The sequence below is a fragment of the Gossypium arboreum genome, chromosome 11 (genome assembly GCF_025698485.1).
Source record: "Gossypium arboreum isolate Shixiya-1 chromosome 11, ASM2569848v2, whole genome shotgun sequence".
NCBI classification, from domain to species: Eukaryota; Viridiplantae; Streptophyta; class Magnoliopsida; order Malvales; family Malvaceae; genus Gossypium; species Gossypium arboreum.
Window position 1 is genome coordinate 61,047,947 of NC_069080.1, and position 72,089 is coordinate 61,120,035.

At 34.9% G+C, this 72,089-nt stretch overlaps 1 long non-coding RNA gene across 1 annotated transcript; it reads right to left on the reverse strand.

Moving 5' to 3' along the window:
* Positions 1 to 33,272: 33,272 nt before the first annotated feature.
* On the reverse strand, positions 33,273 to 35,750 carry LOC128284043 (uncharacterized). Its single transcript, XR_008274348.1, has 2 exons — positions 35,642 to 35,750; positions 33,273 to 33,576 (listed from the first exon to the last, which is right to left on the reverse strand). It is a non-coding gene; the product is annotated as an uncharacterized LOC128284043 (long non-coding RNA).
* Positions 35,751 to 72,089: the final 36,339 nt, after the last annotated feature.

The following is a 72,089-nucleotide window of genomic DNA, read 5'->3' on the forward strand; positions in this document are numbered from 1 at the left end:
AATAGTAGGAATGGAATTAAATAGTGAATAAATTATGTAATCGAACCTTGATGAATCTATTTTCATAGGAAAGTAACGAAATGATCATATGAACAGTATATTATGAGATATTTAAGTTTTCGTGAGACAGGCCAGAACGGTTTCTGGATTCCCTGTCCCGAATTTGGAAATTCATTATAAATTAACCAGAGATAATTAGAAGTCATGCCATATATGTATTGATTCCTTTTTCGAGTCTAGTTTCTACAGAAACAAACGGCATCAATATTGAAACCCTTTACAGGGAGATATATAAGTCGTAATGCGGAAAGGTCAGTGTAGTCGAACCCTGAAACAGGGGAGATTTTAAATAATAAACTGTACTAATTGGCTTGACCAAAAATTCTAGAAAACAAATTGTAGATGAATATATGAGTCTAGTTTCAGGAAAAATTTACGAAACTGGTTTTCGAGTTTTGAAACTCAAGATATGATTTTTAAGGCGATAGGATGTGCAGAAACAGCTTATGTCTGGAAAATTTTCAAATGGATTGTGAAAATAAGTGGATTAAGCCCGTTAACCCCTCGTGTCCGTCTCCGTAACGGTCTCGAACGGGTGTTACAATTTTATTGGTATCAGAGCTACGGTTTAGTCGATTCTAGGACTACCGTAATGCGTTTGGGTCTAGCTATACATGCCATTTTATGTGATTATTTGATAGTGTGGTGATTTACGACATTTGCAAATGTGTTTATTTATAGTAATGGATCCCGATCCCGACCGAAGCGGTAGGTGATGATCTTGAGAGTGTAGCGCTGCTCCGCACAAGGGACAGCGCCGGACTCTCAACCTAATGCTAGTAATCCGAATGATGAAGCTAGACAAGCTTTCTATAGCGTGATGAATGATTGGTTCAACCAATACATTCGAACTAATACGGCTGTTCCACAACCTCCATTCCCGACAAATACCACCCCTGCACGTACAATACCTCCGGTAACTGACCAAATAAGGTTAAATAAGCCCCCGGTTGATAGAATCCGAAAACACGGGGCTACTGAATTTAAAGCTACGGACAGCGATGATGTCAAGCAAGCGGAATTTTGGTTGGACAACACTATCCGGGTACTCGATGAGCTATCTTGCACACCCGATGAGTGCCTAAAGTATACTATCTCCTTGCTACGTGATTCTGCCTACTATTGGTGGAATACGTTGACTTCTGTTATGCCCAGAGAGCAAGTAACTTGGGAGTTTTTCCAAACCGAGTTTCGAAAGAAGTATATCAGTCAGAGATTCATTGATCAAAAACGGAAGGAATTTCTTGAACTTAAACAAGGTTCCATGTCGGTTACCGACTATGAATGAAAATTTGTAAGGCTTAGCCGGTACGCGCGAGAATGCATTTCTTCAGAAGCCGTGATGTGTAAACATTTCGAGGATGGGCTGAATGATGATATAAAGCTGTATGTTGGCATTTTGGAAATTCGAGAATTTGTGGCACTTGTCGAGCGAGCTTGCAAAGCTGAAGAGCTTAGTATGGAGAAAAGAAAAGCTGATATGGGAGCAAAGGAGTTTCGTAAGAGGTCTTCGGGGAGGCCATTTCAACAGTCATCGAAGAAATTTAGAGATGATTTAGGCCGATCTAGAAACACTTGGGCTTTTCTAGACGAGATCGCGATCGACCCCGTGAGTGCACGAGTCACTTGATCGCCATGTTGGAACCGATCGTCGAGACAGTGGAGTGCCGATGTTGTGGTAAATGGCATTCGGGAGTTGTAGATTCCAATGTTACAAGTCTTGGTCATTGACCACTTCATTAAAGATTGCCCGAGGTTGTGCGAGCAGAATGCAAATCGAGTGGGAAACCGGGGCTACCACCGCCGAGGTAGACCATCTTGAAATACGGGCAATGCTAGTGGTGGTCGAGAGGATCTAGAGATGCTACGATCGAGATCGAGGCTCGTGCTCTGCTAGGGCTTATGCTATCTGCCAAGCACGCGAGGATGCTTCCTCGCCGGATGTTATTACCGGTATTTTTACTCTCTTTGATACTAATGTGATTGCTTTGATTGACCTGGTTCTACTCATTCTTATATATGTGAAACCTTAGCATCCATAGAAGACTTTACCTATTGAGTCTCTCGAGTTCGTAATTCGGTGTCAAATCCCTTGGGTCGTTACGTGCTTGTCGACAAAGTGTGTAAGAAATGTCCCTAGTAATTGAGGTTCCTGTTTTCCGGCGGACTTGATGCTTTTGCCGTTTGATGAATTTGATATTATTCTTGGTTTGGATTGGTTGACCGTGCATGATGTGGTTGTGAATTGCAAAAGTAAGACTATTGATTTGAGGTGCGCAAGTAACAAGATAATCCGAGTTGAGTCTACGAACTTAAAGGGGTTGCCAGCTATAATATCATCAATGTTGGCTCAGAAATATGTAAGAAAGGGGTGCGAAGCATACCTTGCGTATGTACTTGATGACAAAGAATTAGAAAAGAAACCCGAATCTGTGCCGGTGGTTTGTGAATACCCGGATGTTTTTCCCAAAGAATTACCGGGTTTACCACCCATTCGGGAGGTAGAGTTTAGTATTGAGCTTGTACCTGGGACTACACCAATTTCGATAGCTCCGTATCATATGGCACCAACCGAGTTAAAAGAGTTGAAAGCTCAGTTGCAAGAGTTGACGGATAGAGGTTTCACTCGACCAAGTTTCTCACCTTGGGGTGCACCAGTATTGTTTGTGAAAAAGAAGGATGGAACCATGAGGTTGTGCATTGACTATCGTCAGCTGAATAAAGTGACGATAAAGAATAAATATCCGTTACCGCGTATTGATGATTTGTTTGATCAACTAAAGGGAGCCTTAGTGTTTTCAAAGATAGATTTGAGATCGGGTTATTACTAGTTGCGAATTTGATATTCGGATATACCCAAAACTGCTTTCAGAACGAGATACGACCACTACGAGTTCTTAGTGATGCCGTTTGGGCTCACTAATGCCCCAGCGGTATTTATGGATTTGATGAATCGGATCTTCAGACAGTATTTGGACCGGTTCGTAGTTGTCTTCATTGATGACATCTTGGTCTATTCAAGAGATGAGACCGAACATGCTGAGCACCTGATATTAGTGTTGCAAATTTTACGGGATAAGCGGTTATATGCTAAGTTCGATGAAGTGTGAGTTCGGTTAAGAGAGGTTAGCTTCTTGGGTCATGTGGTATCCGCGATCGGGTATTCGAGTTGACCGAGCAAAATTTCAGCCATACTTAGCTGGAAGCCTCCAGAAACATTCTTGAGGTTCGAGCTTTTGGGACTTGCTTACACTACCGACGGTTTGTAAAAGGTTTCTCAATGATAGCCACACCAATGACGAAGCTACTTCAAAAAGATGTTAAGTTCGAATGGACGGAAAAATGTTAGAAAAGTTTTGATCAACTGAAAACTTATTTGACTGAAGCTCCAATTCTAGTATAGCCCGAATCAGGCAAAGAGTTTGTCATTTATAGTGATGCCTCCCTACTTGGGTTGCGTTGCGTATTGATGCAAGAGGGTCGAGTTGTGGCCTATGCATCGTGACAACTGAAGCCACATGAGAAAAATTATCCGACCCATGATCTCGAACTAGCTGCCATCGTATTCGCTTTGAAAATATGGCGACACTACTTATTTGGGGAGAAGTGCCATGTATATTCGGATCACAAAAGTCTCAAATATTTGATGACTCAAAGAGACTTGAATCTGCGACAAAGACGTTGGCTCGAGTTGTTAAAAGATTATGAGCTTGTCATTGACTATCACCCGGGAAAGGCTAATGTGGTTGCGGATGCCTTAAGTCGTAAATCACTGTTTGCTTTACGAGCGATGAATGTACACTTGTCCGTTCAATCCCACAATGTGTTAGTGGCAGAATTAAAGGCCAAACCATTGTTGATTCCTCAAATTCGTGAAGCTCAGAAAGTTGATGATGAATTGGTTGCAAAACGGACTGAATGTGTTCCGAATGTGGAATCAGAGTTTCAAATTGATGAAGACGATTGTTTGAGGTTTAGAAATCGGTTGTGTGTTCCAAGAAATTCAGAACTCATTTCGATGATTCTGAACGAAGCTCATTGTAGCCGAATGTCAATTCACCCGGGGAGTACGAAAATGTACCACGACCTAAGACGTCAGTTTTGGTGGCATGGTATGAAACGAGACATTTCCGATTTTGTCTCGAAGTGCTTAGTATGTCAGCAAGTGAAGGCGGAACATCAAGTGCCTACCGGTTTACTTCAACCGATCATGATACATGAATGGAAATGGGATCGAGTCACGATGGATTCCGTATCTGGGTTGCCAGTATCGGCAAGTAAGAATGATGTGATTTGGGTTGTTGTGGATAGACTGACTAAGTCGGCTCACTTTATTCCCGTATGCACGGATTTTTCAATGGATAAACTAGCTGAATTGTATGTTTCTCAGATTGTGAGATTACACGGGGTACCTATTTCTATCGTGTCGGATAGAGATCCGAGATTCACCTCACGATTTTGGAAGAAATTGTAAGAAGCTTTGGGTACCAAGCTGCATTTTAGCACTGTTTTTCATCCCCAAACCGATGGTCAATCCGAGCGGATAATTCAGATACTCGAGGATATGTTGAGATGCTGCATCCTTGAGTTTAGGGGTTTATGGGAACGGTATTTACCTTTGATTGAATTTGCCTACAACAATAGTTTTCAATCAAGTATTAAGATGGCACCTTACGAGGCTTTGTACAGGCGTAAATGCCGTACGCCATTATTTTGGACCGAGTTCGGTGAAAGCAAAATTTTCGGAGTGGATTGGATTAAAGATGCTGAACAGAAAGTAAAAATAATTCGTGAAAGTCTGAAGGCAGCATCAGATCGCCAGAAGTCGTACGCGGATTTAAAACGAAGAGATATTGAGTATCAGGTGGGAGACAAAGTGTTTCTTAAGGTATCGCCTTGGAAAAAGATACTCAGATTTGGCCGTAAGGGCAAATTGAGTCCGAGATTCATTGGGCGTATGAGATCTCCGAACGAGTTGGCCCGATTGCATATAGGTTGCTTTTACCCCGAACTCGAAAGGATCCACAACGTTTTCATGTTTCGATGCTTGACGTTCTGATCCGATCCTTCGCGACGTAATAAACCCTCCGAGGTCGAAATTCAAGCCGATATGAGTTATGAAGAAGAACCGATTCGTATCCTAGCTCGTGAAGTGAAAGAGTTGCGAAACAAAAGGGTTCCGTTAGTAAAAGTGTTATGGCTCAAACACGGATCGAAGAAGCTACTTGGGAAACCGAGAATGCCATGAAAGAACGATACCCAAACCTATTTACGGTAAGATTTTCGGGATGAAAATTTCTTAAGTGGGGAGAGTTGTGACAGCCCTATAGTGACCCTAGTCGGAAGCGGTTTGGGACCGCTAAACCGAGTCACCAAATTATTTGAATGTGATATTTATGGTCTAAAATATGTGAATATGAATGTGCGAAAATTTTAAGCTTGATTTAGTTAATTGCATGTGAATGTAGTACATAGGACTTGTGTGACACTTTTGAAATGTGATAGGCTAATCTATAAGGATCTAATAGTGCATGTAATCAAAAGGAGGACTTGCATGCCAATTTTCCCCTAATTAGTAGTGGCCACCATGAGCATGAGGGTGGACAAAATGTTATGGCTAAAACATGTCATAAACATGTTGGGTTAATGCTTCATGTAAGGAATAATAAAATAAAGAGCATGGGCAATAAAGTATTAGTGTTAGTAGGATGAGAAAAAAATAAAAAAAGAAAGAATGTGTGTGATTGTTCCCCCCCCCCATTGCCGTGAGTTGAAGGAAAGAAAACAAAAAAAAAAAGTGTTCATACTTGAACATCTTTGGCCGAAAACTTTAAGGAGAAAGGAAGAAGAAAGGTTGAAGAGGTTCGGCCATGCATGTAACTAGGCTAAGGTATGTTTGATGTTGCTCCATGAGATTCATGTATATTTTAGTTGTTAGCTTGAGTCCTACCTAGCCCATGGTCTAAATCTTTGCTATGTGAGGGAGATGATACACAGCCATGGGTGTTGTCTTCTTGGTGGATGCTAGATGTTGTGTTGGTGAGGTATGAAGATGATAGAGTGTGTGTGAGAATTTGAAAAAAAAAAAAAGGTAGGTCTTAGAAACTTCATGAAACAATCGACCATGGTATATCCATAAGTATGATTTGTAACACCCCGTACCCGAGACCATTGTCGGAGTCGAACACGAGGTGCTAACTGACTTAAATAATTTACTTTCACAGTTCATAAAAATTTTTCCAGCAAGTCGTTGATTCTTTGCGTCCTTTATCGCCTTAAAAATCATATCTTGAGTTTCAAAGCTCAAAAATCAGTTTCGTAACTTTTCCCTGAAACTAGACTCATATTTCCATCTACACATTTTTTTCTATAATTTTTGGTCGGGCCAATTAGTACAGTTTATTAGTTATAGTCTCCCCTAATCCAGGGTTCGACTACACTGACCTTCACGCATTACGAATTGGATATCTCCCTATACAGGCTTCAATACTGATTCCGTTTGTTGCTATAGAAACTATACTCAAGGAGGAATCTATAAATATATGGCATGACTCCTAATTATCTCTGGTTAATTTATAGTGAATTTCCAAAGTCGAACAGGATTCCGAAACCGTTCGTACTGTTTCACGAGAACCTAAACATCTTTTAATATACAACTCATATGACCGTTTGTTTCTTCCAAATGAAAGTAGATTCATCAAGTTTCATTTAAATAATTTATTCACTATTTAATTCCTTTCCTAAAATTTTTAGTGATTTTTCAAATCCACACCACTTTGCTGCTGACAAAGATCGCCTTTGAGGTAGACTTTACCTATTTCATAATTTCCATGATTCAATTAGCCCTTTTGCAAACATGGCACAAAGAATGATCATGATTAACCATTCCAATGGCTAATCGTTTCCAAACATTTCCATACCTCTTGACGGACGACATACAAAACGATTATAATGCTATGATCAAGTATACTTAAGCCATTTTCGCATGGCTATCCAAATTTATACAAAATCCAAGGGGTCTATGACCAACAAACGAAAGAGTAGTCCTACACGTTGACCAAAATATCCTCTCACTACTAGTCTATTCTATACATGCCATAAGATATTCCAAAATGTAGCAGTACCAAGCGTTGGGTAGTGATAGTGTGACTAGTTCTTGACGATCCCCGAGCACGTAGCTTCCAAATGAGATCTATAAAGCAGAGGAAACAAAGTACGGAGTAAGCATTAAAATGCTTAGTAAGTTTCAAGCAGTGTCAACAGATAACAATCAACTTATAACATAATTGTTCGTATTTTACTTCACTCTTCCTTCTGCATACCAACCCTTTTTCCGAATATGCACGTCTCATCATATGTAATAGGCGATAAATTCTCATTTGACGGTGACCTCTTATGATCATAGGTGCATTACCTATTTTACCGACTTTCCACATTGACCAAATGCACAATAATCATAGAGCGATCTTATTGCTTTACTCACATGTGCATCACATGACGACCTTGTGATTTAGTCTAAGTCAAACTTAAATATAATCTCAAATACATACCTGACCAACTTAACGCATTGAACGTATTTATTACTAATTGTCACTGTGAAGTCGCATAATCTTACGCTTTACTTGAATCTTCAGCAAAACCTTTAGTTCGGGGCTTACCCGGACAAAATCTCCACACGTAGTCATCGGGTCATTAGAGCTCGAATGTAGTACGAGCACGAAGCCTACTGTCATTAATCAGTGATAATATTCTCGCATAAAACCTGCGGGGTTTTAACCCGGATATAGTACTGACACAAATGCCCTTCGGGACTTATCACATTTATACACTTCCACATCCATCACTTTGGCCACTCGGCCCTATCACATATATACACTTTCACATTCATCACATTGGCCATTAGGCCTTATCACATATATATACACCTTCTCATTCATCACATCGGCCATTAGGCCTTATCACATATATACACACTTTCACATTCATCACATCGGCCATTAGGCCTTATCACATATATACACACTTTCACATTCATCACATCGGCCATTAGGCCTTATCACATATATATATACTTTCACATTCATCACATCGGCCATTAGGCCTTATCACATATATACACACTTTCACATTCATCACATCGGCCATTAGGCCTTATCACATATATATATCTCATACATATTTCATATTTTTCTTGTACATCAATTTCAGCAATAGCTTATAAGCAACTCAAATAGTTTCATCAAAGTTTACAACAAAATCACATATTCACTACAAGCAGTTTTCCTGAGCAACAGTCACTAAATTGTTTATAACTGGAGCTACAAAACTCAAAATCAATTGCCATTAATTTTCCCCGAATGTAGACTCATGTATCTTTCATCCATAAAATTTTCAGAATTTTAGGTGTGGCCAATCAATACCAGATTTTTCTTAAAGTTTCCCCTGTTTCACTGTTTGACTAACCTGACCAGTCTTCACTACAAATCAAAATTATCATTGTACAGAATTCAAAGTATGTTCTACTTGATTTCATTTGAAACTAGACTCATTAAGGAGTCTAAGCATATAAATTTTATCTTGTAACCATTTTTGTACAAATTATAGTGATTTTCTTAAAACCAAACAGGGGATTTCGGAGTCATTCTGACACCGTCTCACACAACTTTAAATATCTCTTTATAGGAAATTTCCTTACTTACACGGTCTCTTTTATAAGAAACTAGACTAATTAAGCTTTGATTTCATATTTTATTCAGCCTATAATTCCACACCAAACATTTATAGTGATTTTCTAAAATCACATTACTGCTGCTGTCTTGAGCAAATTATTACAATTTGCTCTTAAATTTCAAGTCCAAACACTTAGGAACTTACCATTTGAGTTTAAGACATATCATGGCCACATCATATCTTATTAAATCAACTCATTATATCCTATTATAGTTGAATTTACTCAACATTTAATCACTTAAAACTTACCTCGGAAGTTGCCGAGCGATTCTGACGGCTATTCGATCACCTCTTTCTTTCCCTTATCCAACTTTGATCCTCTAGGCTCTTGAGCTAGATCAAACAATTTACTTCCCAAATTAAACATAGTCATCGACATCCATATACATTTTATACTAGCGAAATGTACCATCAAGATATACTTTACTCAAATAATTTACATTGGCCGATCATGTATAATGTTTTATAACTTAATAAACTTATCATACATTATGTATTCATAATATTTGTGCAGCCAATTATCCATGGTCATACACACACAATCAAAAATAAATACCAAATTTTCATATCCTTTAGGCCCTAAGCCGAATACACTTTTCGCGTTCACCTACATTTTTTTCAAGTACAACATTCTCATATTCGGCATTAGTATCAAGCATAATAGCTAATTCTTCCCACCATTTCATCAATGCAATCATACCATCACAAATCAACTTAAAATAACCATATCTAATAATCAAATACCTATAGCATTGCACATTTCTCACATAGCAAGTACAACTAAATTCATTATTAATATATATATATATATCTAAACACTTGACTACAAGATTTAATCACCATTATCAAATCATAAAACAACTTATAACCATCATCTATATTTAATTCACATAAACCGAAATAACCATTACATCATCTTTAAAACACTTAGCATTTTACCCATTTAATCAAGCCAACTCTCAAGACCATTCCATCACACAAATTATACCATAAATCATACTTACAATTTCAGTTAATGCATGACCGAAACTCACCATCATCAACATCATTATCAAACCAAAACCAAAACACGTCTATCATCCGTATACCAAGCTTACCAAAACAAACTACTATGAGTTTCAAGAATCATTCAATACATACCTCATTCTAGCTATCTTCTAAGCCAAAAATCAAGGCAACCAAACTTTCTTCTTTCTTTCCTTTTTCGGTCAAGAGGAACAAAGAGGATGAAGCCTCTTTTTTTTCTTCTAGGTACGGCAAGATGGGGGAAAAGAAGGATGACACACCTTGTTTCTATCACTCTCCCATTCTTTTAATTATTCTTTCTTCCATACTATAAAGCCATTAACTATTGTCATGCCAAAATAAAATGCATATAATATCTATCAACCATCATTATGGCGGCCACTAAATTAAAAGTGGTCCATTTGACATGCAAGTCCCTCATGTCAATAACTCATGCATTATTTGGCCACTTTAAATTTCACCTATCACATTTTCAAGTCCTATCACATGGGTCCTTTCTTATAAATTAGCACCTAATTGATAAAATCAAGGCACGAAATATTCACACATACAAATTCCACATACAATAAGCACAGAATATAACATCTAATTATTTTTGTGACTCGGTTTTGTGGTCCCGAAACCACTTTCCGACTAGGGTCACATTAGGGGTGTCACATGATTTATGCTTGTTATGTTACTCATGGTTAAAATGATTCGGCTATGCTTCATGTAAAAATAAAATATACATGTGAATTCGGATATATGTTTATATTTGGTTAATGATTTATCCTTGTGAAGTATAAATTTGTAACATAATTTGAGTTGGAAGTTATTGTAATGTATTTGTGCATTCGGGTACATGATGAAAATATATGAAATGGTTATAATCAACCTTATGATTCGGCTCTTGCACATATATATATATATATATATATATGTTTGCACATGATGTATTGGTATGCCATTTATGTGTGGTATTAAGTATATAATTGGCCTCAACATATACATGCATACTCGGCCACATGAGAAGATTAGTGTTGCATGTATTCGGTTAGAGGTAAGCATATTGATGCCTTTATCTTGACTTAGAAAATTCGGCTAAGGGGAATATTAGCTAATATGTTGAACTCGATTCGTGATTTCGTACATATGTGACTCTAATGTCTAATGTATATATGGGCTAAGGACCTTGAGCTTCTCTTTTGATGTTCGAATGAATTGTATTAAATTGCTTAATATGAATAAAAATGCGTATGACCATTTTGTATTTGAGCTAAAGGTGGCCATATGACCCATCAAATTCATTGTCATGTTCGGCCATAAGCTAGCATAATGAGACTTTAATAAGTTAAATTTGTTTGAATTAGCTCAAGAGCTTAGAGGACCAAAGTTGGATAAGGGAAAGGAAAAAGTGATCGAATAGCCGCAGAAATCGTTCGACAACATCCGAGGTAAGTTTTCGAGTAATGGAGCTTAGATTATGATTCGATTAAATTATGTCTTAAGTAAATTAAAATCATGCTCTTTGTATGTGGCTATTGAGCTGAAATTTGTAAGTGTGATAAGTGTTTTGTGTTTGAGCTTTGGTAATGAAAATGAAATATGGATGTGTCATGATTTATTGATACATGTGCATGGTTATTCGAATGATATCCGGGCTAAGTCCCGAAGGCTTTTGTGCTAGGTGACTATAACCGGACTAAGATCCGAAGGCATTCGTGCGAGTTGCTATATCCGGGCTAAGACCCGAAGGCATTTGTGCTAGCGACTATATCCGGGCTAAGTCCCGAAGGCATCTGTGCTAGTGACCATATCCGGGCTAAGACCCGAAGGCCTTGTGCAAGTAGTTATATCCGGCTAAATCCCGAAGATTACTTGAGTTTGGGAATGAGCGATCTGCTGTAATAATTTCAATTAATACGCTCGTAAAATCTCAACAACGAGGTATGTGTTGTACATGCATTGGATTAATTGATTCCTCTTAAATAGCATTCGCTCAGTCGATTAAGGAGCTTCCGGTTTTTGGTTAAGTTGATCCCTTATGTATGAATATAAGGGTTGGAAATGTGAAGTAGGACTGATTTTTGAGAATATATGTGTATATGAAATTATCCGTTTAGTTATATGAATGCTATACTTCAGTGGAGCCTAATTTCATTGCTCAAAACTTACTAAGCATTAAATGCTTACTCCGTTTCTTTGGATCTCTGTTTTATAGATTTTGGTTCGTCAGCTATCGGACTCGGGAGTGTCGAAGTCGAAGTCGCCCACACTATCAAAGCCCCTTTTGGTACACTTTTGGTTGAACTTTGAAATGGCATGTATAGGACTACCCGTTTTGTTGTTGGTCATGGACCCTTTGGTTTTGTATAAATTTGGATAGCCATGCGAAAATGGCTTTATACACTTTGAGCTTAGTATTATAATCGTCTTGTATGATGTTCATTAAGAGGTATGGAAATGTTTGGGAATGATTAGCCATTGGAATGGTTAATCATGATCATATTTTGTGCTATTTATGCAAAAGGGCTAGTTGAATCATGGAAACTAGGTAATAGGTAAAGTCTACCTTAAAAATAGATGCTTATAGCAGCAGCGATGTGAATGTGAAAAATCACTAAAAATAGTAGGAATGGAATTAAATAGTGAATAAATTATTTAATCGAACCTTGATGAATCTATTTTCACAGGAAAGTAATGAAATGATCATATGAACAGTATATTATGAGATATTTAAGTTTTCGTGAGACAGGGCCAGAACGGTTTCTGGATTCCCTGTTCCGAATTTGGAAATTCATTATAAATTAACCAGAGATAATTAGAAGTCATGCCATATATGTATAGATTCCTTTTCAAATCTCGTTTCTATAGAAACAAACGGCATCAGTATTGAAACCCTGTACAGGGAGATATCGAAGTCGTAATACGGAAAGGGCAGTATAGTCGAACCCTGAAACAGGGGATACTTTAACTAATAAACTGTACTAATTGGCTCGACCAAAAATTCTAGAAAACAAATTGTAGATGACAATATGAGTCTAGTTTCAGGAAAAATTTACGAAACTGGTTTTCGAGTTTTGAAACTCAAGATATGATTTTTAAGGCGACAGTGATGTAGTAACCAGCTTGTCTGGAAAATTTTCAAATGGACTGTGAAAATAAGTGGATTAAGCCCGTTAACCCCTCGTGTTCGTCTCCGGCAACGGTCTCGGGTACGGGGTGTTACAGTTGGTTTGGTAAGTGACAGTGGATCGATCGAGTCCTTTTCGATATTGTGGTATGGATTAACGATGGTTTTAGGCTAATGAGGGATTGTTGTTAATCTTAGGTGCATTGATCTCGGAAGCGTTTAGGTTACAACCCCATAACAAGTGTGTGTAACACTGCCATTGGATGTGAAACTGCAAAGGCTGAAAAGCTGAAAAGCCGAAAGGCTGAAAATCAGAAAAAGTGGGTTGACGACACCACACGGGCATGTGGGCGCCCGTGTGGCAGGCCGTGTGACAAAACATGATCGTGTGGTCGACGATATTGCCATGAGCATCTTCATGGGCCGAAACGATACTGGGCCATTTTGGGTCGAACTAGGCCATGTAGGCCCAATAGGCCTGTGGGCCCCACACGAAATCAATCACATAAAAGTGTGGTTACTAGTGGGCTAGGCTATGTAAACCACATGGCTAAAGCCAATTTGGGCTATGTGGGCCATAAGAGCATGTGCGCCCACATGAGCCTATAATATGGGTTGTGGGCCTATTATCATCGATTGACTATTAAGGTTGCACGGGTCGTCCAAGACGACTGTGGACCTACTGTTGGGCCAGTAAGTGTACCTGGACCCTTATTTTTGGTAAGATGATTGTTTTACCCCTATGTGATATATGACTGTTTAAGCATGCCATTTTTACTGTATGTACATTTATATCATGTTGCATTGCATGGGTGGGATATATGATTTTGGAGGAACTGTACTGAAAGGTTATAAGCCTATTACTGCCAGCTCTGCTGCAAATACTATTTTAGTTTTGTAACCAGTACGACTTGGTGTGTAAGGTTGGGTGGGTCGATTTTATCCCCACATAGTGTGTAGGGCTGGTACTGTAACACCCCTACGCCCGAAACCGTCACCGGAGTCAAGCTTGAGGTGTTACTAAACTTATCTTGCCTTTTAAACAACTCTAAACCACTTATTTTAATATTCACATTTATCAAAATAGTCCTTTACTAAAACTTTTCAAAAATTACATTTTTGCCCCTAAACTTTTGCATATTTACACTTTTGCCCCTAGGCTCGGGAATTAAACTTTATCCCTTATTCTTATGTTTTATGACATGCTGATCATTTTTCCCTTCTATGGCAGCATCAAATTCACACTCTAACATGCACTTATGACTATTAGGTATTTTTACCGATTAAGCCCTTTTACTCGTTTTTACCTAAAACCGAGTAGCACAAGTTGTCTAACATAATCTAAGACTTCATATTCTATCATAAAACATCAAAATAAACACTTTTCATCTATGGGTATTTTTCCAAATATGAACCCTAACTTAAATTATTGCTAGCATAAGCTTTATCGAACTACCGGGACTCCGTAAATGTAAAGAACATTAAAAACGGGGCTTGGAATCACTTACTTTGAAGTGTGAAAATTGAAGAAACCCTAGCTATGGAGAGAGCAAAAATTCGGCAGCAACTAAAGAAGATGATAACAAATTTTGTGTTATTTTCCCTTTTTAATTCATTTAATATCCAAATGACCAAATTGCCCCTCCTTACTAAACTTTAAAAATTTTCCTTCCATGTCCTAATTTTATCCATGAACTTAAAATTGGTCAAATTGTTATTTAAACCCTCCTAATTAATATTCCAAAGCAATTTCATACTAAAAACTTCTAGAATGCAAGTTTTGCAAATTATTCGATTTAGTCCCTAACCTCAACTTAAGTACTTTATGCATAGAATTTCATCACGAAATTTTCACACAATCATGCAATCATATCATGAACCTCAAAATAATATAAAATAAATTTTTCTACCTCGGATTTGTGGTTTCGCAACCACTATTCCGTTTAGGCCCTATTTCGAGATGTTACATTTCTCCCCCCTTTAGGGATTTTCGTCCCCGAAAATTTTACCTGTGAAGAGATTTGGGTACTGTTTTCGCATAGCCTCTTCGAGTTCCCATGTAGCCTCGTCTACCCCATGTCTATTCCATAGTACTTTCACAAGTGCAATACTTTTGTTCCTTAATTGCTTTACCTCTCGAGCTAGAATCTTTACTGGGTTCTTCACCGTAAGTCATGTCCAGTTGAATCTCAACCTCATCGAGAAATCACATGTGACGGATCTGAGCGATAACGATGTAGCATAGACACATGAAATACATTATGAATCTTCTCTAACTCAATCGGCAAAGCTAACCGATATGCTAATGGTCCGACTCTCTCAATCACTTCAAACGGTCCAATAAAACATGGACTTAATTTGCCTTTCTTGCCAAATCTGAGAACTTTCTTCCACGGGGATACTTTCAAAAAAACTTTGTCACCAACTTGATACTCAATCTCTTTTCTCTTCAAATTTGCATACGACTTTTGTCTGTCTGAGGCTGCTTTTAAGCAATCTCTGATGATTTTTACTTTCTCTTCTGTTTCCTTAACTAGATCAACCCCGAATCTGATTTTCCTTAAGCTCATCCAATACAAAGGTGTGCGACATTTACGTCCATACAAAGCTTCATAAGATGCCATCTTCAAACTTGACTGATAACTATTATTGTAGGCAAACTCTACTAATGGTAAATATTTTTCCCAACTGCCTTGAAATTCTAGTACACAACATCTAAGCATATCTTCAAGTACTTGAATAACTCTCTCTGACTAACCGTCGGTTTGAGGATGGAAAGCTGTACTAAAACTCAACTTAGTGCCCAAAGACTTCTGCAATTTCTTCCAAAACCGTGAAGTAAATCTTGAATCTCTGTCTAAAATGATCGATAACGGTACCCTGTGTAGTCTAACTATCTCTAAAATATACAACTCGGCCAACTTGTCAAAGGAATAATCCATACAAACTGGGATAAAATGAGCCGACTTCGTTAACTTATCAATCACAACCCATATTGCATCTTTCTTTCTTGGTGTCAACAGCAATCCTTCACAAAATCCATAGTAACTCGATCCTATTTCAACTCAGGGACTAGCACAGGCTGCAATAAACCTGAAGGTACCTGATGTTCGGCCTTTACCTGCTGACAAATCAAGCACCTAGAAACAAACTCTGAAATATCCCTTTTCATTCCTACCCACCAGTACATTTTCTTCAAATCATTATACATCTTTGTACTACCTGGATGAATAGACAAATAACTACTATGTGCTTCCTGTAAGATCTTTCGAATAAGCTCATCATTCTTCGGTACGCATACCCTATCTCTGAACATCAAACAACCGTCAGAACTGATCTGAAAATCTGACTCTATATCTGACTCACACTGATCTCTTTTGGTTAACAACTCACTATCAGTTTTTTGAGCTTCACAAATTTCTTCAAGAAACATCGGTTTAGCTCTCAACTCAACTAAGATAAAACCATCATCTGATAAGGCTAGACTAGTATTCAAAGCTCTTAATGCAAATAAAGATTTCCTACTCAAAGCATTAGCAACAACGTTTGCCTTACCTGGGTGATAATCGATCACTAACTCATAATCTTTAATCAACTCTAACCATCTTCTTTACCTCAATTCAAATCTTTTTGAGTCATCAAATATTTCAAACTTTTATGATCAGTGAATATGTGGCACTTCTTATCGTACAAATGATGTCTCCAAATCCTCAATGCAAAAATAATGGCAGCTAGCTCTAAATCATGTGTCGGATAGTTCTTCTCATGTGGCTTTAACTATCTAGAGGCATAAGCAATTACCTTCCTTTCCTGCATAAGTACACAACCAAGTCCATTCATGGATGCATCACTGTAAATCACAAACTCCTTACCTGGTTCTGGTTGTAGTAAAATAGGAGCTTTAGTCAACAATGCTTTTAACTTGTCAAAACTCTATTGACACTTCTCAGTCCATTCAAACTTGACATCCTTTCGCAGCAATCTTGTCAGCGGGGTAGCTATCATGGAAAATCCTTCTACAAATCGTCTATAATATCCGGCAAGACCAAGAAAACTTCTAACTTCTGATACATTTCTAGGAGACTTCCAATCAACAATGGCTGAAATCTTGCTCGGATCAACCTTAATACCTTCACCTGAGACAATATGTCCAAGAAAACCAACTTCTCGTAACCAGAACTAACTTTTGCTAAACTTGGCATATAACTGATTATCTTTCAGAATCTGTAAAACTGTTCTCAAATGCTCTGCATGCTCAGTCTCATCATGAGAATAAATCAAGATATCATCAATGAACAAAAGTACAAACTTATCCAAGTACGGTCTGAAATTTTGGTTCATTAAGTCCATGAAAATGGAAGGAGCATTAGTCAAGCCAAATGGCATCACAAGGAACTCATAATGACCATACCTAGTCTGGAAAGTAGTATTCAAGACATCTGACTCTTTAACTCACAACTGATAGTATCCGGATCTCAAATCTATCTTGGAAAACACAGTAGCTCCCTTCAATTGGTCAAACAGATCATCAATTCTAGGCAATGGATACTTGTTCTTTACTGTTACTTTGTTAAGTTGCCGATAATCTATGCACAATCTCATCGATCCGTCTTTCTTTTTCACAAATAGCACTGGTGTATCCCATGGTGAACTACTGGGTCTTACAAAGCCTTTATTTGTTAATTCCTGCAACTGAGCTTTCAATTCTTTCAATTCCAATGGAGCCATTCTATAAGGAGCAATATAATTGGGCGTGGTACCTGGAATCAACTCAATACCAAACTCAACTTCTCTAACAGGAGGCAAACCTGGTAGTTCTTCTGGAAACACATCGGGAAACTCACATACCACAGGCACTGATTCAATTTTCAATTTTGATCTTTAGTGTTTAACACAAAAGAAAGATAAGCTTCATACCCTTTACTCAAACATTTACGAAAGCGGGGCGTAATAAAATTATGGAAATAAACTATCTGACTCTTCTGAATTAACCCGAAGAATTTCACCATTTTCACACTTCAACTCAATGAATTTCTTTCCACAATTCACTATCACATCATGTGTAGTCAACCAATCCATACCAAGAATCACATCAAACTCATCAAATGGCAATAGCATGAGATCGGCCGGAAAACAGTAGCCTCTAATCATTAAAGGACAATTTCTACATACTTTATCTACTAATACATGCTTGCCTAATGGATTCGATACTTTAATCACAAATTCTGTAGATTCTATAGGCATACTTGTACTAGACATCAATTTCTTGCAAACATATGAATGAGTTGAACTCGGATCAATCAAAGCAATGACATTTTCTCTTAAATGTAACACCCCTACGCCCGAAACCGTCACCGGTGTCAAGCTTGAGGTGTTACTAAACTTATCTTGCCTTTTAAACAACTCTAAACCACTTATTTTAATATTCAAATTTATCAAAACAGTCCTTTACTCAAACTTTGCAAAAATTACATTTTTCCCCTAAACTTTTGCATATTTACACTTTTGCCCCTAGGCTCGGGAATTAAACTCTATCCCTTATTCTTATGTTTTATAACATGCTGATCATTTTTCCCTTCTATGGCAGCATCAAATTCACACTCTAACATGCACTTATGACTATTAGGTATTTTTACCGATTAAGCCCTTTTACTTGTTTTTACCTAAAACCGAGTAGCACAAGTTGTCTAACATAATCTAAGACCTCATATTCTATCATAAAACATCAAAATAAACACTTTTCACCTATGGGTATTTTTCCAAATATGAACCCTAACTTAAATTTTTGCTAGCATAAGCTTTATCGAACTACCGGAACTCCGAAAATGTAAAGAACATTAAAAACGGGGCTTGGAATCACTTACTATGGAGCTTGAAAATTGAAGAAACCCTAGCTATGGAGAGAGCAAAAATTCGGCAGCAACTAAAGAAGATGATAACAAATTTTGTGTTATTTTTCCCTTTTTAATTCATTTAATATCCAAATGACCAAATTGCGCCTCCTTACTAAACTTTAAAAATTTTCCTTCCATGTCCTAATTTTATCCATGAACTTAAAATTGGTCAAATTGTTATTTAAACCCTCCTAATTAATATTCCAAAGCAATTTCATACTAAAAACTTCTAGAATGCAAGTTTTGCAAATTATTCAATTTAGTCCCTAACCTCAACTTAAGCACTTTATGCATAGAATTTCATCACAAAATTTTCACACAATCATGCAATCATATCATGAACCTCAAAATAATAATAAAATAAATTTTTCTACCTCGGATTTGTGGTTTCGCAACAACTGTTCCGTTTAGGCCCTATTTCGGGATGTTACAGGTACGAAGATGGTGTCTAGCGAATGGATTGGGTAGGATTCTGTGTTTGCATACTGTACTGAAATGGGCTAAGGCTTAGACTAGCACTGATACTGAAATGGGCTCAGGCCAGACTGGCACTGCTATTGAAAGAGGGGCTAAGGCCCCTAACTGAAACTGAGGGCTTAGGGCCGAATTGTGTTTACTTTGATTATATGCTTTTATAGGATTTCACACACTAAGTTTTCGTAAACTCACCCATCTGTTAACTATGCAGGAAATCCCCAGGCTTAGACGGATCGAGGCACCGGAGGACTCAGACGTGGCCACTCGACGAAGTTTCTTTTAATATTATAACTAAGATTTTATTTTGGGTTTCATTATGTAATAAGGCCTCTATAATTTTTAAATTTTTGGGTTTTATTTATTTGTGATGTACAACTGCTAGCAGTAGGAAAAACATGAGTTTTCAGAAAGACAAACATTTTTGAAACCGCCACAAATACGTAACTCATTTTCAAAGCTTCCATGAATAACAAACTGTTTACAAAGTTAATAATGTTTTAATAAAAGAAACCTTTTAAAGTACCAATCCCACGTTATCAATGAGCAATAAGGCTTTAAATCGGCTTTTCAAACTATACGAATAGGCTAGTTAAAGAAGGGGTTTTTAGACGACGAGTTTTTCGAAATACACTACAATGTAACATGACCGGGTTCGGTCATGACGTCTGGGCCGGGTTTGGGGTGTTACAAAAATAGGTTATGCAGATACCTGTACTATCTCGTATCAATCTCATACACATTCTCATCTTTCATTTACCGGTTGAACCATTCGGAATAGAATTCGGATACTCAAAGGTCTCACACGATAAGTACCTATACCATAGCCCGTAGCCAAATCAAGATAACTTATCTGCGAAGTACTGATATCATGGCCAGAAGCCAAATTAGCCGATATGCATGGCCCAAAGCCAAATCAGTATATTTTGCACCCGAAGTGCTATATCATGGCCCGAAGCCAACTTAGTGTATTCCCTAATGACATGTCACTAGCATCCTAAACATTCCTAAGGTTCAACCAGGATTCCGAATGCCGAATTATTATAGAGTCAATATTGAACTTATCCAAATTGTATTCACAATGCATAATATATCAAAGCATTTAAAATATAATTATAATGAAATTTATCACATACGAACTTACCTCGAATGTGGAAACGACGAAATAAATTGATTAGTCGATAACTTTATTTTTTCCCCCGATCTAGATCCGAATTTCACTTTTCTTGATCTAAATTTATTCAAAATTAACTTATTTAATCATCTATTTATTCAATTCAATCCAATATACATTAGGGCTATTTTACACATTTTTCCCCTAAACTTTCACATTTTTACAAATTAGTCCTTATTACACAAAATCACAAATTCATGAAATTTCTTTAATACCCATGCTAGAAAAATTACTATAATGCCCCTAGTAGCCCATATTTTCCATTTATTTCACATTTTAACCACAAAGTTTCAACATTTCTCAATTTAATCCCTATTTTGCATTTTTACAAAATCTCTTAACAAAACTTATATATCTATCAACAAGCATTCAAAATCTATCATCAAATATCAAAATACACATCAATGGAAACTTTCTAAGTCTTTGAAAATTTTACAAAATAGTCCCTAAGCTAGCTAGTACTAGTTGCAACGATCACAAAAACATAGAAATCATAAAAACGGGACAAAAAAAGGACTTACATGCTCAATATACCATGGCTGAAAGTTCCAAGCTTTGAAATGGTGTTTTAAATCCCTAATTTCAGAATTAACAAGAAGATGAAGCAAATTTTGGCTTTGTTTTTTAATTAAATTAACATTTAATAACCAAATACCAAAATTAACATTAAAATTAATTCAAATTTTCATTTATTCCATACCATCATCATTCACTATTAATAAAATGGTCTAATTACTACAAAAGGACCTTAAATTTAAGGTTCTAGAGCTATTAGACACCTTTAACTATTAGAACATCACTTTTACACTTTACGCGATTTAGTCCTCTTTCTCAAATTGACCATTTAAACGATAAAATTTCTTAAAGAAATTTTCACACAAACATCATACCATGTTAATAACATTAAAATAACAATAAAATAAATATTTTGACTTTGGAATTATGGTCCCAAAACCACTGTTCCAATTTGACAAAAAAGGGATTGTTACAGAAGTGATTCATGCAAAAACAAAGACAATGAGCAAATGATGTGTCGAATTTGGAGGGATCTGAAAATAAATAAAAAGGGGGGGTCTTGACTTTATTTTATTTATATTCTTAGGTTATTTAATATTTTAGGATTAGGTTTTACTAGGAATTTTTATTTTCGCCTAATAAAACAAGAGGTGGAATTCATAAATAAAAAATGAACGAGTTACAAAGTGCAAACTGTGGAAATAGATATATACATGTCGAAGATTGGATCTAGAGAGAGCTTGGTACTTAAGCAGTCAAATTGACTCACCTCCTCTTTTCTAGAATCCTACCTGGTGTATAGTATTTATTCACTTTTAAACAATGATGACATTGTTCATCTTAAGTAAGGGGGACCGAAAAATTGAAATTATTTCCACTCAGAATAAACTTTTCTTTAAGTTATGATTAGGTTATATTTTGTTCAAAAATTTGAAATTTGTATGAATAAAGTTCTAATATTTCAATAATTGTTATGTTAACTGAAATATGACATAAATGTATTTTTAATAAAACATGCAAATCGTACCATAAAATTTTTAGTTCCTTAGGAAAGCTAGGCATGCATGAAAGTTTAAATCTCTAGAATTGACTTAGTAGTTTCTTGAGGCAAAATCCTAGAAAGCATGGGAAGTTGAAAATGATTTAGGCAACTTTTGTTTGGACCGTTTGAGCCTTTCAAGCCAACCATGATGAATTTTTATCCCTTGAAACCCAACTTTAAGACTATATAGCCTAATTTGATTTGAACCCTTACAATATTTAGCCATCACTTTTCTTGTAATTATCTTTAAATTGTCCCAAACACTAGACTCAGTACTATTTAGAATGTTCCTTGAAAATAAGTTTGGGGGAGTTGAAAATAAGTATCAAATGCTCAAAAAATTGTAGTATATACAGTAAAGTGCTCGTGTTAAAAAAAAAAAGCATATGTACTTGAATGAAAATAGATGTACAAAAGAGCATGTGAAAGCAAAGTAATTTGGTGTATTGAAGATAATTATTCCAAAGGTTCAATTGAAGCTGGGTCTAGGGTTTTTAGCCTAAATTTACCCATCTTTTACCCAACCCTAACCAAGCCACGTTACAACCTTTTTAAAGACCTATTGACTCTAGTTTCTATGCTACCTACATTAGTGGAGAGAAATTCCGATGTTCAACATATGAAGGCATAAGTTAAACTTCGTGATTGCAACTTTCTTGAATAAGGGAATAAAATCAAATTGGAAGGAATTTAGCATGTCTTTATTGAGAAAGCACTTAGTCTATTTTTGCTATCATAATAATAATTGAGATTAATTTGAATGATATGTATACATAAGTAGCATAAGTATCATATTTCTTGTTTTTGAACATAAGTATACTTAAATCATGATTTTTGGGAAGAATGTTGTTATGAAGAAAGTTTTCAAAGGTGTTTTCGAGAAATTCTTTCCAAATTTGTGCATTACTCTGGACAATCAATAAATTAAGTTTTGGGGGTGTGGAAACACAAAAATATACACACTTTTTCATGCCCCTTTTTAACTCAAATTCATGCAGTTTCGATAAAATTATTGTAGAAAAATATTTAATTATTATAGAAAAATTAAATTGTACTTAAATTATTAACATGTTGAATTTTACTTAATTTTATAATAAATTTTGATTAATTTTGATCATTTTCGACAGATTCGCACAAAGGGTGAAAAATGGCTTGGTAGACACTGCTAGAAGCACAAAATCAAGAAGCAATATTAAAGCATCAAGGCGAATTAGTTTTCCAGTCTAAGACAGTCCAAATTATGTGTATTAATTCATAATATAATAAATTTTAATTTTAATCCAATTTAATTTAATTTGGGTTAAATAAATTATTATTAATTAATTATGAAAAGTGGCCCAGTTGAGCTGAATCGAGAAAACCAATCCAATCGAGCACTGGGCAGCCCAGAACCGTCCCACATGCTGACCCAATCAGCTTTCTTGGCTGATTATTTAGTTTGAAAAATGGCCCTTGAAGACTCCTTCAAATTGCATTCAAACCCCTCCACTATTTGTGTCTTTCTAAATTTTCCCCTAACTTAAATAGCAAGTTTGAATTCTTCAAACTTGCCACATGTGTGGCCAGCCATGGGGGGACTATATAGCTGCTGATTTTTGCTAATTTTAGCGGTCATCTCAACCTATAAATACCCCCATTTTTTTCTCAATTCAAACACATCTCAACCCTTCCCATCTCTTCACTTCTCTCTCATTTTTCTCTCTTCATTCCCTTCCATTTTTCTTCATTTCCTTCCCCTATTCCCTTGCCGATTTCACCTCTTGAAAAAGAGTCAATCAAAAACCATATGGAGTAGTATTCAAGTGTTCATGGAGGCCTCAGTTTAACAAGAACAAGCAGAGGAGGAGTGGAGCAAACTAGTCAAGCCTCAGAGGATCATCGGATTTGATTCTTGTTCCCTATCACTTTAATTTTTTTGTTGTTATGATAAACATGTCTATGAATTTTTGTAATGTTGATATGTTTAATTTAGCTAATATGGCTTAAATTTAATTTGTTTTAGGTTGATTGCATTTCGTCTACTTAATTTATTAAAATTGTGTTTGTGTTGTTATAGGCCTCGGTAAGATGTTTGATTATGTAAAACCATGACTACGTTATTCTTGCATTACAATTGTAAGATAACTAATGAATTAATTTTTTAAACGGATTGAAATTGTAATTAATTGAAACGATACTTAATCAGTGCATGTTTAATCATCTAAGGTAGCTGAGGGTTAAATTAGCAACGGTATCTAGTGATACATTAGCCTTGCATAACTTGCAAGATTATTGTGATTAAACGATTTCAAGGTAGAAATACATTGTTACCTCATGTAATCTTTTATTTGCTTATGAGATTGAATTAATTGTTTGAATTGGCATAGAGATATGTATAAGAGATCATTTTAGTTTCATACGTATGTATGTGCATGAACAGATTTGCTTATTAAATTTTGTTTATTCGGTTGAATTGATATAGAGATATAGTCAAGAGATAAATGGATTTTGGTAAGTAAGTATGTTCATAAGTTATTAAATTACCAAGTTGTCGTGAATTTATTCATAACAACGTAAACATGAATTTAGTAATTCTAAGTTAAGGAATGTAATTAATCTAACACAACTATTTCATCTTGATTAAAATCATCTTTTAAATTGTGTATTGGAACTTTTATTATATTTTTATTTATTTTACTTAGTTAAAATCCTAGTTTTTAATCACCTCCTCAAATCAAAATATTTTTCTTCACCAAAGTGTTTTTAAATTTGCATTCATAAATAATTCTTTTCACAGTCCCTGTGGGTACAATACTCAACATTTAATTGTCACTTTATTACTTGTTGCTATTGTGTACATCTGCACATTTCCATTGTTCCAGTGTTACGACATCCTAGATAAAATGCACTTTGCAACATTGAAGGTCCAAGTTCATCTGAATATTTTTAGACATTATGTCATCCATTATCGACACTTCTTCATTTTCTTCTTATTTATATTTCTTGTCGTAGTATTTTTTTAGGTATTTTTATGGTCCACTTGAAGCACACAAAACCAGATATTATAATAACAACAAGGATTCAATCAATTAGGGAAGCTTTCTTGTTTTTCACTTTACTTATTTTATACTAAGGGCAATGTATGTTCTAAAGTGTGGGGGGGGGATATATATGATTAGTTTGTGTATGATCTCATTTGTGTGCTTACTTTGATTTAGTTGATTATTGATTGAAAAAAAATTATTGTTACCTGTGTTTGGATTATATTAATACAATGAATAGCGGTTGAAGATAATAAAGCATGTAATGGTTCTTGTCAAGCATGAAATTTTTTATTGATATAAGATAAATTGATTATTTTTAAGGGAAATTTATTAAGTTACATAGTTAAAATGCATAATAGATTAGAAGTACCCGGTAAGAATATTTGATAATGTCATATGATATATAAGCCTTATAAATAGTCGTAGAGACATGAATGCTTGAATTGATTATTATTCATTCAGTTTAATTCAAAGCATGAAAGAAATTGTGTATAGTGGGATGCTTAGGGATGACCTAAGGCATTGTTTGAATAGCCAGTTCTCAAATGACCATACCTTAGTGTTATGAATCCTTAGTTTCCTTATTTGTGCCTGATAACTACTTTTTGATGAACCAATAAAATTGAAATGCAAAGACCACACATAAAACTTGAACTCTTCCCTATCATTGGTCCTTTAATACATTATGAAATAGACATCAAGCCATAGATATTGAGGGTTTAGGTAGATACATCATGGTGATGTAAAAAACAGAGAGAAAAAGGAAGAAACAATGTGATACAGTGATTATAGGTCAAGCAAAACTGTGCGACAAAAAAAATCTAGAAAAATTCAAAAGTAAAAACGAGAAAAAAAAGTATAGAACAAAATAAAAAAAAACATTGTAACTGACAAAAGAGTAAAAATTAAAAGTCACAAAATAAAAAGTCACAAAAGTGAGAGAAAACTCAATCATCGGTGTACCAAAACTCGTTAAGCCGATCATAATTGCTAGTATCATATTGTACATTCCTATATGGAGAGATAAGGTAGATGAGAAAGGGAGATAAAAGGTGGTGAGCTTGGATGAGACATTAAGGGTGAAGAGAGGGAACAATGTCATGTGCTTTACTATTTCTAGTGTTTGAACTATTTTGAGTCATATCTTTCTTTGTACTAATACCATCCTAAGCCTTAGAACATTACAAGCTTAGAAGACCAATGTGACTTAATAAAACGCCCCTAATTTTGGGCCTAGAAGTATTAGGTTTTGAACAAGGGTATAGTTTGGAGGTTGCACATAAATATTTTATTATGTAAGGATGTGGCGCAATTGAGTGTTTGGCTTAGTGGTTATGTGCTCTGGAAGTGTCTAGGAAGTCATGGGTTCAAGCCCTGGCTTCCACAAAATTTTGGTTTTTGAGGATAAAATCTCTATCTTTGGTCTGTAGGATTATAAGTAAAATTTGTTAAAAACATGACAGAATGGGCCTGCAGGTCTAGTGGATAGTGGCGTGTGGGGTGTGCTAGTGGTCTGAGGTTCGAATCCCTACTTGTGTAAATGGAGATTATTTTTTACTGATGGCCATGGGAGGTAGCAAAGTTTGACCGAAACACTGTAGAGTGGAGTGGAGTTTGAATTGGTCATAGAGGGATTGTAGGAGAGAATTGAGGAGAGATATGAGGAGAGATATTAGGAGGAAATCAAGGGAAGTGGGGTGAGAGGGAATAGAGTGCTGAATTTGATCAAGGAATACTCAGAAATTTCGGTTTGAAGAAATGAGTTTGGTTATTCTATTTCAAATTGGTAAGCATTTTTGGATATTTCCTGTTGTTCTCTAGAAGCCAGTTGGTACCTAAGACCGAATCTTCCTTCACACCCTCACCCTATATTAGTTTCTCCTTGACCAAAACTTGCTATTTCTTCCACTTCACTGTGCCAAATCTCCATGCTCTCTATAGATTTTGGTGGTACTTGCAATTTTCCAGTTACTCTTTCTCTCTTTTTTCTTTCTATCATACTAATACTTTTCCTTTAACATCTCCTCTTGCTGCCATTAATCACTAGGGTGTGTTGTGTTGAGCTTTTGTCTTTTAAAGGAGAGTAATAGACTGATTGTTCCTTTCCCCTACGCATGGGTTGCATTTCGGTAAGTGATCTTTCGTCGTTTTAATCTGATAATGGAAATATATATTAATCGGTGTCAGTTGGATTGCAGGTTATCTTTAAGGAACAAGTGATTAGTCTCTTACAACAGGTTAGGTGTGCAAACCCTAATTGATTGTGATAAACAAGTGAGAAGATACCGTTTTGTTAAGTGATATAAAAAGGGATTGCTAATCTTATTAGTAATAAGATTAATGGTGCTTTGTGTTTGAATATAGGTTGGTGTTCATTGGCTTCTGCGCTTTTTCTCAATCAGGTGTGTAATCACTGTCTTAACTGTAAATCAGCAAAAGCTAGAAAATAGGATCGTTGATGCCACATGGGCGTGCGATCACTCGTCTGGTAACCCCAAACGCATAAACGTGGGTACTGGATTACGAGAGCACCATGGGTGATCTCATGGGCTTAGACCATTCTGGGCCATCTTGGGCCGGAAGGTAGAATGACCGAAATACCCCATAGGGTAAAATGACTAAAATACCCCCATAGGGTAAAATGACCAAAATACCCCTATAGGGTAAAATGATCGAAATACCCCTATAAGGTAAAATGAACGAAATACCCCTATACAGAAAAATGACTGTAATACCCCTGTAGAGTAAAATGACTATAATACCCCTGTAAAGTAAAATGACTGATTTGCCCTACGATGTGTAAGACTGTATTTGAGCATGCCACGTTATATGAATGTTGCATCCATGTAAGATATTATGATACGATGCATGACATGTTGCATGGGGTTGGGATTGTTATTTTGGAGGAAGTGTACTGTACCGTTATGGTCACAAGGGTCGCCCAAGACAACTGTGGACCTACTGATGGCTTTGAGCCGTTCATATTACGACTTGGTGTGTAGGGTTGGGTGGGTCGATTTTATCCCCACATAGTGTGTAGGGCTGGTACGGAGATGGTGTGTAGTAGATGGATTGGGTAGGATTTTCTGATTGCATACTACACTAATTCTGTAATGGGCTTAGGCCCTACTGATACTGTTACTGGAATGGGCTCAAGCCCACACTGTTTCTGATTCTGAAATGGGCCTAAGGCCCTAACTAAAATTGAAAGGGCTTAGGCCCAAATTGTGTTTACTCTAATTGTTTGCTTATATAGGATTACACACTGAGTTTTCGTAAACTCACCCATCTATTTCATCTGTACAGGTAATCCCCAGTCTTAGGCGGATCGGTGCTGCGAGGGACTCAAAGGTGGCCACACAACCACACACGCTTCAAATCTTGATTTTTAATTTATAAGTAGTTTTAATTAGGTATTTTTATGTAATAAGGCCTCTAAGGTTTTAACTTTCAATTTGGGATTTTTACTTGCTTTGATATAAACTGCTAGTTGTAGGAAGAAGACATGTTTTCAAAATATAACTATTTTTCAAAAACACCATGTCTTCTTAATGTAATTTTAAAGCTTCCGTAACAAACATAGTTTTAAAGTGTAAGAACAATCTAATATGATTTACAAATTTTTGTTAATGATATAATAAGGTTTTAATATATAACGGGCTTTCTAATGAAATCATGGTTTTCGAAAACACTTCAATGTGACACGGCCAGATTTGGCCATGACATCTGGGCTGGGTTTGGGATGTTACACTTAAGCATTCTCTGCTCATAATATTCCAGGATTGCTAACAATTATACTCAATGATTTTTTTTTTATTCACATGATTGTGTCAACTACATATTTGTTTGATTTATTTTAATGGTGATCTTATTAAATATTTGGCTATGGAAATTACTTCTAATTTGTTAGTAATGTAAATTTGTAAACTAATCCTTATTTACTTTAAAAATTTTCAAGGAATTGAACTATCAAGATTAAGTTACATGTTCAATAAGAATTTTTATACCTTTAATTTTTGACAATCATGTTCTTAGTAGTAATAAAATCCAAGGGACGTCTTCTTGTTGCATGCTATGTGTCTACACTTGGTTTGCTTGAAGACAAGCAAAAAGTTATGTAGGGGAGTTTAGGTGTGAAGTTCTTATTTACATCCATCTTCACTAACTCTAGCTTATTTAAAGAAAGAAATTAAGTCATTTTTCATGTTAAAGTTTTTTACTTTATTTTATTTTCTCTTTTCCCAACATGTGTTTTGGTTGCTTGAGGAAAATCAACAAGTTAAGTGTGGGGGAGTGATCTGCCATGAAATATACTATTATTTACATCCTTTTTACACATAACTTTAGCTTGTTTAATAGTTAAATCAAAGCATCTTAATATATATTTAGGTTTTTATGCTTAAAGTAGTAATTTATGTTTTTTAGTAGTTTTTATTACATTCTATCCTTACATAATTGTCCCAACTCCAATGCAGTATGACATGTTTTAACAATAACATAAATAATACAGTAGGCATGATTTGATTATGAGATCAATTTTATCAAAAATAGTGGCATGAAGTATCATGCATTCAATATAACAGTATCAGTGAGCATGATTAATGATGCTTTCAATAATATTGATAACAGTAACCACGTTTTTAAAATGTGATTAAAATATCAGTAACAGTGTACATGGTTCACCTTAATATATATTTAGGTTTTTATGCTTAAAGTAGTAATTTATGTTTTTTAGTAGTTTTTATTACATTCTATCCTTACATAATTGTCCCAACTCCAATGCAGTATGACATGTTTTAACAATAACATAAATAATATAGTAGGCATGATTTGATTATGAGATCAATTTTATCAAAAATAGTGGCATGAAGTATCATGCATTCAATATAATAGTATCAGTGAGCATGATTAATGATGCTTTCACTAATATCGATAACAGTAACCAAGTTTTTAAAATGTGATTAAAATATCAGTAATAGTGTACATAGTTTATCATGTAATCATAACAACAGAGATAATAGGCTTGCTTACATCACAAAATGTGCAAATTAGTATGACATATATAATATCATATCACATTGGTGACCAATATAATCTTTTAAGATTAGGGTACTTACATTCTGCCATCCTTGAAATAAGGCATATATTTCATTTAAATATCCTTCCAAAGGCATTCTTGCCATCGATTAGTCATAGTTTAAAAAAATATAGTTTTATATGAATTTCATCAGTTACACAAAGTTACTTAGTTGTAACACACACCTTGTTATGCACGTCTAAATTGTGCTTGATTTAAACCCAAGTACTCATTCACCACGGATCCAATCAGATCTAGTCTAGATTTGATCACTGAATGACAAAACACACATCAATACAGGTGTTAGTTTTGGCTAAATCGGTGTATATAGATCCTTATGAAATTGAAAAAAACCTACTTACACTATTTTCATTTATAGCCTTGCTACGATAGAATTTCCAACAACTCAGATCTGGTTAACGCGTCTAAATCTGCAGCTTGATCAATAAATACACATAGTAAAATCATAAGTTAAAAATGGTTAAACTAGATCCAAAATGAGATATATAATTCCGATTGAAAACTTAGAAAGATAGATATTGAATTATGAACTATCTTCTTACACTTTTCTTGTCACAAGGTTTGATGGAAAAGAAATGAGAAAGAGAATAAGGTCTCAATCAATGAAATAAAATGAAAAGAAAGAAGAGTAAACTAGATTTGGTTACAACTACAATAAAGAAAAGAAGAGAAGAAAGGGAGGAAAATGGGTGGTGACGGTGGAGCGGCGACAACAGTGGAGGTCAAGCAGTATAAGAGGGGAAAATAGGGAAGGGCGATGGTGCAAAGGTGGTTATTTGGTGGTGCAATGGTGGCAATTGGTGGTTAGGGTGGTGGTAGAAATAAGGTATGGTGGCACAAGATGGTGGAGAAGAGAAAATGGGAGAGAGGAGAGAAGAGATGAAAATGCAAAATAATAGTGTCTAAGGTGATAGGGCAGTACAACCAAGTCAAAAATGGAGGAAAAAGGAATGTGAGGTAAATAAGGGGAAAAAAGGAAAGAAATGGGAGCAAATATGGGAAGGAGGAGGAAGAAAAGGAAAGAAAGATTCTTAGCTCATGACAGCTAAGAATGGGCGAAAAGGATGAGGTTGACCAAGGAATTGCTGAATTTATTTTAAAAAAGTACCCAATGGGGATTCAAACTTGGGTCACAAGGGAAGTTACAATTGTTCTTAACCACTAAGCTAGCATTTGACCTTGTTCATATACTAACAATAACTAATTAAAAACAAGGCATGACAGAAGGAACTTCATCACTACCTTTGTGTCATTTATTAGAAAAGCAACTGCTTCTATCCACTTCAACACATAATCCACAGCTACAAGAATGTACTAGTTCTCAAAAGAGTTTGGAAAGGGTCCCACGAAGTTGATCCTCTAAACATCCAAGACCTCCACTTCCAAAATCCCTATTTAGGGCATCACATCCCTTTTAGAAATGTTTACCATCTACTAGTGTTGATCATATCTTCTTGCGAATTCGTAGGCATCTCAAATCATGGTTGGCCAATAATAACCATTACTCGATATCATAATATCACTGTAGTTGGCCTTGATTTTCTTCTTTTTAGCACTGTCAGGGGTATCACAACTTCCATGCCTCGATATTACAATACCCCTTTCTAAGTGATATTTTCTTCACGTTCAATCCATTATCGGCTTCTTACACCACTCAGTCTCATTATTAGGTTCCCCATGACATGATTGACCAATTTGATTCTAAAAAATGGCATCCAACTAGCAAAAACAATTTATTAACAAAAAAACTAAAAATCAACAAAAGTAAAGAAAATACACCTAATTTGCTTGAAAATGAGCTCTTCGAGTGTAATGGAGATCCTAATTTAACATATCAAATCACGAAAGGTCAATTATATATGATTTGAGCCCTAATCACATATGTCTTATAACAATCCATTTTCAGTGAAATCTAAATAGTGGTTTCGGGACCACAAATCTGAGTCAGAAAGAAAATTTAATTTAATAATATCGCATGGTCTGCATTATGATAGGAAAGACGTATGAAAATTTCGATAGGAAAATTTTACCGATTACATGTTTAATTATGGAAAGGATCAAATTGCATAAAATGCAAAAATTGAGTTCTAGTAGCTATAAGTATCAAATAGCTATGGAATTCAAAATTTGAGGTCCTTATATGGTACTTATACCATTAAGAAAAGTTAGTAGATATTTATGATGATTCATCCATGGAAATTAAAGAAAAGAAAAGGACCAAATTGGAATTTGAAATAAATAAAGATGATAATAGCCTAATATCATCTTATTTCATCATCTTCTTCCCCAAATTCTATGGAAACCCTAGGAAAGAGAAAAACAAATCAAGCAAGCTTAATTGGGTAAGTAATCTTGTCCCGTTTTTAGTAATTTTTATATTTTTGAGATCGAAATAACTTAATCTAGCTATATTGGGGATCAATTTGTAAAGTTATCAAAGTATTAAAAATTTGTCATGGATGAATATGTTGAAATTTTGAAATTTATAGTAGAAAATGAAAGGTTGTTGATAGATAAACAACTTTTGTAAAGTGAATTTTGATGAAATTGTAATTTAGGGACTAAATTGTAAAAATGTAAAATTCATGGAAAATTTTTTATTTTTGTGAAATACATGAGCTGTAAATGTTATATGAAAATTTTAACTAGGCTTGGATTAAGGATTATATTGTATGAATTTCATTTTCCGAGCCTAGGGATGAAATTGGAATTAATAAAAAGTATAGGCGCAAAATGGTACTTTTGCCTAAAATGTGAAATTGATTGAATTGAACATGAATTTCATTAAATTGAGTTCAATTTACTCGTATAGATCCAGATAGACCTAGTTTGTAACAGCCCAAACCCGGCCCAGACGTTATGGCCGAATCTGACGTGCCACATTGAAGTTAAAAATCCATGTTTCATTTTAGTGTTTTATAAACCGACTTTTGTTGAGCTAACAAAGTGAATGGAAGCTAGGCACCAGGTAGGAATCCGTAACAGAGGAGGTGAGCCATGAAGGCTACTTAAGTACCAAGCTCTTCGGTTGGATCTAATCCTAGACATGCCCACAACCATTGCCACACTTTGGTGTGATGTTAGGTTTTGAGAAAAATGAGTTGGAATTCATTTAAGTAGATATTTTTGATAAACTGATTAATTGTATCATTGTGTTATCTTGAAAACAATTATCATTTTGGAAACGCGTCCTAAGTCTAACCCATTTTGGATTGTTATCAGTAAAATATAGGGTATAAAATAAAATAATCCCAGAAAAATAATTAAAATGGCCTTATTACAACCCAAAACCAAATAATAATATTAATTAAGATAATACTTATAAAGAAATAAATCAGCTACTTATTGCAATTAAAAGAAACATAACCAGTACTGTGGCCATCTCCGAGTCCCTCGCAGCTCTAAACCATATAAGCTTAGGGATTACCTGCACAGTTAGAAACCGGGTGAGTTTACAAAAACTTAGTGTGTAATCCCCAACAACAAACAAATAGTGAATAACACATTGTTAGAACAGTCTGGGCCAAAGCCCTATTCAGTAACAGTAAAGTCTGGGCCTTAGCCCTTAAATAGTAGCAACATGGGCCTAAGCCCTAATTCAGTCTCGACATATACTGGGCCGAAGCCTTTTCATAAATCATATCACTGGGCTGAAGCCTTTATTGTAAGTGGTATGGCCCATAGGCCCATTTCAATATCACATGTAATATCAATGAATGTATGCAAGCCTATTTGGGGAGACTACTCAACCCACCATCCGCTACTCTCCACCCGTACCAACCAACACACCATGTGGGGAATAACTCAACCCACCCAACCAAACTCTCCACTAGAAGCATAGCTGCTTTAGCATATAACTGGAGCCCTAGCCTCTTTTAATAACTGGGGCAAAGCCCTTTTTGATAAACTGGGGCAAAGCCATTTTCGGTAAACTGAGGCATAGCCCTTTTAGCACTTCCTCCATTTATAAAACCCAACCCATGCAACATGTCATGTATGCAGAATGTCATGCCCATACTTGAATCAAACAATCACAGTCAAGTCATTCATATCACCAACATATATTCACAATCAAATCCATCAACCACACAGTCCAAGTCAGTCAGTTGCCCACAAGGGCAAAACAGTCATTTTACATATTATAAGGGTAATTTCGTAATTTTACCAAATATCAGGGTTTTCTATGTTCATTAACAATTATCAATATTTCCGAGTGTTTAAACAATGATCTTTAACCCACTTTATCAAATTCGGGCTTTTGGGCCCAAAACCCCTAATGGGCCCTACGAATGCTGATTTAGCCCACTAAGCCTGCTTAATCCAAATTTTACAACAATACTAACCGTGTTAACATGCAACTTTTTCAGATTCCATTTTCTATCAGTTTTACCCAAATGGGCCCGAAAGCCCATTAGGCCCGATTCCAGCCCATTGAGGCCCAACTTACCATCGTGCACAAAATTACGCTCTTACCTGCTCCATCGATCCAAACACCGATCATATCGTATCTATCGCATCATTAAGCAAAGGCAAAATCACAAGTTCCCGAAATGTCGAAATTTTAGCATTTCGGCTTTTCGGCGAATATTAATCTAAGTTACTGCGAGGGTTATTACACACCTGTTATTGGTTGAAGTTGAAACGTTTCCAAAATCAATCACCTACGATAACTACCACCTATCACTCAAACTTAACTAATCCAATATCAATATATGTAAATCCTAAGCAGATCAGTCATACGGAACATAAGGGCATATTCGTCATTTTACCATACAGGGGTACTACGGTCACTTTACCCTATAGGGGCTTTACGGTCATTTTACCTATTAGGGGTATTTTAGTCATTTCATCCTACAAAGGTGTTTTGGGAAATCTACAAACCAAGGGTATTTCAGTAATTTTGTAAACCAACGGTATTTCTATAATTTTTAGAAAGTCAAGGGTATTTCTGTAATTTTATAAATCAGGGGTATTTTGGTAATTTTACAAATTGAGGGTATTTCGATAATTTCACAAACCAGTGGTATTTTGGTAATTTTACAAACTAGGGATATTTTAGTAATTCTACCCTATAGGGGTATTTCAGTAATTTCATAATCAAGGGTAAAATGGTAATTTTGTAAATTGAGGGTAAAACAGTAATTCTGTAAATTAAGGGTAAAACAATGATTCTATAAATCGAGGGTACTTTGGTAATTTTACAAGTCGAGGGTATTTCTGTAATTGGTAAACTAAAGTATTCTAAACAGGGATAACAATACGAATGGCCCTAAAGCCCATTCTCAGCCCAAATGGGCCCACACGCTTTTGTGGCCCTTTTAGCCAAAATCTAGCCACAAATATGAGATTCACCTAGCCTAGTCCAATATTTACTACACAATCAAATAACTTATCTAATTGGGCTCGTAGGCCCATTAGGCCCACATAGCCCCTTTCAGCCCATCGCGGCCCGAAGTAGTCATCCTACAGCTAGAGTAGTGAGAAATACACACCTAATTGGAGACTGGAGTTAATCTACGCTCCGAGCACTCTTAGCCGACGCCCAACCCAAACGAGCACGCCATAAAGCGAAAGGGATTAGCCAAGAAAGGTACCCTTACTCTCCTCATGGTTCTCTCTATTTAAAGCCAGCTTCGCATCCCCACTTATGTTAGCTTCCCGATGTGGGATCCCTCCAACATCAGAGTTTAAATTCAACACCAACTCTTGCCGCCCCCTGTTAGTAAAATAAATGCTCCTTGCTTGCCATGAGATTCGAACCCATGCCTCCCCTCAGATGCTCCACACGCTACTTGCCACTAAGCCACAAGGCTTTTTGTGTCATATTTTATCCCCAATTAATTATAAGGTCTAGAGGCCAAAGTCTAGGTTCCCTTAAAAAAACCAAAATAAATTGCAAGAGCCAAGGCTTGAATCCAGGCTCCCATACAACCTTAATAACGCCACAACCACTAGACTACAAGCTTCCTTGTGTCATTTATTTAACACAATAATTTAAAAGCCCTCATCCAAGCATCCAGGTTTTTTTTTTTTCACTTAATACCAAAATTTTTGCTAAAGCCCAAGTTTGAACCCAAGATTTCTCCTACACTTCTCAAAGCCATTAACCACTAAAGCAAACATTTAATTGTTTCATTTCATTGCACAATTAAATACCTAAATACAACCTCCTTACGCACCCACACTCAAGGCCCAATACTTCTAGGCCCAAATTCGGGGTGTTACATAGTTTGAAATTAGATCGAGGAAAACAAAAAGTGTCAGATTAGTAGATCCTCGAAACGAACAAGTATCGATATTTTAATGATTCAACAGACAAAACACCTGATATGAGAAAATATGAGAATTAAATGAATTATATCTTGAATATCCCTGAAATACTTGGAAATGGATGCATGATGAGCTCATATCTGTTTTCTTGATAATCATGTAAATTTCATGACTAACTTGTTTGGTGAGAGCATGTGTTTAGGCAATTGGCCACAATGTTTTGGATGCATGTTTGTATGCTTACTTTAAATAAATATGATTGGTAAGTTAATTTCCTGTTATACGAACTTACTAAGCATTTGAAATGTTACTCGGTTTTCTTTTCTCTGTTTTGTAATGCTCGGAAGCTCGTAAAGGTTGGAATCAGTCGGAGCACCATCACACTATCATTTAGTTTTTTTTTTTTGTATAAATAGAAAACTTATTTTGGTATAATGGCATGTATAGGCTAACTTGACCAATGTTGGCATATAAATGGTTTTTTGTAATCTAGTCATAGGAATGACTAATGATGGTATGTTTAGTGAATATATATATGAGGTTATAATATAGTTAATATATGTGTGCTTGGTACGGTTAGAATGAATTATGGAAAGCATATATGTCTTACAAAAGGTAAGTTTGAATACATATGATGATATATCTTATATAATGTTAATATTGGCTTGGTTTTAATGTTTTGAATTGGTTGGTATATGTTTGTAAGTATTGATGTAGGTTGAAGACAATTTTGGTGAGAAAAGTAACCATGAAATGGGTTTATTTTTGCCTACATGGGTAGACACACGGGCGTGTGTCTTAGCCGTGTGTGACACACGGCCATGCTCATGGCATGTGGTTTAACTATATGTCCCCTGCATCTTAAAAATTGAGAAACATAATGCTCAAAATTGGTCACACGGGCGTGTGTCTTGGCCTTGTAAATCCTGCACCTAATTTTTGAAAATTAAATTGTCCACACGGCCTAGCACATGGGCGTGTGGCTAGCCATGTGACCCAAGTCAATAGCTACCCTAATTTGAAAAAGGGCTGGGACACGACCGTGTGCCTCACATCGAATGCCCACATGGCCTAAGACTCGAGTATGTCACCTGGCCATGTGAGCCACACGGCTTGACCACATAGACATGTGTCCCCTACACCTAAGAAAAAAATTTTAAAATTTTGCAAAAACTTTTCTGAGTTTTCGATTTAGTCCTGATTTGATTCTAACGTGTATTTTAGGCCTCAAAGACCCATTTAAGGGATGATATGATTGATTTCAGATATGAATAGTAAATGATATGAAATTTTCTGTAATTAATCTGTAGACTCCGGTAATGCTCCGTGACCCTGTTCCAGCGACAGATAGGGGTTAGGGGTATTACATGTCCAATTGATCCCTCTGTAGCTCATTGAAATCATAAATGAATTGCAGGTTGAATCAAATGAATAGAAATAGATAGAAATGATAATGTTAGAAAAATGAAAAACATTCAAAAATGAATGTGAGCTTCTCACTAAGTATGAAAATGACCTTAGAATTAATTTATGTTTTTTCAAATTAATAATTAATTAATTGAAGTTTGAAAATGAAATGAAATTAATTGGTCATTGAATCCGTTGAATGTAGAAATTTTAAATATATTTTCTTATATATTCTTTTATAGTGATTTTCATGGAATTAGAATCGGTAGAGAAAATTATTTAATTGGAAAATCAATTAATTAATTAATATTAATTTATGATGTTTATTTTGGAAAATAGAAAAGCATTTATTGGGTTGGATTGAATTATAAAGTTCCGAGTTAAATATTCCAAGAAGCACTTATAATTGCACCCAATACAAGGGACGTTCGAATCCCCATCATAATACATATGAAGAGAAACACACCCTATTAACCCCTTTTTGTCCTAGTTCAACTAGGAAGTTGTTTTTCTATTAAATATACTTCTACTAATTCAAAAAGGGTTTCACTTCTCCGTATAAATAGATGACACCGTTAGGGCTAAATACACAATAAGTTTTAAACAACTTTGAGATGTTATTATTCTGCCTGAAAATAGTGAGAAGTTACTATTAAGTATGAATTATATTTTTTGGAATAACAATTCTATCAGTTTTTATTAAAGAGAGATTTTTGTTTTCCCACTAAAAGTAAAGTAAATAATTTATTTTTCTATGTTTGATTCAAATTCGTTCGAGCCCACACTCAAAGCAGTTCTTGGTACGAGCATAGTGGAGAAGGTCATTCAGTTGAAAGTTGGGAATGACAAGGATCCGTCTAGCCAAAAACACGGGTGTGATTTCGGGAAAAAGTTTATTGCTATAAATATCAATAATTGACTCGATTTTCAAAATTTTAATTTTCCTTTGTGCAAGAAAATCATTTTCGAAATAGATTTTTTCCAACAATTTATCCCTTAAGGTTTACAATAATTACACTGGTAACTCTAATTTTACTGGAGTGTTTCACTAGGCCAGTAAGGCTTCAAGTAAATGGGCTTCTCCATGGATTCCACTAATCGGGCTAGTTCAAGTGAATTAAATGATCTCCATTTGATTAGTTGACCTTCATGCGACGTTCCGTGTGCATTTGTCATGGGCTTTGATCTACTACTCGTGACACTTATATGTGGAACACCGAAACTATGCTTTTTTTTTTTGAATTTTACCAAAATGGTTAAATTTCAGTTTTAGCAATACAAATTGGTCCATATATTTTTATAACATTATTAATTAGTCCAAATAGTTAATATCATTAACTTTTTGGTTAAAATATTACGTGGTTATATATAATTTGAATACCTTAAGGGTCTTAGAGATTGACAAGTGTTTTCCTATTTCTTTTAAGTTTGTGCCGGTCTTACCCCCTATGTAGTAGTTTTATAAAATGATAAAATTTCAATTTTGGTCCCTCTATTATGCCTAAATTTGAGATTTAACTACTACTCTTTATTTTCTAATGTAATTTGGTCCTTGTAATTTTATAATGTTCTTAATAAGTCCAAATAGTTAATATCGTTTATTTTTCGATTAAAATATTCCTAGGTTATGTATAATTTGAATGCTTTAAGGGTCTTAGAGACGGATATGCAGTTTTCTATTTCATTTATAGTGTCATTAGTTAGTCTAAATATTTAATATTGTTAACTATTTCAATCAAAATGTTTACATTAAATATTCTTAAGAACAATATTCCAACAAAAATATTATTTTATCATGACGAGTTCGAATGAATGTTTTTAACAAAAATCCATATAAATATTTTTAATGTTATTTTTATTATTATATGATTACCAAGTGATTTTTAAAATTTTAAAATGACAACTCAATGAATTTAATAAAAGAATTTTAACCGTGAAAACAATTGGATCTACATCTTTAAATTCAAAAACTAGAGGGTCTAAATTTCTAAAGCTATGTGGGATTAGAAAATCATACTAATTATATTTAAAAATTTCAAATTTATACTCCATAATTTGACACAAACAAATAACTAACCAAATGCAAAATAAGAAAATCATACTAATTATATTTAAAAGTACGAAAAAACTCTTTTGGAAAATTTTTGTTTCAATCAATTATTTGTTAATGTGTTTATTGCATGGTCAGAAAATATATACTGAATATACTAATTAATTTTAATATCTTCATAATTTTATATGATTACGAAATCGTAATAATCCATCTTAATTGTATGTATCCAATTTCATATTCTAACTTTTTCATCTTCCTATAAGTAGCAGACATTCAAATAGTATCTTTACGGAAAAATAAGAACTCTACTCCAGAAAAAATTTTGAACTATTTTCTTAATTTAGGTTGATATGACCACCTAGGTTGATGCAAATTGCATATTCTAGCTTCTTTTTTTTAATCTACCTATAAATAACAGACATTCAAATTTAGGCGAATACAAACTACAATTAATTATTATATTAAGCAAATATTGATTTACCTTACATCTAAGACAAACATTATGTTATGCTCGGTGACTAAACATTTAGTTTCATTTAAATTACAAATAATTTCAGAATTTAATGTTGATTATTTGCTATACTAAATAATAATTTTAATTATTCTATTTTATTGATTTATGGATTTTTCAATTCATAAATATGAGGATAATGCGTTTCAACGTATTCGAACCCACATCCTCTTGCATTGACAATAATATTTATACTAATTAAATTAAAACTTCATCAACAAATATTATATAATGCTTTCAATTTAAATTTAAATAAAATTACAATTAATTCAAAATAATCCCACTTATTTATTTGGTATAATAAACAATATTTTAATTATTTACTTAATTAATTTATGAATTTAAAATAATTACAATTATTAAAGTACACCGAATTTTGAATTTTGCAGCTTACTACAATATATTTCAAATTACTAAAACTTTTTGTGTTTCTTTAAAGTGTCTTAGAACTAAAATTCAACATTACTCATCATTCAAAATATTACGGAAGGTCAAAGAATCTATGTAAATATATTTGACAAAAGATTAATATGATTTCTATTTTAATAAAAATTAATGTTTATAATTCAAAAATTACCAGGTTTTATTTAAATTACTCATATATAATATATACTAAAGTAAGGTTTAGAAATAATTTAATTTTTTGCTTATTTTATTTATTTAATATTAATATTTGTCTTCCGTAACTTTTATGCATGTAATATATTTAAAATATTACAAATGCATTATATTTCAAGTCATTTTATATCCATATTAATTTTGTGCATAACATACAAAAAAAAAAGTATATAATATATTGCGAGGTATATTTATAAATAGTAAGTTTCGAATGTGTTCACACCTTAAATAATTAACATGTGATAAAGAAAAAAGTAAGCATTAATAGGAGAAAATATTGCGACATAAACTTTTGCACCTTTTTATATAATTCTTCACAAGTTATATTGTTATAATTACTTACATTCAATTATTTAGACATTCTACCTACAATTTTACATAATAAGCTATTATAAATTTTCAAAACCGTCTAAATTTTTTAAAAGTTTATAGCTATTTTAAAAAATTAAATAGCAATAAAATATAATATGTTTAATATTACAAGGTACTCTTATTAGGGATAAGTTTTAATGTATTCACACACTAAATAATTGACATGCGGCATGGAAAGAAAGTAAGCATTAATAGAGAGGATATTGCAACCTAAACCCTCAAGCTCTTTTATATAAATTTTAATGATGTTTCGTAAGTTATATTTTATAATAAGTCCTTTCAATTTGTTTATAATCAACAATTTAGAAATTTAACTTACGATTTTACAAAATAAGTTAAAGTCAATTTTAAAACCATTTAAAAAATATTTTAAGTTTATTACTATTGTTAAAAATAATTATACTATTAAAATTGAAATAAATATTTAAAATAAATAATGTTGATCACATTATTTTAATGATACATATAATATTTACATGTGTGAAATTCACCCTTAATTGAACATTTACAAATTGTAACACTAAGGTAGAGTTAGGGGCAGGAAGGGTCTCGAACCTCCTCAATGAAAATTTTTTTATTTAGGTCTTTTATAATTGATAAAATTTTAAATTAGTAATAGTAAAATTGTACTTTAGCCCTCCAAAATAATGAAAATTTGATTTAAACTTTTAAAAATTATAAAAATATACACTATTAAAATAATAAAATTATATTTTTATTATCATAAAAAATATATAATTTAATTTCAGCTCCCTGCTAAAAACTTTTGTCACTTCTCCGGTGGTGAAACATAAACTTTTGTCACTTCTTCCGTGGTGAAACATGGTTTGGGCTAATTAATTAAGCACTTGCACTCACTCATCTCCCAAGTTGAATTTGCTCTTTTTTTTTCCTTTTTTTTTTTTCGTTCTTATGACCCATTGTCTCTACTTTCTTCCCTTATACAATTAAGGTTTCTTCCCTTATACAATAATAAAAGATATGGTGAATGATAAAATATCAAAATTCAGAATATAATTTATTGAAATAAAATTTGATTTTAAACTTTTCAAGTTGTGCAGCCATTAATGTTGCTCAAATTTAATGATTTTATTGCTAGTGACCGGAATAATTTCTGTAGGCCATATATAGTATTAATTTGGTGAAAGTGGTGGACATTGGGATTTTGAAAAGGCCTGAAAGGTTTGGCCCTTAATATGGGAGAATAAGCTTCTTTGTTTTTTAATATTACAATGTAATCTCAAAATGGGCTTCTCAATTAAAACCTTCACCCTGGTTCCTCAAACGATGCTAAATTTTGTTCTCAAAAGCAGGGTTAAGGGCCTTCAAAATGATTTTATTACTAAAACAATTTTCCCTATCATTTTAAAACAAAATTCACATTATTAAAATTAAGATTTTAGTTTCATAAACAGTTTAATAATTTACTATGTGCACTTAAATTGTATTTAAAATTTAAAATAAATAAAATATATGACAAAATTTTAACCCCATTTACTATAATTAAAATTTTACATCACTTATATACCAAATAATTATCCCTAAATACATATTCGCCTACTCAAATTCAGTACCTAGTTATTCATAGTGGCATAGGGATAGAATTGATTTCTACTAGAATATGTTTGCTTGATACGTTTTGCAAAATTAGATTAAATTTTAAAATCGCATTCCACATGAATACATCACGTGCAAAATATCTTATGAATGGAATTACAACATGAAAAATAAAAATTTTCTTTAATTGAATTAGATGGTTAAACTATTAAAAATATAAAATTAATAAAAACAAAAAATAACATAGTGAAATAATTAAAACGCAAAGTTAAAGATAACATGAAAATGACACAAATATTATATGCCTGAAACTAATTATTAGTATATAAAAATTATATCAATTTACAATACCTTAAATACATTTAAAAAATTAAATACATCAATATATATACATAAAAATAATTATATCGGTGTTCATATTCTTTTTAATGTGTATTGTATTTGCTAATAATCCATTTTATGTATCCTTCTATGAATGTGTTATAATCTACTATATATAAAAATAAATTATTAATACATAAAAATTGTATAATATTTAATATAAATTAAATTTAAAAAATATGAAAACTAAAATAAAAATTTCTCATTTTCTTTTCCACATTCTTTATCATTTGCAAATAATGGAATTACCCTCCTTTACGGAGTGAGAGTCCAAAACTTGGGAATAACTTTAATATTACTAGGTGGCTGCCCGTACTTTGTTGCAAGAATGTTAGGAACATTAAAGGATTTGTAAGTTTCTCTTTTAAGCTTTGTGCTTTCTTACAAGTATTGCTAACAGTTTTTGTGATCATTCAATATTTAGCTTACTTTTTTTTCATTACAACTTATCGCTAATTGGAATTGGATTTTTTTATGTAAAAAAGAACCAATAAAATTAGCTTTCATTTCTATTTTCTTCTCATTATGGTCTAATTTAAGTTGGTGTGGGGTTTATAATTTTTTGTTGGAGTAAAATTCCAAGCAATTGATATTTTAATTTATTATCCAAATCCATTATAATTAATAGCGAAAAGATTGTATAAAACAGAGACATCATTCATCCAGTATCCCTTACTAATTATTTAATATCATTTCAGCATCTTTTTGCATGTTATTGACATATCATTTTAGTATTTTTTTCCTTTAATTTGAACCTTGGACTCTAGACTCTGAACCTTAGACCTTAAACCCCAGACGTCTCAATTCCATACAACCTTGTTCCATTTTATGTTTGTGTGAATTGTATGTGGACCAACGGTTATATGTTTGAAATTAATATGAAAATGAAATGGATTAATGAGTTTTTTTTTTGTTTTTAGATAAATAGGGCAAGAGGTAAGTGATTTACTCTAAGTGTGATATAATTGTATAATTCAATAAGATCCTGGTGATAAACTATTACTCAAATAATGAGAAAAGAGAATTTAACAAATTACTGTAATAAGTTTTTGGTAATGAAGGAAATGATGCTGTTAAGTTGGAGAAATATTTGTATAATTCGATAACGAAATTAAAAGTTGGATAAATTATGTGAATGTTCATCAAATGAACTAAGGCTAATAAGTTATAATCACATTGAAGTGTAAGGTGAACCATTGAGATGAATTATTATTACGTGTATTGATCTTTTCAAGAAAACTAATATTATTGGAATGAGGTTAAATTTTTATACCTGTGAAAGTAGAATAACCCGTAGTCACAATTAATAGTGATGAAAGTCTCATTAACACGTTCATTAACTTAAATGCATAGGTTGAGTTCCAAGAGGGAGAACATGCTGGTTTGCTACATTTGCAGATCACATCACATCCTATGGGAGTGCAAACATATTTCTGATTGTTTTGCATTATAGTGGCTTAATATGACATGTATATAGGTTAACATTTGTTCATACGAAGTTTGTATAAATTTTGGTGTTTCAGTTTGTTTAAATTACTTTAGATGTTTATAAGTCAAGTTTCAATTTTGAATAGATTTGTATGTTTATGAGATGAACTCGAGTCTAAGTGAGCTTTGACAATGATTTTAAAACTATTGAGAACTTTTTGGTATTATTTGATAATGTCTGGGAGATTAAAAAAAGTATTTTGATCCAATTTTGAGGTCCATTGCATCAAGTCTCAAGACGAGACTATTTCGTTATTGAGACTTGCAAGTTAGTAACCAAAAAGCTATAATATGAGGGTCAAGTATCAAGGCTTGTTGTCCAAATCTTGAGAATTACTCCATTGCACCTCTGAAGCTTGTATTTTTAAATTGTTTAAGTTAAGTTTACCTTAAAATTTTATATTCAAACTTATACGAGTAGCTCGGTCCAATTCAAATGCCATAATAGAGATGAGCCTTTCCAAGTACTCAAGCGGATCAATGCTAACACCTATCAAACAGATCTGCCCGGTGAATACAATATAAGTTCTACTTTTAATATTGATGATTTATCTCCCTTTGATGTTTCAAATTCGAGGACGAATCTTTTTGAGGAAGAGTAGAATGATGCGAGTCTCAAGGCCCAAAATAAGGCTCGTGAACTTGATGGGCTCAAATTTCCTCATGGCCAAATAACGAGGTTGAAGGCCAAGCAAATCCGAGCAAGATTGAATGGGACCATCCAAGACTTCATCACCAAGGCCTTAGATGCGCGCACGACCGAAAAAGAAAATCAAGATTCACTTATTTTCAAGAAAATCAAGAAATTGAATCTTGGTCCAATTTTTTTATTACGGACAATTTCAAGAATCAAGAAAATCAAGATTTCAAATCTTGGAAATCTTGGTCCAAAAAATTGAATCTTGCAACCAAGGTGCATCGGATTTCATGTATGAGCTTGAACGAGCCAATTTCGAGAGCAAACAAATCACAAAACGAAGTTCTTGAAAAAATGGACCATTAAGATGTCTACAAGCTCATCCTGAAGTTTAGAAAGTAATTTAATTGAATATCAGGCCAAATTATCAAACTGCCCCAAATTGTAAAATATTTAAACTATAGGTCCAATTTTATTTTAATAGGTGGATCATCATGTAAGAATTCAACCCAAATAGCCCATTTAATTCCTTTGGCTGAATTCCCATTAAAAGTCCACACTTAGAATTATTTTATTTTATTTATTTGATGAGTTGTCATGTTAGGTATTCTATTAGGGTTAGGAAAACTTATTTTGGGGGCCTATAAGTAGCATGGACATTCACCCTTATACACATACAAATGATTTATGTTTTTTTGAGTTAATAATAATTCTTTTTGAGTTTTTCTTCAAGAATTGCTCTTGAGTTTCTTTTAGAAGTTCTTTTAACAATCTTTCAGGTTGTGGGAATCATCTTCAATTTTTTTCTTGCCAAGATCTCTTTCTTAGAGAGAAAATTAGAGTCATTGAAAGGACTTGATAAAATCAATTTCCATCAACTTTACTTGATAAAATCATTATATATCAAGTTGTTATGGATGAGTGCTGGAAGAATAAGATGAATAAACATAGAATTGAAGCTTTAATTTTGATATATAATGATTTTATCAAGTAAAATTGATGGATATTGATTTTAGGACCTGAATTGTGAAAGAGTTTGGAAATAAGGTCTAGTGCTAAAATTCTAATTTTCAAGGGTTATGAAGTAGTTTAAAATGATAGAATAAAGTATTAATTGAGAAAAATTATCTCAATTGAGGGGTTAATTGAGCAAGGACTGAATTGTATGAACTATGAAATTTGGGGCAAAAAGGAAATCAACATTTTGCACTAAAACTGTTTTGGACAGCAACAGTAGTTTAACTTTGAAAAATCATAAAAAAAATTGAAGAAATCGAATTAGAGAATGAATAAAATATGAAATTAAATCTTATTGAGTCTAGTTTCTTATAGAAGAAACTATGTGAGCAATGGAATTGTAAATCATGAGATATAATAAATTTTGTGAGACAATGTCAAAATGATTTTGGGTTCCCCTATTTTGACTTTAGAAAATCATAAAAAATTGGAGAAAAATAATTAGGGGCTTAAATTTATATTTTTAGAATCTTGAGCCTATTTTCAATAGAAATAAAGGAGATAATTAATTTTTAGTGAAGAAGGGTCGGAACTGTCAGACAACAGAATAAGGGTGACTTTAAAGAATAAACTGTATTTATTGGTTAAACCAAAAATTTTGAAAATTTTATGGAAAGAATATATGTGAGTCTAGTTTCAGGGAAAATTATCAGATCTTAATTTTGAGTTCTGTAGCTCAAGATAAAAATAAATTAGTGACTATGACATAGATGGATAGCTTGAATATTCATATAAGTAAATAGTAAAATTATAGATAATGTTACTTACAAGAGTATTATTATACTAAGGATGTGGATGGAGAGGAGGAGGAGGAAAATATATGAATGATTTGTGTATAAATTAATAACATGTTTGATTATAGTTGATAAACGTTGAATTAGAAATGATATAATGTTTTATTTTAAATATTTATTATGATATTATGATTATAGTTATGATATAAAAATCGAATTGTAAGTTCATATGGCTGAAATTAAATAATTATTTGTTAGTATTATGCATGATATAATGTATTATTTCTATACATTCATGGTTGAATTATGATTGTGCAGAAACAAAGATAAATTAAAATAAAAGTTTAAATCATGGAGAACGTGGGAATGGGTACTTTCATTAAGTAAAAAGACGAATTGACAGAAAAGACCATGGCTGAACCATGGCAACATGTGACTATGAAATTATGTGATCCCGTATAAGACCATATCTAGGATATGGCATCAGTGTGATTATATGTTTCCGTGTAAGACCATAGCTGGGCTATGGCATCAGTGTGATATGTGAATCCGTATTAGACCATATCTGGAATATGGCATCGGTATGTGATATGTGTATTCGTATAAGACCATATCTGGGATATGACATCGGTATGTGATATGTGATTCCGTATAAGACCATATCTGGGATATGGCATCGGTATGTGATATGTGATTCCGTATAAGACCATAGCTGGGCTATGGCATCGGTTTGTGATTATGTGATTCTGTTTAAGACCATAGTTTCGCTATGGCAAAGTGAAAACGAAGTACTCAATTCCGTAAGACGTTCTCTAATTTGACCAGGTGTGGTAAGTGAAAGTGTTTATGGATTTAAAAGATAAATTTGTAGTGAACATGAAATTGAGCTCAGTTAAATGATTTCATCAATTAGATATTGTGTATGGCAGGATGTGATAGTGAATTACATGTTTATTGAATTGATATTTGAAGTTCGGTAAGTGACATGTAATGATGTGTAAGACCATAGTTACACTATGGCAGCAAGAAAACGACGTACTCATTTCTGTAAGACGTTCGCTAGTTTGATAAAAAGGTGATAAATGAAATGTGAAGTAAAGTGATAGTATTTAAGTAGTTAACAATGTTGAGCTCACTTATATACATTTGTTAATCTAGATTGTGATCGACAAGAAGAGATAGCGAATTATATGCTTATGAATTGTTATACGTATTTAACTGAAATACAAGAAAATAATGGTTATTGATGTATGAAAGCATGTGATTATGACATATGAATTATGAATATAGAATATGTTTGATAAAAAAGGTATAATTATAAGATAAATCTAAAGAGAGTTGAGCCATATATGTTTCTTGATATTTATATAAATTATATGATTAACAATATGTTGAAGACATGTGTTAGAGCTCGTGATCAATTGAATTTTTAAGCTTTTCAAATTTATATTAAACATAGAAAAACGTTATTTGGAAGCTCGTTGGATTGGAAGCGTTGATGGAGATCGAACACACTTTACTCCGTTTATACTCAAACTCATATAAACATAGTATTTACAAGCTTCCGGATTAACTTCAATTCTTTCAAATTTCACTAGTGTATCATTTCTTACCCACACTTACTTTCAACATTCATAGTTAAATAGCATATCGAAAACTATCTTGTAACTTTTCATAATAACTGAATGCACACATATACAAATATACATATGAATTTACAACATCTTTTCATATGCTTCTCAATACACATTCTTAATTCCCGTCAGATCAATCTCACATATAATATATATATCACATACCTGAATCACTTAATATGTAATACGAGTTCAATTTATCATCTCAGCATAGGATCTCGTAGTCATATACTTTATCAAATTCACTAACACTTGGCCTGCAAGGTATAAAACCCGAACATAACACCAAAGACGAAGCCTACGGGACTTTAAACTCGGATATAATACCAGCACTAGGCCTAAGGGATTTAACCCGGATATAATACCAGACGAAGCTCAGGGATTTAACCCGGATATAATACCAGCACGAAGCCTGCGAGATTTAACCCGGACATAATTCCAGTATAAAGCCTGCGGGTCTTTAAGCCCGGATACACATCAAATATCATGCATATTTAATCATATATTAACACATCTCATTCAACATATCACATTAGTATTCATTTGTTACATTCGGATATAAGCTCCATATGAACACCATCATTTACATTTCGGTTCAAAAGTCATACATAAATATCACATATCCATTTCATCATTCAAACTTAACCCACGGTGACCATTCGACTATAAATCATATACATAAATTATTTATCGCACCACTTAATTCAAGTAGAACCAAAAGGTCACAATTCACCTAATATATACATATTGCTCACCGATTCGCACACAACCTTTCAAACTAGCAATTATAAGTTGGTTCTGCACATAGCCCATTCTTATCGATAATTTACGATGGTTTTACCCTTACTCATATGTATGACATAGGCATTTTTACCTATTCTTCTCAATTCACATTCATGATTCAATTCCAATCGATTTAACATGCATAAGTACATATCGCATACCTGACCAACTTAATGTATTGAACGAAATCGATTGTCGATTTAACTTAAGGTCTCATAGTTGAACATAAACATGAAACCATTTCTTATATTTTCGATTCACATCAATCATCAAATTCATTTAATTCACATGTACTTAATTAGGTTATTCGTATCTGAATAATTTACTTTACGGAACGAATCCACATATTGTATTAGCCCCTAGTCTTAATGCACCACACTTTTAATAGTTTACCTCATCGAAGTTCACATTTAATCACTTTAGTGCCAAGCCATATTTGGCTACCACAAAGGACTAATAATAATAATTTTATACACATCATGGTTTCCTTTAGATATTTAATAATCACAAATCGTGATATCTCTACCAACACATATACGGCATAGTTTACTCATTGTAACACTCATTTAGTGCATCAAATTTCCAAATCCATACGGCATAGTTTACTCATTGTAACACTCATTTAGTGCATCAAATTTCCAAATCCAATTCAACTTAAGCATAATAGCCATAATAGGGTTATAGCCTTAAATCATTACATATTCGGCACATTAACTAAATAAAATTTACATTCTCTTTGCCATATTAATTTAACTCTTAGGCATATCAAAAGGAATCAAGCTTAAACACTTAAGAACTTACCGCGAATGTTGCCGAACGATTACAACGGCTATTCGATTACTTTCTCTTTTCCCTTATCCGAATTTGTCCCTCTATGCTCTTGAGCTTAAATTCAAAGATTTTAAACTAGTCATTATTCGACTATTCAAGCATCACTTTATAAATATAATATATATATATATATATATATATAAATATATTCGAATTTCACACTTACTGATCATAGTAAGATTATAATAAATCAATAAGCAACCCATTAACAAATTTTTGTCAATGTTTACCACATAATCATAATTTCACTGCAAGTTGTCTTCCTGAGCAACAGTCACTAAATCATTTATAACTGGAGTTACGAAACTCCAAATCAAGTGCCGTTAATTTTCCCTGAAAGTAGGCTCATATATATTTTATCCATAAAATTTTCAGAATTTTTGGTTTGGAAAATCAATACCAGATTTTTCTTAAAGTTTTCCTTTGTTTCACTATTTGACTAATCTGACCACTCTTCACTATAAATCAAAATTCTCATTGTACAGAATTAAAAATATGTTCTCGTTTATTTCATTTGAAACTATACTCATTAAGGAGTCTAAGCACGTAAACTTCATCTTATAATCATTTGTTTACAATTTATAATGATTTTATAAATACAGAACAGGGGATCTAGAAGTCATTTTGAACCTGTCCCACATCACTTCAAATATCTTATTATCGGCAATTCTTTTGCTTACACGGTTTCTTTTATAAGAAACTAGACTCATTAAGATTTAATTACATAATTTATTTAGTTTCTAACTCATCTCCAACAATTTATGGTGATTTTCCAAAATTACGTTACTGCTGTTGTCCCAAGCAAATTTATTACCAATTCACTCTTTCACACATAACTTGCATTCATATTATTTAAACATGTATACCACCAATCAATTTCATCACAATTTCACTTAAGCATAATCTCAATACAATACATTGTGCTCAAATCATTATTCAAGTTCAAATTCAGCTAGCACACATATACATACTAGCAACTAAGTATTAACATTGCATTTCATACTATAACCGAATGTGTAGCTCATCGAAATATATTTATTCATGTTCCCTTAACAAAATATTGGTCAACTAGATCATGCATTATTCTTTGGCACATTTGGTCATTAAAGCAATCACCTATTTAACTTTCAAGCATTTTTATACTAACATTTCTCCCAAGGCCGAATTCATATACAGCCTTTAGTACTCATTTAAAGTTTATATTTTAAGTAATTTATATACACAACATTAACCAAATATCCATTTACTAAGCATTTTAACGAATTTTTCTTCAACTATCCACACATTCGGCAATCACATAATCAAACACTAAACCTTAACTTCCAAGCCAAAACAACTAGCAAACTCAACACATCCAACATAAATTTCCATGCTAATGACATCAAAACAACTACTAAGAATTTCAAGCTCCTTGGCCGAATTTCAATCATCCAAAATAACAAAAATTTGAACCATTAAATAGGTAGAATTCAAACTAACCATTCAATTTATGCATGAATTTCCAAGAGTAGCATTGTACATACCTTAATCTAGCAATCTCCTTAGCCGAAAATTTTAACAACAAAAGGAAATTTCTTCTCCACCCTTTCCTAGCTACGACAATGGAGGAATAAACCAACTTTGGTTTCTCCTCCCACTAACACGTTATTTTTATTACCCATTCTCTTTTATTCATCTTTAATTCATTTAATACATTTTTTTATTACATATTTCTCACCACTAATAAATATAATAATATTAAACCATGCATATAATGCCCATACTTATGAGCTTGGCCGGCCACTAGCATTAAAAGTGGCAAATTGGCATGCAAACCCACTTATTTGCATCATTAAATAATTAATCACTTAAAATAAGCCACACATATATTCAAAGCTTTTCACATAAGTCCTTTTTATTTAGAAACACATTCAAATTGACAAAAATCAAAGCATTCAAATTTCACACATGCATGATCACATATTTTAGACATAAAATATTATATTCAATTATTTCTACGACTCAGTTTAGCGGTCCCGAAACCACTTCCCGACTAGGGTCAGAATAGGGCTGTCACAACTCTCCCCCCCTTAGGGATTTTCGTTCCCGAAAATCTTAGTAGCGACTAGGTTAGGATAATGTCCTCTTATTAAATTATGTCCATATAAACATTAGCTCATCAATAACAATTGTAATTCATTACTACTTTCACATCGATCTATAAAATCACTTTCTTATCTTAAAACAAATACATAAACATTTCTACAAGTATACACATACATCTCATTTTCTTGATTTCATAAGCAATAATCACTTAATTGAATTTATACTTGCATTTCAAACACATATAAATCACATATTAACATGTATAATACATAACATCAACTCACATATTCATAACCCACATTTTCATTCATATATAAGCTGTAACCTGGCCGAAAGTATACATATTCTCAAACATCCCAATAAATATCCTTTATAACTTTATCACATCTCAATATTCAACTTAACTCATTTCCAAAAGAAAAGTCAACTTCTACGTGCACTGAACATTTAGTTCATTTAGCACATTCAATCATAGTTAACGTTACCGTATACTGATCGAATAGGCATAAAGCCTAATATAATACAACGGCATGAGATTTATTCTAGCGCATAACTCGTATATCCAAAATTATCAACATTCATCAAAATTCTTTCAAACTTTCGAATGTCGAAACTTAATCAAAATAATTTCTTGAACAAGATTAACAAAATAGTGTCCATTCAAAGAATAGCACATATAACTTCATATCTTGAGAATCTCATAGACTAAATCCATAACACATTTTCAACTAAGCACTTAAGTGTACATATAACATAAATCCATTACTTAACAACATATCCACCATTTTTTTTTCATGTATCCACTTATAACAAAATTATAGCTGAAACAATAATCAATCGTCAATTTATATCTATTAATTCCCAATTCAAACTCAAATACTGAATATCATTATCTAATTAAAATTCAACATCTAACTTCAATTCTACTTCTTAACATTTGTCAATTTAAAGAGCGACGTACTTGTCTGAGTATGTTGTTTACTTAAAGCCATAGTCCAACCATGGTCTTACATGTTATCACATATCGAGTCGATGCCATGTCCTAGACATGGTCTTACACAACATCTCAAATCAATGCCTTCATCCTAGACGAGGTCTTACGTGAATCTCATTTCACACACTTAGTGCCCACTGACCGATCTCGCACACATAGTGCTCGGTTGAAGAACTCGCACACACAGTGCCTCAATTATTGATTTCGCACGCATAGTGCTCAGTTAAAAGAATTTGCACACACAGTGCCTCTAATCATTCGCACACATAATGCCCATATTCATTCGTTATTACACATTGAAATGACTTAACTAAGTCTATAAAACATCATATATGTACACTTTAAACGTATTCTTTCATTTAAATTTGAATTCATATAGTAATGAACACTTAAACCTTGCTCGAATCACCGGTATTAAGCCTGCTAGGCACGAAGACCCGAATACACATCACCGAGTTTCATGCATATTTATTCACATTTTAATACATTTCATATAGCATATCATATTTGTAATTCACTTACTTCGTTTCAATATATACATATCATATACACCTTGACATTATATCATAGACATCATTTACATGTAGGCTCATTCCAAATACATTATTTTCTCTTCAAAGTTCTCATTCACATATTTAAAACAAAACATCATATATAACATTAACAAAGCATAAACTACACAGCAATTCCATTTCTAATAGATGACATATATATGTATATATTTCACCCATTTACATTAAATCCTGAACCAAAATATAACTTCTCATGCATACAATATACATCACTATTATCCTAATATACTTTTTCATATTTATTTCATAACACATTCAGGAAAATTACTTTGCATTTCAATACTTCAAATGTATATCATACTTCTATTCATACCTTTCTCAATTTTGACACATCATAAGCATGTTTCAATCATCTCAATACCATTTGCTACAGCTTGATCGGGACCGAAATTCATTATATTACAAAAAACACATTTTAACTGTCAGAAATCATCACACTATCATTTTATCACTTTATGGCATGTATAGCTAGACTCACATACGCTCGGTTAGTCCGAGAATCTACTAAACCATAACTCTGATACCAATAAAAATGTAACATCCCTATCCCGTAACCGTCACCGAAATAGGACGAGACGTTACCAGAAATTAGGAATTGGATCAAAACAGTAAAATTTTGAACCTTTTCTTAAATATAAGATCATTTATTTATATAACTAATAGACACAAACAAAGATCGAATTTAAAACTTATAAAAGTAAACTTCCGTAAGATGCCATATTCGCATGGCTTATATACAATAGTCAAAATATCATTCTACTTATAGTCTATCCTATACATGCCATAAGCTAAGTCCAAATCACATGATTACTACAATAGTAGATAGTGTGACGAAGTACTGACGATCCCCGAGCTAATAGTAAGAGTCAACGATCTACAAAAATAAACAGAGAAACATAACATTCAAAGTAAGCTTTCATAAGCTTAGTAAGTCTTAAGAAATTTAAATAGTTGAACTTAAAAACAAACCAAATGTTTGAAATCACATAACACTTTCTGATTACAATACTATTTGGCCGATTATGCACAACACATATCATTTTACTCCGTTTATACTCAAACTCATATAAACATAGTATTTACAAGCTTCCGGATTAACTTTAATTCTTTCAAATTTCACTAGTGTATCATTTCTTACCCACACTTACTTTCAACATTCATAGTTAAATAGCATATCGAAAACTATCTTGTAACTTTGCATAATAACCTGAATGCACACATATACAAATATACATATGAATTTACAACATCTTTTCATATGCTTCTCAATACACATTCTTAATTCCCGTCAGATCAATCTCACATATAATATATATATCACATACGAATCACTTAATGTGTAATCGAGTTCAATTTATCATCTCAAAGATAGGATCTCGTAGTCATATACTTTATCAAATTCACTAACACTTGGCTGCGAGGTATAAAACCCGAACATAACACCAGCACGAAGCTTACGCGACTTTAAACTCAGATATAATACCAGCACTAGGCCTGCGGGATTTAACCAGGATATAATACCAGCACGAAGTGTAACACCTTACACCTGCTACGTCGTCGGAACAGATACAAGGTATTACCGAACATAACACATACCATTAAACATAACCGAGATATAAATATGTCATCCAATTTGTTAGTGCATCGTATAATATATGTCTTGAACAATATTAGCCAACTTTAATGGCTTGTACAAAGTAGCTGGTCGAAATCTGTAACTAATATTTTAAACCTAGACAAATATGACACGTAACAAAATAATTAAGCCTACTATACATGCCATAATTCAAAACGTTTAGTTCAAATACCCTAAAGTATGATAGTGCGGGTAGATCTTCACGATCCTTAACTCCCGAGCAAGCGAAGGACACTATAAGACAAAAGAGAGAAACAAAGTAAGCTTATAGCTTAGTAAGTAAGTATGTAAATGCTAATTAAAGAATCTAACATGTTTACACAACAATTCAAGTATATCTACTTTAACTTCACTATTCATTCCACTTTGATTAAGCTGTCTCTGCTGCGTCATATTCACTAAATAAATCATAACTTGAGTTACAAAACTCGAAATTCAAATCCGTAAAATTTCCTGAATCTAGACTCATAAAGCTTTTTGCTAATTTTTTTATAATTTTGGTTCAGCCGATTAGTACAGTTTATTAGTTAAAGTTTCCCTGTTACACAGCTCGACTGATCTGACCTCTGTTCACTACGAATTGAATTTCTCTCAGTACACAATTCAAACAACCCTGAAGTCTGTTTCATTTAAAACTAGTCTCAATAAGGAATTTAGGCATGTAAACTATATTTCTTAATTTGCTTTGTACAATTTTTAATGATTTTTCAAAATGGAACAGGGGATCACGTATTCATCCTGAGCAAGTCACATACAATTGTAAATATCTCAAAATATAGAATTCCTTTGCTTGCTCTGTTTCTTTTATATGAAAGTAGACTCATTAAACTTTAATTTCACATCTCATTCAACCTCTAATTATATTCCTCCTATTTTTGGTGATTTTTCAAAATCACGTCACTGCTACCATCTAAAAACAGTTTTAATGCTAATTTCACTCTTTCACACATTCTTTATGCTAACCTCATTTTATCTTAGATATGTATATACCACAAATCATTTTCACCACATTTCATTCACCATAAGTGTAGGTCCAAACCACAATATCACCACAAAACCATCCCGTTGAACAATTCGGATCAATCCTCGATATTTAATGGTTTCAGCACACAGCCCCACCATCATACTTCGTTTAGTTCGGCTCTCTTGTACACATGGTGAACACTTAGTACCACTCATGCGACCTAACCGATTTGTCTCGTAGCTCTCTTGTCTACATGGTGTCCTTCACTTGGAATCACGCATGCGACCTAGCTACATTTATCTTTCACGTAGCTCTCTTGTCTACATGGTGTCCTTCACTTGGAATCATGCATGCGACCTAGCTACATTTATCTTTCACGTAGCTCTCTTGTCTACATGGGATACATCTCGTATCACACATGTGACCTAGCTACTACAGGGTGTCTCGTAGCTTTCTTGTACACATGATGTGCACTCAGCATCATACATGTGACCTAGCTACGCTCCCTCTATTTCATTCTATCTCTCCGAATGTTCAACCGGATCTCTCTCTATATTTATTTCCATTCTTCCAATAGTCGATTTATATTTTAACATCAGCTAGTATATTTATATAATAGGCTGAAATATAAGAATGTACATGAAATTATTGTAATATTTACATACAAACTTACCTTGGTGCAAGATATGGAAAATTTGCAATTTAGTCCAAAACTTTTCCTTCCCCGCTCGAGATCAATTCTGCGTCTTTCTTGATCTATAATAACACATTTAGCTCATTTAATACTCATACTATTTATTTCAATCCAAAAATCACATCATGGAAAAATTACATTTTGCCCCTAACTTTACAAAATTACAATTTTGCCCCTAGGCTCGGAATTTAATTTCAGCCCTTATTCTTATATTTTATGATATGCTTAACATTTTCTCTTCTACAACAACATCAAATTCTCACTCTATCATATAGTTATGAACAATAGGTATTTTTACCGATTATCTTTGTTTTACTCGTTTTCACTTAAAACCGAGTAGCACAAGTTATTTAACATAATTTAAAACCTCATATTCTATCATAAAACATCAAAATACACAAATTTCACCTATGGGTATTTTTCCAAATATGAACCCTACGTTAAATTATTACTAGCATAAGCTTAATCAAGCTTCCGGATTCCAAAACGTAAAGAACATTAAAAGCGGGCTTGGAATCACTTACTATGGAGCTTGAAAATTGAAGAAACCCTAGCTATGGAGAGAGGAGAATTCGGCAGCAACTAAGGAGGATGATGATCAATTTTGTGTTATTTTTCCCATTTTATTTCATTTAATATCCAAATGACCAAAATGCCCCTCCTTACTAAACTTTCAAAAATTCCTTCCATGTCCTAATTTTGTCCATGAACTTAAAATTGGTCAAATTGCTATTTAAGACCTCCTAATTAATATTCCAAAACAATTTCATACTAAAAACTTTCGGGATGCAAATTTTGCAACTTATTCGATTTAGTCCCTACTTTCAATTTAAGCACTTTAGGCATAGAATTTCATCACGAAATTTTCACACAATCATGCAATCATATCATAAACCCCAAAATAATTATAAAACAATTATTTCTATCTCGGATTTGTGGTCACAAAACCACTATTCCGATTAGGCCCTAATTCGGGTTGTCACAATTCTCCCCCCTTTTGAGATTTTCGTCCCCGAAAATCTTACCGGTAAAGAGGTTTGGGTACTGTTTCCTCATAGCTTCCTCAGGTTCCCACGTAGCCTCTTCTATCCCATGTCTGTGCCACAATACTTTCACTAAAGCTATACTTTTATTTCTTAACTGTTTAACCTCTCGAGCCAAAATCTTTATTGGTTTCTCCTCATAGGTCATATCCGATCGAATCTCAATTTCTGTTGGGGAAATCACATGTGAAGGATCAGAACGATAACATCGCAACATTGATACATGAAACACGTTATGAATTCTTTCTAACTCTGCCGGTAAGGCCAACCGATATGCCACTGGTCCAATTCTCTCAGTAATCTCGTATGGCCCAATAAAACGCGGACTCAACTTGCCTTTTCGACTAAATCTCAGAATCTTTTTCCATGGTGACACCTTCAAGAACACTTTATCACCCACTCTTTTTAAATCTGCATATGACTTTTGTCGATCTGAAGCAGCTTTCAAGCAATCCCGAATTACTTTTATTTTCTCTTCGGTTTCTTTAACTAGATCAACTCCATGAATCTGTTTCTCACTAAGCTCGGTCCAATATAAAGGAGTTCGACACTTACAACCATACAAGGCTTCAATGCGGTGCCATTTGTATACTTGATTGATAAGCATTATTGTAGGCAAACTCAATCAAAGATAGATATTTCTCCCAACTACCTCCAAATTCTAAAACACAACATCTAAGCATATCTTGAGTACCGGATTACTCTTTCCGTTTGACCATCTGTTTGTGGATGAAATGCGGTACTAAAGTTCAATTTTGTACCCAAAGCTTCTTGTAACTTTTCCAACATCTCGAGGTAAATCTTGGATCTCTATCGATATTATAGACATAGGTACTCCGTGCAACTTTACAATTTCAGCAATATATAATTCGCTAATTTATCAAGTGAGTAATCAGTGCGTCTTGGTATAAAGTGGGCTGACTTTGTTAATCTATCAACCACTACCCAAACAGCATCCTTCTTTTTAGGAGTTAAAGGCAAACCGGTTACAAAATCCATGGTAATCTTGTCCCATTTCCACTCGAGCACCATTACGGTTGAAGTAATCCTGAAGGCACTTAATGTTCAGCTTTTACTTGTTGATAGATCAAACACTTGGTTACAAATTCAGAAATGTCCCTTTTCATACCTGGCCACCAATATAGCTTCTTTAAATCATTATACATTTTTGTGCTACCAGGATGAACTGATAAACAGCCATTGTGCGCCTCATGTAATATTTTCTGAATCAATTTATCGTTTTTCGGCACACAAATCCTGTCTCGAAATATCAAACAGTCATCTGGTCCAACTCGAAAATCTGAGTCGTAACCTGATTCGCATTGAGTTCTCTTGATCCGCAACTCACTATCATTCTTTTGAGCATCACAAATCAACTGGAGAAATAACGGTTTAGCTCTCATCTCTGCTAAGATTGACCCATCATCAGACAATGCTAACCCCGTGTTCATGGCTCTCAAAGTAAAAAGAAATTTTCTGCTCAAGGCGTCAGCAACTACATTTGCTTTTCCCGGATGATAATCAATCACTAGATCATAATCCTTTAATAATTCAAGCCATCTTCGTTGTCGCAGATTAGATCCTTTTGATTCATCAAGTACTTCAAACTTTTGTGATCAGTAAAAATTCGGCATTTTTCACCGTACAAATAATGTCGCCAAATCTTCAAGGCAAAAACAACAATGACGGTTCCAAATCATGTGTAGGATAGTTCTTCTCATGCGGTTTTAAGCGTCTCGAAGCATAAGCTACCACTTTACCCTCTTGCATCAACACACATCCAAGGCACATCAATGATGCATCACTATAAATTACTGAACTCCTTTCCGACTCGGCTGTACTAAAATTGGTGCTTCATCAATTGTGCTTTCAACCTTTCAAAACTTTGTTGACATTTATCAGTCCATTCAAACTTAACATTCTTTTGCAACAACTTAGTCATAGGAGAGGCAATCATCGAAAATCCTTCAACAAAACGTCTATAATACCCGGCTAAGCCTAAAAGCTTCTAACCTCGGATACATTCTTGGGCGGTTTCCAATCAACGATAGCGAAATCTTGCTTGGATCCACCGAATACCATCACCGAGACTATATACCCCAAAATCCGACTTCACGAAGCGAACTCACTTTTACTAAACTTGGCAAACAGTTTCTTTTCTCTCAAGATCTGCAATATAGTTCTCAAGTGTTCGGCATGTTCAGACTCATCTCGAGAATAAATTAAAATGTCATCTATAAACACTACTACAAACTTATCCAAATATGGCCGGAAGATCCGATTCATTAAGTCCATAAATATAGCTGGAGCATTTGTTAAGCCGAAAGGCATCACAAGAAACTCATAATGTCCATACCTTGTCCTAAAGGCGGTTTTCGACACATCTGACTCCTTAACTCTCAGCTGGTAGTAACCAGACCTCAAATCAATCTTTGAAAACACTTGTGGCCCCTTTAACTGATCGAATAAATCATCAATCCTCGGCAATGGGTACTTGTTCTTTATAGTCACCTTATTAAGTTGACGGTAATCAATGCAAAGTCTCATTGAACCATCCTTCTTCTTTACGAATAATACAGAGCACCCAGGAGAGAAACTCGGTCTCACAAATCCCTTGTCTATTAACTCCTGCAATCGAGCCTTCAATTCTTTTAATTCATGGAGCCATTCTACATGGAGCAATCGAGATCGGTGCGATGCCGGCAACAAATCAATGGCAAAATCTATCTCTGCTTGGGAGGCAACCTGGCAATTCCTCGGAAATACATCCGAAACTCACAGACTATCGATCGATTCAAATTTCAGTTGAGGCAACTCAAAATTCATTACATAAGCGGATAAGCTTCACACCTTTTCTCATGTATTTCATGCGAGACATGTGCGAAATCACCATAGGCAATTTATTTGATTCATCTGTTTCAACCCACAGAATTTCTCCATTTTCACATTTCAACTCTAGTGTCTTTTGTTTACAATCTACCTTAGCATCATACAATGTTAACCAGTCCATTCCCAAGATAACGTCAAACTCACCAAATGGTAACAACATCAAGTTGGCCGGAAAAGCAGTGACCTTGAATCATTAATGGGCAATTCTTGCAAACCTTGTCAACTAGCACATATTGGCCTAAGGGTTCGACACTTTAATCGTAACCTCGATAAATTCAACGAGCAACTTTTTATTGGATACTAAATTCATGCAAATATAGGAATGAGTGGACCCGGGATCAATCAATGAAATAACAATAGTATCATAGAGAAAATGTACCAATGTGACATCGGAGACGATGCATCTTCTCGAACGCGTATAGCATAAGCTCTAACAGTGCTCTAGCTTCGATCTTGCCGTTAAATCTTTCATCACGTTTTACTACTAGTCCCACCTCCAGTATTTCTCGGTGGTCTACCTCTACTAGCGGTGGTATTCATCTAGCACTCTGAAATCTTTCTTCTTTAACTTTCTCCGGACAATCTCTCATAAAATGCTCACGAGAACCGACTTTGAAACAAGCTCGCTCGGTCCCCAACACTCACCATAATGTTGCTCGCCACATTGCGACACTCGGCTTTCTAGGTCGCATATGTGACAGCCAAAATTGACCCTAGTCGGAAGGTGGTCTCGGGACCACAAAACCGAGGCATAAAAATAATTTAAAATTTATTTCGATGCCTATAATATGTGTGTATTCATGTATGACATTTTTGATGATTGGTTTAGTGTTATAAAGGTGAATTTCACTAGAAAGGACCTAGTAGTGAACTTTGAAAGTATGATGGGGAAATGTGTGATGACTAATTAAAGCATGCATGCAAAATAAAGGACTTGCATGTCAAATTCCCCCTTTTTATAGGTGGTGGCCGGCCATGACAAGGGAGGATGGGCTAAACATGTCATGAAACATGTTTTGTTGGTGCATTAGGGTGAAATAATAAACAAAGGTGTATGGGTGATAAAAATGAAAAAAAAATGTGTGTGAGTGTGGTAATCCCCCTTGCCGTGAGTTGAGAAAGAGGAAGAAAAAATTTTGTTGTGTTCATCCTTTCTCATCCTTTTTGGCCGAAAATCATAAGGGGAAGAAAGAGGATTTTTGCTTCATGCTTGGTTTAGAAGAGATCTAGAAGGTGATTTGGCTAAATTGGCATCAAGATTAAGGTATGTATGAGGTGGTGTTAGGAGTTTCATGCATGTTTTGGTTGCTAACTTGATGTGCATGTTAGCCATGGCTCAAATCTTTGTTATGCCATGGAAATGGTATTTGGCCAAAGTTGTTATGGTGATAAAGCCATTGCATGCTAAGTGTGAAGCTTGATGATGATGCATGCAATGATGGATTGTCTACTCTTGAGTAAGATTTTGAGTTTTCTTTTTGTGTTTAACCATGATTGAAGTTGAATGGAGCATGATTGTCATATTCGGCCATGATGCATTCATGAGCATGGTTCATGCTTCTTGCATGTTAGTTAAAATTTGTATTTTGGATGGCTATGGACACCTTGAAATTCGCCATGCTCATATTGTATATATATGTTTGCACATGATGTTTTGGCTATGAAGTAAGTGATGAATATATTGGTTTAAAGAAGGAGATGTGGAAGAATGCTTGTGAAATTGCAAGCACAATTCGGCCTAGCACACATATAAGTGCTTGATGCTATATTATAAGTTTTGGGCCACAATGTGCAAAGCATTAACTAGTAAAATGCATGCTATTTTTGTGAGCTATTAAGTGCAAAATTGGCCTCAACATGTACATGAATATTCGGCCTTGGGTAGCCTATTGACGGCCTTAGCTTTTCCTTGATGCTCAAATAAATTGTATTGAATTGCTTGATGTAGTATAAAATGTGCATGACCATTGTGTATTCAAGCTAAAGAGTGGCCATATGACCATTTAAACTCCTTGTCATATTCGGCCATAAGCGAGCACAATGAGGTTTTAATAAATTGAATTTGTTTGAATTAGCTCAAGAGCTAAGAGGGCCACAATTGGACAAGGGGAAGGAAAAGGTGATCGAGTAGCCGAAAAAGCCGTTCGACAACATCCGAGGTAAGTCCTCAAGAAGTGACCTTACTTGAATTATGTGAGATGAAATATGGATGTGTATGATTATTGATTATGTGTGTATGAGTATTTGAATTCTACCCGGGCTAAGTCCCAAGACGAATATGCTTGTGATTATATTTGCGTTTGAGCCTTAGTAACGAAAATGAAATATGTATGTCCAATGATTATTGATGTATGTGTACATGAGAAATTGAATGATATCCGGCTAAGCCGAAGACAATTATGCTGAAATTATATCCGGTTAAGACCGAAGGCAATTGTGCTAGTGGCTATATCCGGGCTAAGACCAAGGCATTCGTGCGAAGTTATTCTATCCGGGCTAAGACCAAGGCATTTGTGCACGTGATTATATCCGGTTATATTCGAAGAATCTTGGGCTGGAGGTGAGTGTTGGTTGCTGTAATGAATTCAATTAGTACACTCGAAAAGCCCAAAGGATAAGGTACGTTATATGTGCATTGGAAAGTCGACATGTTTGAGCAACATTCGCTCAATCGACTAATGAATTTCAGTTATTGAATTGATTGATACTTTGTGAAAGTATATAATGATGAAGTGTGAAGTAAGAATGTGTATTAATGAAATGATGCATTTGGCTATGTGAATATATTGCTGTAATTAGAGTTGATTATATTTCTTGAGACTTACTAAGCATAAAAAAATGCTTACTCAGTTACTTTGGCTCTCTGTTTTATAGATTTCGCTCGATAGCAATCGGATTCGGGATCAATAAAGTCGAAGTCATCCACACTATCCACGCCTCTATTTTGGTATAAATTTTGGTTGAACTTTGAAATGGCATGTATAGGACTACCCCTTGTTGGTTGAATATGTTGTGATGTATATATGTACGGCCATGCGAAAATGGCTCGTAAAGGTGAAGTATCGACTTAGACTAATTGTGGTTTGTATGTATATATTTGGTGTCATGATGTGGCTATGGCTTGAAATGGGAATGTTGGTCATATGATCAGCCATTGGCATGGTTAAAGTGATCATATATGAACCTATGTATGGCAAGACTAGTTGGTTCATGGAGACTACCAAATAGGTAAGACCTACCTTAAAAACAGATGCTGCCAACTGCAGTGACGTGAATGTGAAAAATCACCAAAATTCGTAGGAATGGAATTAAATAGTAAATAAGCTATGTAAATGAACCTTGATGAGTCTATTTTCATATGGAAGAAACGAAATGGTCATAGGAGTTACATGTTAAGAGATATTAAAGCTATTGTGAGACAGGGCCAGAACGGTTTCTGGGTTCCCTGTCGCAAATTTAAAAATTTACTATAAATTATCCAAAAACAATTAGGAGATATACCTTATATGTACAGATTCCATTTTGAGTCTAGTTTCATTATAAACAAACGGCACCAGCATTAAAGCCCTGTACAGGGAGATATTCAAGTTATACCACGCGAAGGTCAGAGCAGTCGATCCCTGTAACATGAGTGACTTTAACTAATAAACTGTACCAATTGGCCCGACCAAAAATTCTAGAAATAAATCCATGGATGGATATATGAGTCTAAATTCAGGGAAAATTTACAAAACCAGTTTCCAAGTTTTGAAACTCGAGATATGATTTTTAAGGCGACAGTGACGAAGTTTTCCAGCCTGACTGGAAATGTCAAATGGATGGGCAAAACAAGTGAACTTGGCTTGTTAACCCCTTGTGTCCGACACCGGCGATGGTCTTGGGTTCGGGGTGTTACAATTTTATTGGTATCAGAGCCACGATTTAGTCGATTCTAGGACTACCATGATGTGTTTGGGGTCTAGCTATACATGCCATTAAATGATGAATCGATAGTGTGGTGATTTCTGACAATTTGACTTTGTGTTTATTTATAGCAATGGATCCCGATCCCAACCGAAGCGATAGCTAATGATGTGGAGAGTGTGGCGCTGCTCCGCAAGCAAGGGACAGCAAGCGGACTCTCAACCTATGGCCAGCAATCCTAATGACGAGGCTAGGCAAGCCTTTTATAGTGTGATGAACGAATGGTTTAATCAATACATTTGAACCAACACGGCTGTTCCACAACCTCCATTCTCGAAAAATGCAACCCCCGCACCTACAATACCTCCGGTGGCTGACCAAATAAGGTCAAGTAAGCCCCAATCGATAGGATTCAAAACATGGGGCCACTGAATTTAAGGCTACGGATGATGATGATGCCGAAGCGAGCTGAATTTTGGTTAGATAACACTATCCGGTGCTTGATGAGCTATCCTGTACACCCGATGAGTGCTTAAAGTGTACCATCTCCTTGCTACGTGAGTCCGCCTACTATTGGTGGAGTACTCTGACTTCTGTGGTGCCTAGAGAGCAAGTGACTTGGGAATTCTTTCAAACCGAGTTCCGAAAAAAGTATATCAGTCAGAGATTCATCGACCAAAAGCGGAGGGAATTCCTTGATCTTAAGCAAGGTTCGATGTCAGTTACCGACTACGAACGAAAATTTGTGAGGCTTAGCCGGTACGCGCGAGAATGCATTTCGTCCGAAGCTATTATGTGTAAACGCTTCGAGGATGGGCTGAATGATGATATAAGGATGTTTGTTGGCATCTTGAGATACGAGAGTTCGTAGTACTTGTTGAGCGAGCTTGTAAAGTCAAGAGCTTAGAAAGGAGAAACAAAAAGCTGATGTGGGAACCGGAGAATTCGAAAGAGGTTCTCGGGAAAGTCTCTTCAACAAGCATCGAAGAGATTTCGAGATGATATGAGCCGGTCTAGAGGCGTTTTGGGCTTTTCTAGACGAGGACGCGATCGACCCCCTGTGACCACACGAGTCACCTCGATCGCCGGTGGTGAAAATGATCGAGAGAGGCGGAGTGTCCACATTGTGGCAAATGGCATTCGGGAGCTGTTGGTTTCGTGATGGCTCTGCTATAAGTGTGGATCGGCCGACCACTTTATGAAGGATTGCCCGAGGATGCATGAACAGAATGTAAGTCGAGTGCAAACCCGGTGCTACCACTTTGCCGAGGTAGGCCACCTAGAAATATGGGCAATGTCGATGGCGGTCGAGAGGATCTAGAGATGCTACCATCGGATCTGAGGCTCGTGCTCTGCTAGGACTTATGCCATACGCGCCTTGCCGAGGATGCTGCCTCTCGGATGTTATTACCGGTACTTTCACTCTTTTCAATACAAATGTGATTGCTTTGATTGACCTGGTTCTACTCATTCATATATATGTGAAACCTTAGCATCCAAGAAGACTTTGCCCATTGAGTCTCTGAGTTTGTAATTCGGTGTCAAACCCTTGGGTCATTACGTGCTTGTCAACAAAGTGTGCAAGAAAAGTCCCTAGTGTTCCGAGGTTCTTGTTTTCCGGCGGACTTGATGCTTTTGCCGTTCGATGAGTTCGACGTTATTCTTGGTTTGGATTGGTTGACCATGCACGATGCGGTTGTAAATTGCAAGAGCAAGACTATCGATTTGAGGTGCGCGAATAATGAAATAATTCGGGTTGAGTCTACGGACTTAAAGGGTTGCCACCGTAATATCGCGATGTTGGCCCGAAATATGTAAGAAAAGGGTGCGGCGTACCTTGCGTCGTGCTCGATGACAAGGAATCGAAAAGAAACCCGAATCTGTGCGTGGTTTGTGAATACGGATGTTTTCCCAAGAATTGCGGGTTTACCACCTGTTCGGAAATAGAATTTGGCATCGAATTGGTACCGGTACCACTCAATTCGATAGCTCCGTGTCGTATGGCACCAACGGAATTAAAGGAGTTGAAAGCTCGGTTGCAAGAATTGGTGGATAGAGGTTTTGCTCGCTTGAGTTTTTCGCCTTGGGGTGCCCAAGATTGTTCGTGAAGAAGAAGGATGGAACCATGCGGTTGCAGTGCATCGACTATCGTCGACTTAATAAAGCGACGATAAAGAACAAATATCTGTTGCCGCGTATTGATGACTTGTTCGATCAACTGAAGGGAGCCTCGGTGTTCTCGAAAATAGATTTGAGATCGGGCTATTATCAATTGCGAATCCGAGATTCGGACGCACTCCAAGATGCCTTCGAGCGAGATATGGTCACCATGAGTTCCTAGTGATGCCGTTTGGGCTCACTAATGCCCTCGCGGTATTTATGGATTTAATGAATCGGATCTTTAGACCATATTTGGATCGATTCGTAGTCGTGTTCATTGATGACATCTTGGTCTATTCAAGAAATGAGATGAACATCTTGAACACCTGCGGTTAGTCTTGCAAATTTTACGGGATAAGCAATTATATGCTAAGTTCAGAAGTGTGAGTTCGGTTAAGAGAGGTTAGCTTCTTGGGTCATGTGGTATCAGCATCGGGTATTCGAGTCGACCGAATAAAATTTCAGCCATACTTAATTGGAAGCCTCGAGAAATATTACGAGGTTCGAGCTTTTTGGGGCTTGGGTTATTACCGACGATTTGTAAAGGCTTCTCAACGATAGCCACGCCGATGACGGTTACTCCAAAAGGATGTTAAGTTCGAATGGACGGAGAAATGCCAAAAAGTTTCGATCAATGAAAACTTATTTGATGAAGCCCCAATTCTAGTGCAACCCGAGTCCGGCAAGGAGTTTGTCATCTATAGCGACGCCTCTCTACTTGGGTTAGGTTGCGTATTAATGCAAGAAGGTCGAGTTGTGGCCTATGCGTCGAGGCAATTAAAGCCACATGAGAAAAATTATCCGACTCATGATCTCGAATTGGCCGCCATCGTATTCGCCTTAAAGATTTTGCGACATTACTTATTTGGTGAAAGGTGCCATGTATACTCGGATCACAAAAGTCTCAAATATTTGATGACCCAAAGAGACTTAAATCTGCGACAAAGACGTTGGCTCGAGTGTTAAAGGATTATGAGCTGATCATTGACTATCACCCGGAAAGGCGAATGTGGTTGCGGATGCCTTGAGTCGTAAATCGTTATTCACTTTACGAGCGATGAATGTGCACTTGTCTGTCCGATCCGACAGTGTGTTAGTGGCTGAATTGGAAGCCAAACCATTATTGACACACCAAATTCGAGAAGCTCAGAAAGTCGACGACGAGTTGGTTGCAAAACGGGCTGCGTGTGTTCCGAACAAGGACTCGGAGTTTCAAATCGACGATGACGATTGTTTGAGGTTCAAAGTCGTCTGTGTGTTCCAAAGAATTGAACTCATTTCGATAATTCTGAATGAAGCCCATTGTAGCGAATGGCAATCCACCCGGGAGTAACTGAAGATGTACAATGATTTGAAACGTCGGTTTTGGTGGCATGGTATGAAGCGAGACATCTCCGACTTTGTTTGAGATGTTTAATATGTCAACAAGTGAAAGCGGAACATCGGTGCCTTGAGATTACTTGACCAATCACGATACCCGAGTGGAAATGGGATCGAGTCACAATGGACTTTGTATCCGGACCGCCATTGTCGACAAGTAAGAAGGATGCGGTTTGGGTCGTGGTGGATCGATTGACTAAGTCGGCCTACTTTGTCCCCGTCGTCGGATTTTTCAATGGACAAATTAGCGGAATTGTACGTTTCTCGATTGTGAGATTACACGGGTGCCTATTTCCATCGTGTCGGATAGAGATCCGAGATTTACCTCGCGATTTTGGAAAAAGTTGCAAGAAGCTTTGGGTACCAAGTTGCATTTCAGACCGCTTTCACCCCAAACCGATGGTCAATCCGGCGGATAATTCGGATACTTGAGGATATGTTAAGATGTTGCGTCCTCGAGTTTAGTGGTTCATGGGAACGGTATTTGCCGTTGATTGAATTCGCTTACAACAACAAATTTTCAATCAAGTATTAAGATGGCACCTACGAGGCCTTGTACGATCGTAAATGCCGTACACCATTGTTTTGACCGAGCTCGGTGAAAGCAAGATTTACGGGTGGATTTGATTAGGGATGCTGAACAAAAGTGAAAGTAATCCGTGAAAGTCTGAAGATAGCCTCCGATCGCCAGAAGTCGTACGCGGATCTGAAGCGTGAGGATATCGAGTATCAGGTGGGTGATAAAGTGTTTCTCAAAGTATCGCCTTGGAAAAAGATACTCAGGTTCGGCCGTAAGGGCAAGTTGAGCCCGAGGTTCATTGGGCCATATGAGATATCAGAGCGAGTCGGTCCAGTGGCATATCGTTTGATTTTGCCCCCTGAACTCAAAAAGGTTCACGATGTCTTTCACGTTTCGATGCTTCGACGCTATAGATCCGATCCATCGCACGTGATTAGTCCATCAGAAATTGAAATTCAAGCTAATATGAGTTATGAGGAAGAACCGATTCATATCCTATCACGAGAAGTGAAAGAGTTGCGAAACAAGCGGGTTCCGCTAGTGAAAGTGTTATGGCTCAAGCACGGGATAGAAGAAGCTACTTGGGAGACCGAGAACTCTATGAAAGGCGATATCAAGCCTATTTACGGTAAGATTTTCGGGACGAAAATTTCTTAAGTGGGGAGAGTTGTGACAGCCAAAATTGACCTAGTCGGAAGGTGGTCTCGGGACCACAAAACCGAGGCATAAAAATAATTTAAAATTTATTTCGATGCCTATAATATGTGTGTATTCATGTATGACATTTTTGATGATTGGTTTAGTGTTATAAAGGTGAATTTCACTAGAAAGGACCTAGTAGTGAACTTTGAAAGTATGATGGGAAATGTGTGATGACTAATTAAAGCATGCATGCAAAATAAAGGACTTGCATGTCAAATTCCCCCTTTTATAGGTGGTGGCCGCCATGACAAGGGAGGATGGGCTAAACATGTCATGAAACATGTTTTGTTGGTGCATTAGGGTGAAATAATAAACAAAGGTGTATGGGTGATAAAAAATGAAAAAAAATGTGTGTGAGTGTGGTAATCCCCCTTGCCGTGAGTTGAGAAAGAGGGAAGAAAAAATTTTGTTGTGTTCATCCTTTCTCATCCTTTTGGCCGAAAATCATAAGGGAAGAAAGAGGATTTTTGCTTCATGCTTGGTTTAGAAGAGATCTAGAAGGTGATTTGGCTAAATTGGCATCAAGATTAAGGTATGTATGAGGTGGTGTTAGGAGTTTCATGCATGTTTTGGTTGCTAACTTGATGTGCATGTTAGCCATGGCTCAAATCTTTGTTATGCCATGGAAATGGTATTTGGCCAAAGTTGTTATGGTGATAAAGCCATTGCATGCTAAGTGTGAAGCTTGATGATGATGCATGCAATGATGGATTGTCTACTCTTGAGTAAGATTTTGAGTTTTCTTTTGTGTTTAACCATGATTGAAGTTGAATGGAGCATGATTGTCATATTCGCCATGATGCATTCATGAGCATGGTTCATGCTTCTTGCATGTTAGTTAAAATTTGTATTTTTGGATGGCTATGGACACCTTGAAATTCGCCATGCTCATATTGTATATATATGTTTGCACATGATGTTTTGGCTATGAAGTAAGTGATGAATATATTGGTTTAAAGAAGGAGATGTGGAAGAATGCTTGTGAAATTGCAAGCACAATTCGGCCTAGCACACATATAAGTGCTTGATGCTATATTATAAGTTTTGGGCCACAATGTGCAAAGCATTAACTAGTAAAATGCATGCTGTTTTTGTGAGGTATTAAGTGCAAAATTGGCCTCAACATGTACATGAATATTCGGCCTTGGGTAGCCTATTGACGGCCTTAGCTTTTCCTTGATGCTCAAATAAATTGTATTGAATTGCTTGATGTAGTATAAAATGTGCATGACCATTGTGTATTCAAGCTAAAGAGTGGCCATATGACCATTTAAACTCCTTGTCATATTCGGCCATAAGCGAGCACAATGAGGTTTTAATAAATTGAATTTGTTTGAATTAGCTCAAGAGCTAAGAGGGCCACAATTGGACAAGGGAAGGAAAAGGTGATCGAGTAGCGAAAAAGCCGTTCGACAACATCCGAGGTAAGTCCTCAAGAAGTGACCTTACTTGAATTATGTGAGATGAAATATGGATGTGTATGATTATTGATTATGTGTGTATGAGTATTTGAATTCTACCCGGCTAAGTCCCAAGGCGAATATGCTTGTGATTATATTTGCGTTTGAGCCTTAGTAACGAAAATGAAATATGTATGTCCAATGATTATTGATGTATGTGTACATGAGAAATTGAATGATATCGGGCTAAGCCCAAGACAATTATGCTGAAATTATATCCGGGTTAAGACCAAGGCAATTGTGCTAGTGGCTATATCCGGCTAAGACCAAGGCATTCGTAATGAAGTTATTCTATCCGGCTAAGACCGAAGGCATTTGTGCACGTGATTATATCCGGTTATATTCGAAGAATCTTGGGCTGGAGGTGAGTGTTGGTTGCTGTAATGAATTCAATTAGTACACTCGAAAAGCCCAAAGGATAAGGTACGTTATATGTGCATTGGAAAGTCGACATGTTTGAGCAACATTAAGCTCAATCGACTAATGAATTTCAGTTATTGAATTGATTGATACTTTGTGAAAGTATATAATGATGAAGTGTGAAGTAAGAATGTGTATTAATGAAATGATGCATTTGGCTATGTGAATATATTGCTGTAATTAGAGTTGATTATATTCCTTGAGACTTACTAAGCATAAAAAATG